This window comes from Staurois parvus, unplaced genomic scaffold (genome assembly GCF_062004578.1).
Source record: "Staurois parvus isolate SC_StPar_1 unplaced genomic scaffold, SC_StPar_1.0 ptg000661l, whole genome shotgun sequence".
Lineage (NCBI taxonomy): Eukaryota > Metazoa > Chordata > Amphibia > Anura > Ranidae > Staurois > Staurois parvus.
In genome coordinates this window covers 180,144-252,232 of record NW_028318457.1, presented here as the reverse complement: position 1 = coordinate 252,232, position 72,089 = coordinate 180,144, and the positions used below count along the sequence as shown (strand labels likewise).

General features: G+C 40.7%; 1 long non-coding RNA gene across 1 annotated transcript; it reads right to left on the bottom strand.

Moving 5' to 3' along the window:
• Window positions 1-17,309: 17,309 nt before the first annotated feature.
• On the bottom strand, window positions 17,310-62,234 carry LOC149448722 (uncharacterized). Its single transcript, XR_016305800.1, has 2 exons — window positions 62,098-62,234; window positions 17,310-18,067 (listed from the first exon to the last, which is right to left on the bottom strand). It is a non-coding gene; the product is annotated as an uncharacterized LOC149448722 (long non-coding RNA).
• Window positions 62,235-72,089: the final 9,855 nt, after the last annotated feature.

Below are 72,089 nucleotides of genomic sequence, written 5' to 3'. Positions count from 1 at the left end.
CTGAAAGTGGCACATGGCAGCAGAGTGTGGCGATGGAGACAGCAGCAATGGGAGGCCGTACAGGGACCATGACAGACTCTGGACTTGGCAGCAGCATGAGGAGGCGGTATATAGGGGCCCATGGCAGATTAGGGGCCTGCCAGCAGCTATGTGAGGCCCGTAATCTGCCTGCTCCCTATGTCAAAAAATTTAACACACCAGCAGTGTGAAGAGACCTGAAAGTGGCACATGGCAGAGTGTGGCGATGGAGACAGCAGCAATGGGAGGCCGTACAGGGACCCATGAGAGACTCTAGACTTGGCAGCAGCATGAGGAGGCGGTATATAGGGGCCCATGGCAGATTAGGGGCCTGGCAGCAGCTATGTGAGGCCCGTAATCTGCCTGCACCCTATGTCAAAAAATTAAACACACCAGCAGTGTGAAGAGACCTGAAAGTGGCACATGGCAGAGTGTGGCGATGGAGACAGCAGCAATGGGAGGCCGTACAGGGACCATGACAGACTCTGGACTTGGCAGCAGCATGAGGAGGCGGTATATAGGGGCCCATGGCAGATTAGGGGCCTGGCAGCAGCTATGTGAGGCCCGTAATCTGCCTGCACCCTATGTCAAAAAATTTAACACACCAGCAGTGTGAAGAGACCTGAAAGTGGCACATGGCAGCAGAGTGTGGCGATGGAGACAGCAGCAATGGGAGGCCGTACAGGGACCCATGACAGACTCTGGACTTGGCAGCAGCATGAGGAGGCGGTATATAGGGGCCCATGGCAGATTAGGGGCCTGGCAGCAGCTATAGGAGGCCCGTAATCTGCCTGCACCCTATGTCAAAAAATTTAACACACCAGCAGTGTGAGGAGACCTGAAAGTGGCACATGTTTGAGGCATGATTCATGGCGGATTTAGTCAGTTGTGTCAGGAACTGGTGGTTTGAAATCCAGACTAATCCACGCCTGATTCATTTTCACAAACGTGAGTCTCTCCACACTTTGGGTGGACAGTCGTGTCCTCCGCGGAGTTACAATACCTCCTGCCGCACTAAACACGCGCTCCGATGCCACGCTACTGGCCGGGCATGACAGCCTTTCAAGGGCAAATTCAGCTAGTTGGGGCCAAAGGTCAAGTTTCGTTGCCCAGTAGTCAAGGGGATTGTCTACCTCGGTTGGCAGGGTGCTGTCCAAGTAGGCCCAAGCCTGTTGTTTGAGCTCCTGCTCCAGGTCCACCTGATGCTGCTGCTGCTGCTGCGGCTGGTTAGTAGTTTCCTCACTGCGCTGGTGAAGAAAGCTACTCATCATCGACTGCAGACTGAGGCAGCCGCTGCTGGTGGAGCTGCCACTGCTCCTACCACCCCACCCCTCCCCTGCTGCCATGCCAGCGGAACGCGAGCGCACAGGGCCCACAGTGTCTGAGGATGGACGTTGGCGCACAAAGGCAGAGACCAACTGACTACATAGGTGGTTTTTATAGTACGTAATTTTGGCCTCCCTCTCAGCAGGTGTGAAAAAGGCCACCATTTTGGACCGGTAGCGAGGGTCCAACAAGGTGGACAGCCAAAAGTCATCCCTCTGTCTGATGGTTATTATTCGGCTGTCGCTACGCAAGCAACCGAGCATGCTATGGGCCATTTGTGCCAAGGAATGCGAGGGACTCCCTGCCTCCATCTCCACAGCATACTGCCACGGTGCGTCTGGGTCCTCTGTCTCCTCCTCCTCCTCCTCTACCAGATGCTCCTGCTCCTCCACTCCTGTCCGCTGAGTGGAAAAACCACCCATTTCACTCAATAATTCCTGAGCACAAATGTCCTCCTCTACCTCCTCCTCTTCTTCCTGTCCTGCCCCCACAGGGGTCATGTGGCGTTGAGATCTGTGCGCCACGTCTACCGCACCCTGACCAGCCATTGTTAACAGCATTTGTTCCAGGACGTGCAACAGAGGAATGACGTCGTTCATCCCATAGTCCTGCCGACTCACGAATAGCGTGGCCTCCTCAAAGGGCCTGAGCAAGCGGCAGGTGTCACGCATGAGCTGCCAATGGCTGACATCTAAGTTACACAGGGGAGTACCTTTATCCGCTTGTAACATCAGGAAATCGGTGATGGCCTTTCGCTGCTCGTAAAGGCGGTCTAACATGTGTAGGGTTGAATTCCACCTTGTTGCAACGTCGCAGATCAGGCGATGCTGTGGAATTCCGTTCTGCCGCTGCAGCTCAATGAGGGTGTTCTTTGCGGTGTAGGAATGGCTGAAATGCATGCACAGTTTACGTGACATTTTAAGGATGTCTTGCAGTGGGATGGTGGATTTTAGGAACCGCTTGACAACCAGATTGAACACGTGAGCCATGCATGGCGCATGGCACAACCTTCCTTGACGCAGAGCAGACACCATGTTCTTTCCGTTGTCAGTCAACATGGTTCCGATTTTTAGTTTGCGCGGAGACAGCCATCTGTCGATTTCTCTGTTCATTACACTCAGCAGTTCCTCCCCTGTGTGACTACGTTCGCCAAGGCATACCAGGTGCAGCACAGCGTGACACCGTTGCGCCCTGCACATGTGATATGCCGGTCGGGTAATGGGACTTGGCACGGGGGTGGCGGCTGAGGACACGGCGGAAAAAGAGGTGGTAGAGGCGGACATGCTTGCTGGACCAAGGACGTGCAAACGTGGAGGCAAAAGCGTCGTGACCTGTCCAAGTTGCTGGTGCGGCTGTGCCAGCACCACGTTCACCCAGTGGGCCGTAAATGACATGTACTGTCCCTGACCGTAGTTACAGCTCCACACGTCGGCGCTGCCGTGCACTTTGGCAGAGACCGACATGCTCAAAGACTGGCCCACCATCTCTTCTACATGTGAATGCAGGGCTGGCACTGCCTTTTGGGCAAAGAAATGACGGCTTGGCACTCTCCACCGCGGCGCGGCACAAGCCATCATTTCTCGGAAAGGTGCTGAGTCCACCAGTTGGAAAGGGAGGGACTGCAGCACCAGCAACTTGGACAGGAGGACGTTCAGCTTTTGCACCGTCGGGTGCGTGCTCGCAAACTGTTGTCTCTTGGATACGGATTCCAAGAAAGACTGTTGACGGAATCCGAGAAGAGGAGTAGCAGGAGAAGGAGCATCTGAACGAGCGGAAGATGCCAATGAGCGACAACTCCCCTCAGCAGAGGTGTTGGAGCCTTGACTGGCTGATAGAGGGCGATTGACGACGTCGGGTGACGGAGCAAGTAACGGAGCGGGTGATGGAGCGGGGGCTGGGGCAGGCAGAACCGCCGTATGTTTATCACGGTTTTCCCAGGCCACCGAATGGTGACGCTGCATATGCTGACGCAACGCTGTAGTCCCAACATGGGCCCCCTGGCCACGCTTGCATTTCTGGCCACATAGTCGACATACGGCTACGTTTACTTCCTCGGGCGGCTTGAGGAAAAATTGCCACACCACCGAGTAGGAAACTTTGCCCCCGCTACTCTTCACTGGCTGACTGCTACTTCCTCCGTGCGCACCGGCACCACTACTGGCCGTGGTGGTAGGCTGCAGTGGAGCTGGTGCTCTACTCCGTGGACGTTTGGCTCCACTGACACTGATGCGACCCTGCTGCTGTCTCCTGGGCAACCCACCGACTGTTTTGCTCGCTGCCAAGCTGCCACCCTCTTCTCCTGATGATGCGGAAGAAATTGCCTGATGACGACGAGGCTGCCAAGTGCGATCAACCTCCTCATCATCAAGTAGGGTCTCCGCCTCACTACTAGCCCCCTCGGCTGCGTCTGGGTCAGGAGACAGACCTGTCTCTAGACCGGCTACCGAGCCACTCTCCTCGCCAGTACTTGTTCGCTTGGCTGCTGAAAAGGCCGATGTCTCCCCCCGTTCCTGACCGCCCTCTGTTAGCTCTTCCTCACTGTACAGTGGGGCTGAGCCCACAGCATGCGATACTTCGCTTGGTGAGGGAACAGCAAAGGACAGGGGCAGGTAGAGGACACGTGATTTCAGTGGGCTTGGTCCCGGGCCATGCCAACTAACGGTTGTGTCTGACGTACCCACCGACCGTTGGCTGTAGGTGTCAGAGGTGACCTGGGAAGAGGAAGACGACCGAGCCAACCAATCAATGACGGCAGGGTTGTCGGTGGAGACACGACCGCTGGATGACACCGGGAGCACTGGCCTCTGGCTGCGAATACTGCTGCCTCGACCCCTTCCTCTGCTGCCACGTCTGCTCGCTCCTAAAACATTGCCTCCTCTGCCACTCCTCTGCATGTTGTCTGACATACTATTTAATTCAACGATTAGGTGTCCCTGAGTAACAATTCTCTGGCACTCAGTAACAATTCTGTCTGTCCCTGAGTAACAATTCTCTGGCACTCAGTAACAATTCTGTCTGTCCCTGAGTAACAATTCTCTGGCACTCAGTAACAATTCTGTCTGTCCCTGAGTATGAATTCTGTGGCCCTGAGTAACAATTCTGTGTCTGTGCGAGTAACAATTCTGTGTCTGTGCAAGTAACAATTTTGTGTCTGTGCGAGTAACAATTCTCTGGCACTCAGTAACAATTCTGTCTGTCCCTGAGTAACAATTCTCTGGCACTCAGTAACAATTCTGTCTGTCCCTGAGTAACAATTCTCTGGCACTCAGTAACAATTCTGTCTGTCCCTGAGTAACAATTCTCTGGCACTCAGTAACAATTCTGTGTCTGTGCGAGTAACAATTCTGTGTCTGTGCAAGTAACAATTTTGTGTCTGTGCGAGTAACAATTCTCTGGCACTCAGTAACAATTCTGTCTGTCCCTGAGTAACAATTCTCTGGCACTCAGTAACAATTCTGTCTGTCCCTGAGTAACAATTCTCTGGCACTCAGTAACAATTCTGTCTGTCCCTGAGTAACAATTCTCTGGCACTCAGTAACAATTCTGTCTGTCCCTGAGTAACAATTCTCTGGCACTCAGTAACAATTCTGTCTGTCCCTGAGTAACAATTCTCTGGCACTCAGTAACAATTCTGTCTATCCCTGAGTATGAATTCTGTGGCCCTGAGTAACAATTCTGTGTCTGTGCGAGTAACAATTCTGTGTCTGTGCAAGTAACAATTTTGTGTCTGTGCGAGTAACAATTCTCTGGCACTCAGTAACAATTCTGTCTGTCCCTGAGTAACAATTCTCTGGCACTCAGTAACAATTCTGTCTGTCCCTGAGTAACAATTCTCTGGCACTCAGTAACAATTCTGTCTGTCCCTGAGTAACAATTCTCTGGCACTCAGTAACAATTCTGTCTGTCCCTGAGTAACAATTCTCTGGCACTCAGTAACAATTCTGTCTATCCCTGAGTATGAATTCTGTGGCCCTGAGTAACAATTCTGTGTCTGTGCGAGTAACAATTCTGTGTCTGTGCAAGTAACAATTTTGTGTCTGTGCGAGTAACAATTCTCTGGCACTCAGTAACAATTCTGTCTGTCCCTGAGTAACAATTCTCTGGCACTCAGTAACAATTCTGTCTGTCCCTGAGTAACAATTCTCTGGCACTCAGTAACAATTCTGTCTGTCCCTGAGTAACAATTCTCTGGCACTCAGTAACAATTCTGTCTATCCCTGAGTATGAATTCTGTGGCCCTGAGTAACAATTCTGTGTCTGTGCGAGTAACAATTCTGTGTCTGTGCAAGTAACAATTTTGTGTCTGTGCGAGTAACAATTCTCTGGCACTCAGTAACAATTCTGTCTGTCCCTGAGTAACAATTCTCTGGCACTCAGTAACAATTCTGTCTGTCCCTGAGTAACAATTCTCTGGCACTCAGTAACAATTCTGTCTGTCCCTGAGTATGAATTCTGTGGCCCTGAGTAACAATTCTGTGTCTGTGCGAGTAACAATTCTGTGTCTGTGCAAGTAACAATTTTGTGTCTGTGCGAGTAACAATTCTCTGGCACTCAGTAACAATTCTGTCTGTCCCTGAGTAACAATTCTCTGGCACTCAGTAACAATTCTGTCTGTCCCTGAGTAACAATTCTCTGGCACTCAGTAACAATTCTGTCTGTCCCTGAGTAACAATTCTCTGGCACTCAGTAACAATTCTGTCTGTCCCTGAGTAACAATTCTCTGGCACTCAGTAACAATTCTGTCTGTCCCTGAGTAACAATTCTCTGGCACTCAGTAACAATTCTGTCTATCCCTGAGTATGAATTCTGTGGCCCTGAGTAACAATTCTGTGTCTGTGCGAGTAACAATTCTGTGTCTGTGCAAGTAACAATTTTGTGTCTGTGCGAGTAACAATTCTCTGGCACTCAGTAACAATTCTGTCTGTCCCTGAGTAACAATTCTCTGGCACTCAGTAACAATTCTGTCTGTCCCTGAGTAACAATTCTCTGGCACTCAGTAACAATTCTGTCTGTCCCTGAGTAACAATTCTCTGGCACTCAGTAACAATTCTGTCTGTCCCTGAGTAACAATTCTCTGGCACTCAGTAACAATTCTGTCTATCCCTGAGTATGAATTCTGTGGCCCTGAGTAACAATTCTGTGTCTGTGCGAGTAACAATTCTGTGTCTGTGCAAGTAACAATTTTGTGTCTGTGCGAGTAACAATTCTCTGGCACTCAGTAACAATTCTGTCTGTCCCTGAGTAACAATTCTCTGGCACTCAGTAACAATTCTGTCTGTCCCTGAGTAACAATTCTCTGGCACTCAGTAACAATTCTGTCTGTCCCTGAGTATGAATTCTGTGGCCCTGAGTAACAATTCTGTGTCTGTGCGAGTAACAATTCTGTGTCTGTGCAAGTAACAATTTTGTGTCTGTGCGAGTAACAATTCTCTGGCACTCAGTAACAATTCTGTCTGTCCCTGAGTAACAATTCTCTGGCACTCAGTAACAATTCTGTCTGTCCCTGAGTAACAATTCTCTGGCACTCAGTAACAATTCTGTCTGTCCCTGAGTATGAATTCTGTGGCCCTGAGTAACAATTCTGTGTCTGTGCGAGTAACAATTCTGTGTCTGTGCAAGTAACAATTTTGTGTCTGTGCGAGTAAGAATTCTCTGGCACTCAGTAACAATTCTGTCTGTCCCTGAGTAACAATTCTCTGGCACTCAGTAACAATTCTGTCTGTCCCTGAGTAACAATTCTCTGGCACTCAGTAACAATTCTGTCTGTCCCTGAGTAACAATTCTCTGGCACTCAGTAACAATTCTGTCTGTCCCTGAGTAACAATTCTCTGGCGCTCAGTAACAATTCTGTCTGTCCCTGAGTATGAATTCTGTGGCCCTGAGTAACAATTCTGTGTCTGTGCGAGTAACAATTCTGTGTCTGTGCAAGTAACAATTTTGTGTCTGTGCGAGTAACAATTCTCTGGCACTCAGTAACAATTCTGTCTGTCCCTGAGTAACAATTCTCTGGCACTCAGTAACAATTCTGTCTGTCCCTGAGTAACAATTCTCTGGCACTCAGTAACAATTCTGTCTGTCCCTGAGTATGAATTCTGTGGCCCTGAGTAACAATTCTGTGTCTGCGCGAGTAACAATTCTGTGTCTGTGCAAGTAACAATTTTGTGTCTGTGCGAGTAACAATTCTCTGGCACTCAGTAACAATTCTGTCTGTCCCTGAGTAACAATTCTCTGGCACTCAGTAACAATTCTGTCTGTCCCTGAGTAACAATTCTCTGGCACTCAGTAACAATTCTGTCTGTCCCTGAGTAACAATTCTCTGGCACTCAGTAACAATTCTGTCTGTCCCTGAGTAACAATTCTCTGGCACTCAGTAACAATTCTGTCTGTCCCTGAGTAACAATTCTCTGGCACTCAGTAACAATTCTGTCTGTCCCTGAGTAACAATTCTCTGGCACTCAGTAACAATTCTGTCTGTCCCTGAGTAACAATTCTCTGGCACTCAGTAACAATTCTGTCTGTCCCTGAGTAACAATTCTGTCTGTCCCTGAGAATGAATTCTGTGGCCCTGAGTAAGAATTCTCTGGCACTCAGTAACAATTCTGTCTGTCCCTGAGTAACAATTCTCTGGCACTCAGTAACAATTCTGTCTGTCCCTGAGTAAAAATTCTGTGGCCCTAATAACGTTTCTGTGGCCCTAAGTAACAATTCTCTGGCACTGAGTAACAATTCTGTCTGTCCCTGAGTATGAATTCTGTGGCCCTAACTAGCGTTTCTTTGTCCCTAAATAACGATTCTGTGGCCCTCATTAACAAGTCTGTGTCCCTGAGTAATGGTTCTCTGTCCCTAAGTAACTTCTCTCTGTCCCCAATTCTCGTTTCTGTGGCCCTAACTCTGTCCCTGTCCCTAGTACAGAGCGGTCTGCCTCTGTTCAATGACTGCAGGCAAATGAAGATTTCCAAAATGGCCGCTATATATACCTCGACCATTACACAGTGCTGGCTGGCTGGCTGCTGATTGGCTGATGCGATCACATGTCGTTGAGGAATGCATTATGGGGCAGCGCGCCTTGTCTGCGCGCCTTCCCCGACATCCCCGCTCCGTCGCCGCACATGTCAGCCGCCATTTTCGGAAAAATTTCGATTCGCGCGTCCGAATTAGGCTGTTTTTCGGATTCGGCACGAATCGAAATTTTTCCGATATTCGACTCGAATTCCACTTCGGATACTTCGATTCGCTCATCTCTAGATATCACAGAGCAGCTGCTGTTTTGTAGACATAAACCTGACTTACTACACCCAAAGTGCAGAGTATATTACAATAATTAAAGGAGCTATATTTGTAATTGTTTGCTTACTGTAGAAAATAAATGTCCATTGTTATGAGTTTCAGGCAGTATATCTACCTGTAATCTACATGTTAAAGCTGTAACATATTAATATACCTATTAGTTCTGATTATATTTGCATTGTATGGCTATGTCAAAGGGTATAGGGAAGACCATTTAAAATTATTCTAGGTTTATTTGCAACAATGAATTGCTTTGGTTGTCCACATTTTGAGTTGCTAATTATTCTGTAATTGCATGGTGTAATTTGGTCCTTTGTAATGCAGCTGATGGAGACTTATGAATAAAATAAGTCTTTTGACAGCCCTGTTAATTTAGTGCCATTATAAAATTTTGCTGTGGCCAAGAATTTCAAGATGATAGGCAATTAAGGTATGGTGGCTCACAAAAAAGGCCTATACTGAAGTGATTCTTTTAATAATACACTACAAGATTTCCATCTATTCTAAATGATACCTTGCATTAAAAGCCCAGAAAACGTCCAAAAGTACATAGAGATAATACTTTTACAGCATAAGCAATCAGATACGGATTTCACATGCAAACCTATCATCATTTTCTAAGAGGGTTTGTTAACTTGTATCTTGCCAAAATGATTCGAGACAGATTGCATTGCAATAAATTCCAGTTTCTGTAACAGTAATGGTGCTAAATAAAGGAGAGCTGGAAAGAGATCACAGTAACAAACGGCAGCTCCCATATGTCCCAGTATAAAGTTTTTTTGCAGTTAAAACCATCATCTCGAAATGTATAATCCCAAAAGACCAATACAGAGAAGATTTGTTTGCCTTTTATTGGCTATTTATCATTTAAAGTGGTTATTCCATTAGGCAGTTAAACATGTTTTTGGAATATCATTTGGCAATTAAAAAACGGTTTAGCATCAGAAATGAACAAAGATACAAGACTCTTTTTAGAAATCTAATATTCATCTATGCAATCACCTAACAATATATGGAGCTGCACCCTGTCAAGGCCATTTTCAGAACAGAGAAGACTAAAAATATTTTGTACAACAAAAAAGATTTTAGCAGCAATGGACTTTTTGGGCATATAGAGAATGGCATAACATTACTCCATAAAATCATAAAGTTTATTAAGCATACTATTAAAGATTAAAAATTTGGGGGTTCTGTTGTCTGTGCTCCTCAGATTCTATAGGTTGGCTTCCATATTATCCACTAATGTGCAACAGACTCAGTTTGCTGATTTAAAGATACTCATTTTTTCCTATCTCCCTAGTTGGTGGCTACATGTTATACTTGCCAACATGACATGCAGGAAGCTTATACACTGTAGGGTGCCAACTTGTCTATGTTACACTATTCCCGCAGCTTTACTTAAAGCATGAATATACCCTTACCACACTGTTCATAATATTTAACTTTTTCTGTGCAAACCCTTGAAATGAAGAGTTTTTGAAAATTTGAATTAGGAGTGGAGTGCAGAGTAAATGAGTTGCCTGTGATAACTGAAAGCTGCATTTAAAATACGGAAAAACTTGTGTTCTAATTCATTTGTGAATTTTACAAACCAGTGTTTAGCTAATGTTACCCCATGTCAGCTCTCTGACATCTTAAATTAGGTATTTTAATGACATAATTGAAAGCAATTTTCTTAGCATAAGTACAGAAATTGGTGTAGAATGCTGGAATTACTCTATTTCACAGCAGCAAATACATCATTAGCAAGCTGACATTCCAAATTATAGAAGCAACACCAAGTTCAGGGGTTGATCGAGAGAACAGTAAATTATAGAAAAGTGGTAATGCTTTTATAGCAATGGAGTGCATGCCTTGTACTTTAAATGGTAAGTAAAAATTTTAATTCTTGTGTGAAATTTAAAAGATTTTTAGGATGAAGGAGGTTCAAGGAAACCAACAGCAAAGATCGTCCTGTAGAGCACACATGAGGTTACTGTGGTGTTTTGACTCACTCAATTCAATGCACCCATTTCATAACCATCAATTAAAAATTGCATCTGGGGTCATTTCTGGTGCCTTTTACCTAGAGTATGGTAGAAATGACATTTAGCACAGGCAGACAGAGCTGAAAACCATTAATGATTTCCAAGTGACTGGCAGTCAGTTTTTAATTAAACTCAGTCTTAAAGTGTTTGCATAGCCAAAACTTTTATTTTAGTTTTGGATAGAGAAGGGAAGTGTTAAAACCCATGTCAATTTATTGTCCTTTGCTTCTTGTCCCAGAAACTCAGGGAGTTAGTGCTAATCTCCCAAAGTTTGCAGAATTCCCCTCTTAGACAGTTGACCCCAGAATAAGTGTCTCTATTGGCAAATTTAAACTCTAAAATTTTGGATTTCCACTTATTTTCACTAGCAGCAGTACACCAGGGCAAATCGCTTTACTAGGTACTCTGAAATGAAAACCTAAATAAGGGTCTAACCCTTAATTTGAACTCAAGGAATTCATCCACTTTGTTAAATGTGCTGGCTTACTATAGGTTAAGCCCAACAACTCATGGTCTTATCTCTTAATTTACAATTGACAGCTTCAATTAGAACTTGGGAGTACAGCTATCCTTATACTTCTGCTGCTCTGACAGGAGATTACACAGCAGCTGCTCTGCCTGTCCCTTCCCTCTGCTGTCCATGCACCTAAGGCTTTTTTTGAAGGGATTCATATAAGACAAAGCTCTCTGCAACTGGGCAAGAGGCGGTCAGAGTGGCTGCACATGACTGCAGCTACAGAAGCTGAAACCCTAAGGTCCAGTGCTGGACCAGAATTATGAGAGATAGATAAACGAAAATGTAAATTAAAGAGATAAGTCCCAAAAGTGGCATGCACCTTGTTTGCCATAACCCATAGTAAGCCAGAATATTTTAGAAAGTGGCTAAATTCCTGGAGTTCAGGTTTAACCACTGAATCCAAAAAAAAAAAAACCTCTGAAAATTCTGAATTAACCCTTTGGACACTGTTATATACCATTACATATTTGTAGCATTTTTGTTTGCATAAAACAAGATTTTTGTTTCATATATATTACAATACATGTCATGTTCAAGCTGGCCAACTGCCTCAAAGTGATCCCTTTCTGGCAAGATCTTACTCTACTGTGCAAAATGCCAAAGACTTTGTAAGGGACACTGAATGCAGGCATCAAGCAGCAGGGATGGCCAGATCTGTGTAACTGAACTTAGGAAACTGAAATCAGATTGTGTATGATTAAACTAAGATTTATTAATGCACACAACACCCATCCAACACAAACAGACCATAGGCAAAGCAAAAGTGAAAAATAAATGTGACAGTGAAGCAAAACCAAACCAACAACCTATTTACATTGGAACCAAATGGAGAGGCGCTGACATAAACAGGGCATAAGCAGGACTGGGACTGGAAACAATGTACAGGAGAAGGCAGGGTTCAGAAAGCAGAAATATGGCTATCAGGCAAAACACTGAAGCACAGATAACAACTAAGGGAGGGAGTATATACCTTCCCAGCAGCCAGTAATAGGTGGAGCCTTGTTACTGAGATCTTCAAAGTGAAAAATATGTCACCAGCACACCAAGGATTTCTCAAATGGGTCCAAAGCTTTATTCAGCAGTCATATGATATCTACAAACGGAATGTTTCGGAGTTATGCAGGGCCCCTTCATCAGGCATTGTCACTTTTAGGGAGGAGCCTACGTGCTGACGTCACGCCGTCGTGTCCACGTGATGGTCCGCTGGCCATCTTTGTAAGTGTTTTTTATCCATTGATGATTTTATGCTCCACGTGGTTGCTATCTTTTTAATAAAACATACTACACTATATGATACTGTCTCCTGGCTCGGTCTATGAGCTTGTCCTCTAGGAGGAATCCCTTTCCTTGGTTCACCGTGGGCTGGAGATGGAGACTTGGCTACTCTACTTTTAATTGTTCATTTGGTGTATCACTGGCTTCTGGAGAGACTCCACCTTCAACCGGGTCACTGGCAGGAGGAACAGGTAGGAACACCCCTTAGTGTCATTCCGCTCTGAGCTTGCTTGCTATTTACTTCTGGTGAGTGCATTATAGTGGAGGTGCAGTGCGGACGTCACAGAAGTCACTACATTTTGTTGATTTGATCACATTGCTATTTTTGGGACTATTATCATATTTAGAGGACTTACATGTTTTCATTCGTTATTTGGTATACCATCCATTTTGTTTCTTCATTGGAGTATTAAAAATTCCCTATTTCTCTTTTATGATGTTTCCTTTCTTTTTTACAATCACACTGGTCATCATTGATTATAACACACATTTGTATTAGCGCTGCACATGGATATTATAAGGCATTGTCACTTGCCTGATGAAGGGGTCCTGTGTGGCTCTGAAATGTTCTATAGAAAATGAAAAAAGTGAGCGCTGATCCTAGAAAGCAGCTAAGCACTCTAAGTAACCAATAAATATGGCTCTGAAATGTTGCCTTTGTAAATATCATGTGACTGCTAAATAAAGCTTTGGATCCATTTGAAGAATCCTCGGTGTGCTGGTGATATATATTTCAATTTGAATGTCTATGGATCCCAGCTGGTGTTCACTGCAGCACCCATCAACACCAAACAGCCATTTTCAGGAATGAGTGCATTGGGAGTATTGTGATTGGACTTGTTACTGTGATCAGCTGCCACCAGAAGGTGATCCAATTCCTGACACGAGTCCTGATATACGTACTTGCATATGTTATACTTTAGTGGACATGTGGTGCAAAATATGGGGCAGACAGACACAATTTGAGGAGAGCTACAGACTCAGGTCTGGTCATTGACCTGTACTGTGCAATTGAAATGAAGGAGACATTTATGTGCTCAAATTCAGATAGCTTAAATACATATACCACATGAAGTGCTAAAGGGGTGTGACCACATGATAACACTGAAATTTATGATTTAACCCTTTGCACACTACTTTACACCCCTTCATATTTGTCTGTAGCTGTCATCCAACTCTGTCTATCTGGCCCATACTAGCACTATATGCCCTCTACACTATGCCATAAGCAAGAATGTATTTGGCATTTTGAAGAGTAGAGTGAGGATTACATTGACCCATTTGTGACATGTTCTGCAATATACAGTATGTAAAAAATCCCAAATTTGTGTAAAAGTTTTCTAGAAAAAAATATAACAGGTTGTATAGCAGGGGCGAAGGGTTAAGTAAGAATTTTCACTATTACCATTTGGTCACCTCTTTAGCACCTCATATGTTATATAACGTATTTGTAAGCTATTTGGCTTTGAGCACAGACATTTTCCTGCATTTCTTTTGCCTAGAGATACATTTTCAGCAACTTAAATTGTATAAAAAAAATCCTACAAGTATTAAACAAGGCCCTTGTATTCTTAGCAGCTGAGCTCTGGAGAGTCAGTCAATTCTCCTTTTGCCAAATGGCATTCCATGTATTATTGGCCCACCAAAGGGGGCCTGAAACCACAGTTTTAACAATAGATGCAGCTGATAAACTATTTATTGCATTTTACAAATAGTTAAACACAGTGTTGTAGTTGCATTATATAATATTTATAACAATGTTTTATTATTAATAAATGAAGATGGACCTTTGGATATAAAACAAAAAGCCACTTTGTTCCTGAAAGTTTATCATGTTGAAAACTTTTTTAAAAAGTGAAAAGAGATTTTTTCTGATTGTAGCTGATTTCAATATTATTGGGAACACTTATTTATGAAGTCAGTATACACATTTAGTAAGGCAGCATTGGGAACATTAGGCAACCAATGGGATTTACAGTTAAAATATTCTTAGGTCCTCGGATCCTCCTAGGTTAATTTGAAGGGTAATTTCATCAATAAACTTTGTACTGTTTAAAACTGCAGCACACAAACTGCTTGCACAGTTATCTGTTACAGGTACTTAAATAATATATGTTTCTTTTTAGTTGCTTAACACTGCTACTGTTCAAAAATACTAAAAACAGCAACCACTGAAGTGAATACTTAAACACTATAATTTATGTTGCATTGCTGTCACATTGAACTGCTTGCTTCCTCCCTTATGCCTGATACACATGTTAAGTTTTTTTTTTCATTCAACCCAGAGGGCTGAACGAAAAAAAAAAAAAAAAAAAAACTGAGGAGGTCTCTGTACTAGCTATGCAATGTTAGTACAGAGATTTCCCAGATGTGCTATTCTTTTCTGAAATGGGGACCGTCCCCTCACCAGAACACACTGGTTAGTGCTTGAAGCAATTGGTAGCAGCCAGTTGGCGGATGGTTTTCCAGCATGCTCGTTAGACTAAAGCTTCTTGTGAGATCAGCTTCTGTTGGACAAGCAGCTGTACACATAGGCTGAGAGTCAGCCGGTTTCTACTGTAACAAAGAAACACAGCGCCTCTAAGTGTATACTGCAATAATATTTATTAAGAAAGTAAGTAGTAACTCACATCTTAGAATTTAAAAACAGGCTCATGTGGAGAGGTAAAACGTCTGTAGCCACATGTTAGGTGACTGTTCCAGAGAGGAGATAGCCTAGGTCCGCCAGCAGATGGTGCTATGTATATGAAGCATGGGTGGTGAAGCCAGAGTCTCCAAGATGTCCAGGATTGGTCACGTTCGGCGTCTGACGTCATCAATGTGCGACACATTTCTGAGCATGTGTGGGATGAGCGTTGCCTCTTTCATCAGGCAGGAATGAGCACGGAGTGGGCAAGCCTTATGTAGAGCGAGGGAGGATGATGGACAGAGCCGGGGGCGGGGAAACATAGAAAGGATAGGACACAGAGCAGCAGAAAGAAGGCACTACTTACCTTGTTAGTAACTATTATTGCAGTATACACTTAGAGGCGCTGAGTTTCTTTGTTTCTTCTACTGCAGAGTTATGCTTTGCTCAATCGCAGCTTGCTCTTAGTGCCTACTGGACTATCCCTGCCCACTTGGAACTTAATATAACATACATGGACTGCTAAGCCATGTGCCTGTCATTCTCCTCGTAATGGTTTCTACTGTAACAGCTGATTTTGTCCAATATTTGGCCCGTGTGTATGGGGCTTAAGAAAAAGTTTGCAGATCAGGATTTGTATCTCCTCTACGTCATGATTATTTTTCAGAGTAAGCTCTGTAACTCAGGAAGTACTGAAGACAGAAACACCCAGGCAAGTAGCATTTTCAAAAGTAGGTCGGTAACCCCTACTCATTCACATAGGGGGGCCAGGATCTGGGAGCCTCCTAGTTAAACGGGGCTTCTAGATTCTGATAAGCCCCCATCTGCAGACCTCCATAATAACCACCCATGGTTGTGGGGAAGAGGCCCTTGTCCCCATAAACATCCCCCTGCCCCAAAGCACCCACCCTCATGTCGAGAACATATGGCCTGGTATAGTTTAGGATGGGGGAACCGCTCGCTCATCCCCTCCTTTTTCCTGGCATTCTCAGATAAGAGTCTGGTATGGATTTTGTGGGGGAACCCCACACAAATTTTTTTTTTTTAATTTCAGAGTGGAATTTCCATCAAAATCCATACCAGACGTAATGGTCTGATATGGATTTTGGGGTTACTCCATGCTGTGATTTTTTTTAATTTTATTTTTGGCATGAGGTTCCCCTTAAAATCTGTACCAGACCCGAAGGGCCTGGCATGGTTAAGGGGGGGGCCCCCATGAAGTTTTTTTGTTTTATTTTTTAATGCCAGCATTCTTTTGTTTATATTCAAATGTAAGCGGGGAATCACACTGACAGTTAATGGGTCATTGGTTGTTAAGGATGTGGATGGCTTCTTAACAGCCCGCTTTTCACTGCTAAATGTTGGCAAAACAACTGCACAAAAACTGAAAAACATTGGCAAAAAAAGCTAATAGTATTTTTTTTATCCAGCTTTTTTTTTTAAAGCTCCTAATGTGCATGGAGACTCAACCATGTATGATTTTTGTAAGTACTAAAATGAGAAATCCATTGAGTCATTTTGAGTGGTGAGGAGAGGTACAAAATTGCTCCAAATTATGGTGCCAATATTCAACAGCAGAATTTTAGGTGGTGGATTGCTGAAATGGGATTGTGTGAATGAATTATATTGTTACAGCAGCTCAATTTAATTCTATTACGTGCTAAATGTTCAGCATTTGGTATTTTAATCACTATGGAGACAGGCTAAAGAATTTGAGTAAATGCACATTTTTTCTGTTCCCTGTTATTAATGCGTTTAATTTACTGCTTACTGAGCAGAACTCAGTAGTACCTTATATAGGTTCACTGCATCCTGTAGGAAACCCCACAGTAAGAATACATAAATATTAAGAAATACACTAAATTTAATGCCTTTGGAGGTTTTATACATCCAGAAAGAACAACACATCTGTTCATTGTTTGGTCAATGCACATGTGAATTCTGCACACTCATCATTATGAATATTTTATTTATTAGAATCCCTTCCTAGAAAATTACCGGACACTGTAGGTTTTTGTAGGAAGGAAAAAAAATCTTATTGGTTTTGTAAACACAGTGCTATTTTGGACTACCAGAAACATTAATGTATGGATCACAAGACCACATAACCCATTAGACGATGTACAGCACACTATGGCTGGAATTAAACAAAATGTTGCTTATCCCCCAGTCAGATGAAGCTTGGCTCTTACATGAAGCTAAACGCGAGGTGGATTAAGCTGCTGTCAGACACTTGCTTCAATGTATTTTTAATGAGCAGGCATCTTGTGTAGAGATGGAGAAAACATCTTTTATAAGAAAGTCACTGGGGACCATGCAGAGTGTAGTGGACAAAAATACACGGGGAAGAGGAGACAATAGGTAAGTGTTGTTGATGGAAAGCAATCTGCAAACTTGTAGTTTGCGCAGATATAGACCCCTGTACATTATTTTTATTACACATGAACAGGTACAATCATTATATTCAGGTTTTATAACGGTGAACAGAGTCTGAGGTAGTGTAAACCCATTCACTGAGAAGCTGGTGGCCAACCAGACCTGGAAAATGATACATACAATATATCCACCAGCAACATATTAACCCACAGCAAGCCTTGTCTTACTAGTAATTTGTATAAAACTATTATCATGTGGAAATGCTTCTGAATCTGAAGTATATGTAAATCCAACCACTACTATCTCATTTAGGCTTTCATTTCTTCATTTCATTTTAATATTTAATTAAAATAATACTTGATAACCCTGCCACGAAGGTCCTTGTCCAAACACTTTGTGTTATAGGGTGACAGTACCATTTTCCTTTCTCCCAATGTGCTCCTGCATTGTCACACTGTCATATGGACTTCTGATGGCATCTACAAGTAGCTGTTTCAAAACACATTAAGCATACATAGTCCATGATCAGGAAATCGCCGTGAGAAGTGCAATACTGCCATCACTGGAATGCATGCATGTCGACAAGAAGTGGGTTCAGGATCAGTAGCAGTAGAGCTACAACAAAAGATGAAAACAAACATTTTAATGTAAAAAAATGGCAGTTTATAATACACAATGGTTCAGCAAACAATATTCAATACATTCATTGTTTCTAATATCTCTAGAACAGAAGCTTGTAATATAATGTGCATTGGTAAATTTCTTTTTAACCTTTTCCTGTTCGGCCCATATACATAAACGGCTGGATGTGAGCAGTGCCGAATCGGGTTGCTGTTTATAAACGGTCTCCCACATTCTCTGCCTGTGCACACTCCCTGGGAGTGCCCAGCACCATGATCCGATGCCCACTGCGTCCTCTGGACACAGCGGAACACCGATTGCTGTGCGGGACCTCTGTGTGAGGTCCCGATTCATGTGATCACTGATTGTCCAATCAGTGATTACATGAATAGTAGTAAGCAAGATGTCACTTCCTGACAACATTGCTTTCTACTAGTGAAATCTGTGAATAATCATAGAGGTCACACAGTACAAGGCTATTCACAACAGCCTTGTACCATGTGACAAGCTGTGACCAATCACAGCTCTCACGGTATTTCTCAATGGCTGCAAGAGTGCAGCCAGAGAGAAGGAGAAATTATTGCTTTTACAGCCTTTATGGGTGTAAAAGCAATCAGTGTAAAAAAAGAAAAAAAAATCTTCATCACCCCCCACAAGTAGTACTGCTAGGGTGACAGCATGTTAAAAAAAATGAATAATAATATAAAAAAATAAATAAAAATGTAAAAACATTTTTTTTAAAATTATACATTTTGGCACTAAACTATTTTGGGTTATTTTAAAAGTATTTTCCTCCAAAATTAATCCCCATGAGCTTTATGACATTGCAAATTACAGTGGGAATGTTCTTACTAAAAAGATAGCTGAATACATTTTGGCCAAGATTTATGAAGAAAGATTATTTATTTGCAAAATTTTATAAGAAAAATACTTTTTTTTTTAATTTTTGGACTTTTTCATTTATATAGCAAAAAATAAAAATCCCAGTGGTGAATAAATACCACCAAAATAAAGTTTTATCTGTCTCAAAAAAATGCAAAAAAATTCATATGGGTACAGTGTTGCATGACCATGCAATTGTCATTCAAAGTGTGATAGCACTGAAAGCTGAAAATTGGCCTAGACTGCAAGGGTGTGAAAGTGTCCGGACTTGAAGTGGTTAAATTTTACCAAAAATAAGTGTATGTGAATGCTCACAAAAAGTGTGTATCATATGGTCCCCCTAACAAAAATAAGGGACCCTTCTCTGACCCCTCGGGGTGTAAGTCTTCTGATGGGGACAAGACACACTTAGGCCCAACTAGCCAAAAGGCCTGGTGCACCCTGATACTCAGGATTAGCCAAAACCAACCAATGAATGTTAGGTGAGGGTCTCTTCCAAAGAGGGAGCCCCCCCCCCCAAAGGCAGGAGAGGAAGGAATCTAAAGTCCTGCCTCTAGACTTAAGGGTAGGATGTATGACCCACACCCTACAATCTAAGTGAAAAAACACACATATAAGTGCAAAGTGATATAGACATGAAAAAAAGGAAGAACAGACCTAGAAATCACAACAAAATTATTATAAAGCTCTCTGGTTCTCCAGAATCAACCTTTAGTGCACATTTCTGTGTTATGGAGACCAATACATTTCTGGGACAATAACTAACACTAAACTACTTTTGTAGAAATTTGGTATCAGTGCCGGTATGTATTCATAGTTCTCTGACAAACAATATTGCTGCATACTTGTATTGTTATACACCCTAACAGTGCTGAGCTTCCTATGCTGCTAGGCCACTTAGATGTCATTTCATGTGCCATGTTTGTATTTAATTTAATTATTTACCTGATCTCCTATTGTCATGTTTTGTACTGTTACAACTCAGAAATAGAAGTGCTTTACAACTTGATTTTTGTTGTCCTAAGAAGGTCCCTCTATAATTATGCTGTACAAAGAGACCAAACCTAAGGACCTTCCATAAATATGACCTTGAAACAAATCATGTCCAAAGTTTCTTGATGCATATGCCTTCTGTACCAGGCTTTCTAAGCACTAATGCCAAAGGCACATTATACAGCAACTTCTTAACACAGACATCAACTTTTCTGATATTTTTAAATCCCCTTTAGGAGCCTTGTTAATGGCCAACCGAAGGGAAATCTGTCTTTATAAATTTGCTTGTCCCTATAACTAAGCCTAATTCAGCTAATTGGCCACTCACACAACACGCTGCAGCTGCTTTCTGTATAAGCTGCTCGAGTAGATGAAGCACTTAAATACAATTATAAAGCAGCCACTGGCAATCCAGTATCAGTTCTTGCTGCTTAAGTGCAGCTCAGTCCATTTGGCAGACATCTGATTAAAAAAAAAGACTACAGTACATATTAAAAAGTAAATTTATGATAGATTTAGGAGAAAATGTGTATTGTGGAAATTCAGCCTTATTCCTAGTTAACATTCAACTGATTATTTTTGCATGTAATTTATCCCAAATGTTTACACCCGATTCTTGAAACAAAAGACAAAAAACACTATTATTTTTCAAAATCATAACCAGTGAATATATTTTGAACACTTTTAGTATAATAACCTCAATTCTAGGTACATTTTCTTTAATTCCCTGCATTCCAGAAGTCATGCTGTGAGAATGTCTGTGCTGCCGATCAAGTTCTGTTAAATTGCTGTCATCATGGTTCAGGTATTGGAGGGTGTTTATGCAATTTAAGGAGGGAAAAGTGCACAGAGGACTTGAATTGTGCTATCAGAAAACTGCTAGTTCTCTGAGCAGGCAAAAGATGCAGAGAGGTAGACTCTGAATAGCAGTGTCTATGATTCATAAGAGTGTCTGAATAGGATAAAAATATTTTGATAGGTGAAAGAGTTTGCATGTTTTCAGAGTTGGCTGGAAAATCACTGCAAGGGCCCAATAAAACCTGTGTGTTTTAAAGCATGCATTTTAATACATGTCAACCCATGTACACTGTTTATCCATTATTTAAATGGTGCTTGTTCATGTCTGTGTGATAGGTTTCCATGCATTCTACATTTTTTAATGCATTATTGTTCAGTATTGATGTTCAACGCTACTATGGGTTTGAGGCAAACCCTGCATGGTCAAGGTTTGCAGTATGCAGAAAATCAGTATAGAATTCTATAGAACAATAATGAGCCACTTGACATTTGAACTTAGGTTCACTGGCTTGAAAGTGGCCAATAATGGGGGCTTAGTTATGCGCTTGTCCCCTCACTTTAACCACTTCATTTCCGGACACTTTTACCCCTTTCCTGTCCAGGCCAATTTTCAGCTTTCAGTGCTGTCACACTTTGAATGACAACTGTGCGGTCATGCGCAGTACCCATATGAATTTTTTAAAATTTGTTTGAGACAGATAAAAGTTTATTTTGGTGGTATTTATTCACCACTGGAATTTTTATTTTTTTTGCTATATAAATGAAAAAGTCCAAAAATTTTGAAAAAAAGTATTTTTCCTATAAAATTTTGCAAATAAATAATCTTTCTTCACAAATCTTGGCCAAAATTTATTCAATTATCTTTTTAGTAAAATAAAATAACCCAAATTACTTTAGAACCAAAAATTATAATTTTTCTAAATTTTTGTTTTCCATTTTTATTTTATTTTTTTTATATTATTATTTATTTATTTATTTTTAAACAAACCATCACCCTAGTAGTACAGTGTCACCATAGTGACACTGTACTACTTGTGGCAGGTGATAAAGATCTTTTTTTTTTACACTGATTGCTTTTACACCCATAAAGGCTGTAAAAGTAATAATTTCTCCTTCTCTCTATCATTTCTCCTTCTCTCTGGCTGCATTATTGCAGCCATTGAGAAATACTGTGTGAGCTGTGATTGGTCACAGCTTGTTACATGGTACAAGGCTGTTGTGAATAGCCGTGTACCATGTGATCTCTGTGATCATTCACAGATTTCACACGCATTAAGCAATGATGTCAGAAGTGACATCTTGCTTACACCTATTCATGTGCTCACTGATTGGTCAATCAGTGATCACATGATCGGGACCTCACATAGAGGTCCCGTACAGCGAAAGGTGTTCTGATGTGTCCTCCGGACACAGCGGGCACCGGATCGCGGTGCCGTGCGCTCCCATGGAGCGCGCACAGTCAAAAATGGTCGGCGTCATTTACGAACGGCAACCTGCACCTGCGCTGCCATCGTCAGGCCATTTATATACAACGGTCGGACGGGAAGTGGTTAAAAGGGTGAGTTACCAGCAGCCACTTGTAAGTGTGTTAAAGTAGTTTAGGGTGAGCTGACAGTCTGTGAATTGGGGATTAATTGCTATTTGGGGATATACTGTGCTATATTGTGTTAAATTACAGTAAGTCCTCTACTTACAAACATTCCAGTTGCAAACTTTCAACGATACGAACAAACTTCAAGTTGCGAACTTTCAAAGATGCGAACATGCATTCACATGCCAAATCACAAAAGTAGCTCACGTGTCTGCCGCACATTGTCAGCTGCGTGCACCCTCTGCCACAAGCGGTTGTTCTGCTGTGTATTTTACTATATAGTACAATAGTGTACAGTAGTACAGTGTTGATTTCAAGCCTAGGATGTCTGGAAGCAAGCATAAAAGCAGCGGTCTTGTATGGTCACTCCATGCCAGCCCCTGTATGTCAGCTGTTGTACTGTACTACTGTACCTTTCAAGGTACTGTAAGATTAAACATCCTTTCTTTACAGTATTTCTTGTTTATGTTTTTTATGCATTATTTGTGTGAAAAGTATTATAAACCTTACTTTGTTAGACTTACAAACAAATTGGATTTACGAACGAACTCCCAGAATGGAAGTTGTTTGTAAGTAGGGGGTCTTACTGTACTGTATACTGCAGTGTGGTGGGCTATATATTCTTGTGTACCCCTCTGTGTTCGTAGTTTAGGGACTCAATAGTCCTTTTTACTTTTTAGTACTACTTTTTTGTTTGTGTCAGCAAAACCTGCTATTTAGCTGCTGCCACTCACCTCCTTTGCAGTATTTTATTGTTATTTTTTAATTTACTTTAATTTCACATTCATCCTTATTTTTTTTTAATTTTCAGGTAGGTTAAAAAAACATTGTGTTGGGTTTTAATATTTTAGGGTGTATTATTTTGGGAAGCTATATTTTATATTAATACCAATCATTTTTTATTGAGGTTGAGCCTAGGTTTAAATTACAGCAGTGTGGTAAATACCATGTGATTTGCACAGGAACCGCACCGCGCTCCTGTAAAAATCACATGCGATTTGTAGGCGGTGCGATTAGAGCCACACATTTTGTATGGCTCTATTTGTACCGTACCCGCACCAAAAACATGCAGGACCCTTTTTTGGTCCGCACTAGAGTCGGATCACATAGGTATTCACACCTATGCGATCCAATTCTGCACATCGCATCGCGTTTTGTGGACCAATGTGGGGGTGTTGTTAACTTAACATACACACCCACATCGGTTCGTATGAATGGGGTGCGATTGTGATGCAGTGCAGAATTTGCACTGAAAATGCTACGAATTCCACACCGCATCAGTGTGAACAAGAGGTTAAGGAGGTTGTAAGGCATAAGGCAAAACTCTAACTAAGTTTTATCTTCTGTTGCTAGGTTCCTTTTTTGGGGGGCTGTGTGGAGTGGACTTGATGCTGACGCAGGCAGTGCTGTCCTTTGCATATGACTGCATACTTCTGCAGTAAAGTAGTGTGCACCACATATTTATCCCTCCAGTTGCCATAGCTGCCAATACATTTAGGCAATCCCCCTTTATTAAAGAAAAATTGATAGGCACGCCTAAAGTTAAAGTAAGAGGTGAGCAGGTTCTATAGGGTAAAGCAGTGTTTGGCCTGCACCATCTAGAGGTAGGGCACATCTGCATTTTCTTTTTTACAGTGGCCATGCTTTACAGCAATAGCATGTGCAGGAGGTAGTAGAGTGGCTGACAAAGCTTTCCTTTTCTTCTTCCTCCTCCCAGGCACAGAGCAGACTATTGTCTGTAATTGCTAATAATGACCGCATTCTTCCTCATTCTCTCCTCATCTGCTTATTCCACCACAGCCCTGCAAACTGGCAATGAGAAATTGGCAGAATTATTTGATCACATAATTACTGGCTTTATGCAGCAGGATGATCTTGGTCATCCATGAGCATTCTTTCTGATATTGAGGATGAGGAAGATAGTGCCATAACCACAGAAGGAGGGGACATAAGCCAGGGAGTAGCAAACGTAAAACCATAGCCTGTTTTTACTGACCATAAATGTCATCTGCCTCACTGCACGCAATGTTTCTGGTGCTGGACCTCGGTTTCAAAATTTCTAATGTTTGCAATAGGGTAAATTCTGTGTTTTGTCTCAAAGCCTGTGGCCTATTCTGATGTTCCAGCAACAGAAAGGGGCCACAAAATGGCGGTTATTTACTAAAACTGGTGCAAAATCCAGTTCAGCTCTGCATAGAAACCAATCAGTATCCAGGTTTTATTGTCAAAATATCAAAGCTTAATTGGTGGGGTGGTATTGGTCAGTGTTGTCATTTTAATTTGGTGAAGGGAATTGCATCTTCATGCTTTTTACTTTGTAAATTTGATACATTTTCATTTTTTGGAAAGTGGACACTTCAAGATGGTCACGTTTTTGCCATCTTTTTTTGGGAAATGAAGAAGCAAACTGTCGTTGAGGTTGTTAAAAATAAATTAGGTGCTTCTAAAAGTCAACCACGGAGGTTAAGTGCAAGTCTTCAGTTTTAGTGAAAGAAAGTTTTCTGGAGGATAGAAAGGCTAGCACTGAAAAATGCATTGTGTGCAATGGTTAGAGACTAAAAACACTTAAAATCCCTGAAAATCAACACAGAAATTATCGGTGGTCAGTGGCAATTAACCCCCCCCCCCTCCAAAAAAAACCAAAACAATCCACAATCATTGGTAGTCAATGGCATTTTAAAAACCCTCACTCCCCATCATTGGTTGACATCTGTAAACCTCCCAAAAACATCTCTCATCTTTGGTCTCTGACACTTTAAATCCCTACCACAACAATCTTACAAAACTGGTGGTCAGTCACATTTTAAAATCCCCCCCACCATTTATCACAGCCTTCTATTCTGTAGCCAGGAGCATTTAATGAACAGATGAATTCCTTCATTTCTTCCACCATTGTGAGAGGAAGGGTTGGGCTTTCAGCTGTAAACAGTACTACACAATTTACAATTATAATTGCTGTGATTTGTCATCATAGCAATCACATGACACAGAGCCACTCCAATCAGCTCTGTGCCTTTAGCCAATGCTTTCATTTATTTGCTGGAGCAGCAGCTTTGTGTGCTGGGCGAATGTACAAATAAAAATAGACCAACATTTTTAGATGGCCTGTCAGAACATGCAGTGCTCTGACAGGCCATTCTACTACAATGGCTGGTCCTGGAATGGAAAACCCTCTTAAGTGTCTTTTTATACAAATGTCCTCAGTTCTGTCACAAAAACCGATAAAAATGCTTGAAAGTGTAATTCTTTTACTCTCTGTTTACATTATTTTATAAATTCGTCTTCAGTTCAGTTGATTTTACATCAGTATACATGTACAATGAACATGTAAAAAACCAAATTACATGTTCATTAATTTTAGTTGTTGAAAAAAGCCATAGGTAGACAAAAATACAGAATAATCTAATGATTGTTTGAATAATAAAAAATATTGAATGAGAAAATAGTGACTGCCTTTAAGAATAACAATTTTATTATTAATACATTAAAAATCTAACTCCATTAAAACTGTTAGGGACTTAGAGAAAATTAATGAATGTCCATGAAATAAAAGTGTGGCAAAAACAAATGTTATTAGGCTATTTCCTGTGCTGGTTGATTGTTTTTCTTGGTTTTTAAAATGGAAAGTACCGCCTTTGGCCACTAGATGGTGCTGAGTATCATAGGTCAATTCCTATGATACTGAGTGCCATCTAGAGGCCAATTATTTTATTTTCCATTTTAAATCAATAAAACATATTCCACTAGAACAGACTAAAAACAGAAACAGTCTAATATATTCATTTTTCTCCCCATGCCCTCAATACGATTGTACAGGCACTTTCTTTGGGCGTATTGCTATGCAAATTTTTATAACTATACCACTTAGTTTTGGTAGGGTAAGTCAGGATTTGACCTCCTGCTGAACCTTTGCTGCTATCTGTGTTTTCAGCAAAGAAATCTCCACTTACTTTCAGCTCTGCTTTGATAGTCAGGGACCTGCTGTGAGCCGAGTTCCCTGATTCATCTTTCAAGAGTGCATTTCCTGTTAATGGAGGGTTCACAGCCGATGACATTATTTCACTTATTTTCATAGTCTTGCAATTAAAACTTCTGTGAATTTATTAATCGATTGAATATTGATATATAAGAACTGGAAATTTTATTCATATAAGTAAAGGTAGGATAAAGAAAAGGTTATATATATATATATATATATTGTATATATATATACAATGTAGAAAGTTCTAAAACAAAATGCAATGTAACTTTTATAGCCTAGCTAGGGACAGTATATTTTCCTTTTAACAGAAGCTGGTTGTTTATTTGCTCATGTGTTCATATATTAGCAGACCCAAGAGCAACCTAAATATCTGTATAATGAACAGTGTGCTCTTAATGGGCCATGATAAATCTATTACTAATTGCACGTTATTTCCATTTCTGAAGCTGTATGACTAACCAAGGTCACAATGTTATCATTATTTTCTGCTTTAATAGTCAAGTTTTGTTGTTTGCTTTTCAAAAATCAAATAATCCGTGAAAAAAAATGTGCAGGATCCAAGAGTTATAGACTAGTACCAATATTTCACTTATCTTGTTGGTTCTTGTTACTGTGTGAGCATCTTTCCAGTCTCTTTCAAATGAATCTATTTTTATAATCCTTGCTAATAACTTTTATGTTTCAGAAATTAGCTGCTCTGCTAAGCTGTGAAAATTTCCACTTTTTTTCTCACCTATGTTTCTTCTCTGCTGAAAATGTGACTACACCTATTTACACAAGTGTTCCTTGGTTTTCAGTCTAGCCACTTTACAATCAATATTTAGAGCTGATTTACAAAAGTAGTCATTTTTATTTTAGTCATGTAGGCTTGGGTTGACTCAGGTGGAAAGGAATTTCTATATATTTGTTTTAAATTTTCCATTAGGGATTGTCTAGGTTCGGTGAACAATTTGCGGTTGGGTTTCAAACAGCAGGAACAATTAACATTCCAATACACACCTTTATGCATGACAGTATTGGGTGCTCTGGGCTTTTAATGCAGCAGAATGTTGCAGACACTAATACATGAATTAATTGTCACCATGATTTGTATTCAGCATAGCAGTACTCCTCTATGGCAACCCTTACCTTAATTTCCAGTCTCGAGTGCAAATGACACATGCAAAATACTATCACTCCCAGCGCTCACCACTGTCAAAGAGGGTCTGACATTGCAGCCCTCCTCATTTGCGGAGATCCCTTAATAACTACAAAAAGAACAAACTGGAGGGCACAAACACCTAGTGCATTACCAGTGATTTATTCTTCATAAAATAAAATGAATTCCAAGAGAATACTCACAAAAATTGAAGATAAAGTAGGATTAAATTGGGAATCATGTGTTAACATGCAACTCCACGGAGATGGTAAGCTGACGTGTTTCAGAGGGGCACCCCCTTCCCCGGAGACACGTGACTACCACATACGGTGGCATCTTGTGGTTTTAATGCTTTTTATCTTCAACTTTTGTGAGTATCCACTTGGCATTACATTGATCATATGAACAATATATCTCTGGTAAATATAAAGTGCAGCGCTAAAGTGGAAAAACATCAAACCAAAAGTTCGTTCAGAAAAGTTTGTGCAGTATGTCAGTTCATATATGGTGACAACCAGGTACTAACACAGCTGTAGATAATCCAAAAAAGCTCATGAAGGAGAATGACAGAAATGCGCACTCACCGACCATGCATAGGAAATGTGCATTAATACCAAAATCAGTGGGTGCAGTTTCCCTCAAGGAGAGGTGTCATCAAGCAATGGTCGGCTGGGCTCAGAGGACCTCCTTAAGATCAGGATGAACCATCTGGATAAAGGCTCCCTCCTCTGGATGCTATATGCTGTGAGGGCTGTGTATGTTGATCTAGTAACCCCTCCTTGCTGTTCTTTCACATGTGTGTTTCTCTGTGCTCTCTTATGCGCGGTCGGTGAGTGCACATTTCTGTCATTCTCCTTCACAAGCTTTTTTGGATTATCTACAGCTGTGTTAGTACCTGGTTGTCACCATATATGAACTGACATACTGCACAAACCTTTCTGAACGAACTTTGGTTGTTTTTCCACTTTGATGTTTTTCCACTTTAGCGCTGCACTTTATATTTACCATTTGAAGGACGTGAGGTGGTTGTGATTTCCTCTAGTGCTTTAGCTGCTTATTTTATTGCTTTACTACTGAAACATTTAATGAGCGCTCGCTGCACCATATATTTTTAAATATATCTCTGGTATGCACTAGGTGCTTGTGTCCTCTGCTTTGTTCTTTTTGTCTAGTGCAAATTAAATCAAAGGTCACTTTTCATGAATATGTCAAAATGGTGATGGCAATGCTAAACCCACTACACTTTTCTTTTCTCCACCATAGTCCTGGTGCATAGGGCTGCATTGATGTAATTTGCTTAAAGAGTAGCTCCACTTTTGTTGAGAAAAAAACATTCCCCTCTGGATGATCTGTATGTACATTGCAAGGATTTGAACAAACTTTGTTGTAGATTCCTACCTTTTGTTATTCTGAAGAAATAGCTGTTTGTGTCCATGTGCAGAGTGAATCTCAGTGGTTTTATAATTATCAATTAGCTGCTGCATCTGCAGGGCTCTAATAAGGAAATTGGCAGGGGCTATATCCCTTTAGATATATTTTCCATTTGTATGTATCTCACCAGAAATAACATCTTTGTTGCAGGGAATGCTCAAAATCTGATTTGTATCTTAGTGCAGATTTCTTGGAAAATCGGTAAGCCAATCACACAGGCAGGAAATTACATTTCTGGGGGGGTTCTGTACACCATGTCTGTACAGAACGCCTCTAGGTAGCCATAGGGCATTGCATAAATTTATAGCACTGGAGATTGAAAAGGAAAGGACATTTGTAATAACAATTAATGACAATATGATTTGTGTCACAATTTTATATGCTATATTATTTTTTTGCTACAGAAAGACTCCTCTTTCTCCTACTTGTCTTCACTTTTTTAACTTGGCCGTTTATGGTTATAGAAAAACAGTTGAAATTGAAGCACCACACAGCTGCTAAAAGGTCCAGATACAACTTTATTCCAATAAAGGTAAGGGGTATAATTCAAGAAGTAGCCAACGTGTTTCAGAGATCTAAATACCACCTTCATCAAGGCTAGAAAGAACAAAAGAAGATTTTCATATCAATCTGACATCAATACAATGTCCCCTTCACTGGGTTATAATTAAAACCAAGCAGTAAATCGTAATGAGAGTATCAAAATAATTGCATAAAAATTAGAACACTAATAATAGTCATCACTAATATTAAAATGATTATGGTTGATATGTTATTGTTAACGTAATAAAAAAGGGAAACAAAATTGGGTAAAAACTCTCAAAACTGGTATGTGTATATATTGAACCATACATTATACAATCTGATTATGCAATAGTAATTTTTTTCAAATAAATAAAAAATGTATAGCATAATAAAAATACTAATAATTATATTAATAATAATGATAGTACTACAGACAATAGTCATAATCACTATTGTTAAAATGATACATTCTTGGCAATAAATGGATCTAAAAGGAATAAACATATGAAAACATGAGTAAATGATAAAGGTATAAATTGAGCCATACATTACACAATCTGATTGTATAATCGCAAAATGGTACAAAAGATAATGTAAATTATATTACTGCTAATACTCCTAACAATGACAATATTGATTATAAAATAACACATTTTGGGTAATTTTTTTTTTTTGACGTAGTAAGAATACACATAGAAATGACAAAATATTTCCAAAGAGCTGATAAGAGCCATACACTGTACAATCTGAGTGTCCAATTGCTGATCAAACCGTCCAGTCTTAAAAATCTCATTCCAGTACAGTGAACATGTTTTAGTTTACTTTTTTTTAATGTCATTAAATTTTATTATCTCAAAGCAGAGAAAAAATAACAAAACATGCAAGGAATAGAAGCCTGTTACAGATATACAGCATGTAGTGATACATACGTCAAAGATCAAAAGTATAAAGTAGAGGGAAACATGGAGCATTGAAATAACCAAAAAATGTGCCACGTTTATATAAACACCTGGAAAGCCAGTTTTGAACAAGCAATTGGGTTGATTTACTAAAGGCAAATTGACTGTTCACTTTACAGGGAATGTTGCACTTTGCTAGGGAATGTGCCTCAGAGCTTAGTGAATGAGGTGAAGCTCTGCTGACATCCATCACCCAATATTGTGCAAGCAAACATACATTTTTATTTTCCATGATTCAGTATTCTTTACAAAGAAAACCTTCACTGCATTCACTAAGCTCTGGGGCAGAATAACTTGCAAATTGCAACTTTTGCAAAGTGAACAGTCTGTTTGTCTTTAGTTAATCAACATTATTACATCAGATCTGTCAAACTAAATAAGAAGAATATATACTGTAGTTCTGGGGTCTAAAAAAAGAAAAGAAAGGAGGGTAGAAAAGGAAAAGAGAAGGGAGTGGATAAATGAAGGAAAAGGTGGGGTCGGGGCAGGGAAAAGGAGCAGTGTGTAATGTGAATGTGGCATCCCTTGTTCTGCTGATACAGTATAGAGAAAATAAATAAGTGTAGCTGGACTGTAGTAGTTACATAGTAGTTACATAGTTAGTCTGGCTAAAAAAAGACAAAAGTCCATCCAGTTCAGCCATTAAGAAAAAAAAAAAATTATAATCCTATACCCACAGTTGATCCAGAGGAAGGCAAAAAAAAAAACCCAGCAAAGCATGATCCAATTTGCTCCTGCAAGGAAAAAAAATCCTTTCTGATCCCTCGAGAGGCAATCGGATATTCCCTGGATCAACTTTACCTATAAATGTTGTATCCAGTTATATTCTGTGTATCCAAGAAATAATCCAGGCCTTTATTAAAGCAATCTACTGAACTGGCCAGAACCAACTCTTGAGGGAGTCTATTCCATGTTGAGGGAGTCTATTCCACGTTTTCACAGCTCTCACTATAAAGAAACCTTTCTGTATTTGGAGATTACATTTCTTTTCCTCCAGACGTAAAGAGTGCCCCCTTTGTCCTCTGTGATGACCTAAGGGTGAATAACTCTACACTGAGTTTACTATATGAACCACTGATGTATTTATACATGTTGATCATATCTCCCCTTAATCTCCTCTACTCAAGAGAGAATACATTCAGTTCCTCTAATCTTTCCTCATAGCTGAGCTCCTCCATGCCTCTTATCAGTTTGGTTGCCCTTCTCTGTACTTTCTCCAGTTCCCCAATATTCTTTTTGTGAATTGGTGCCCAAAACTGAACTGCATATTCCAGATGAGGTCTTACTAATGATTTGTACAGGGGTAATATGATATCTCTCTCTCTGGAGTCTATACCTCTTTTAATACAAGAGAGGATTTTGCTCACTTTAGAAACCGCAGCTTGGCATTGCATGCTATTATTAAGCTTGTGATCTACCAGAACTCCCAGATCCTTCTCCACCATTGATTCCCCCAGTTGTACCCCCCTAGTATGTATGATGCATGCATATTCTGAGCCCCCAAGTGCTTAACCTTACATTTATCAACATTAGCAGAAGTTGATAAAGCAGGGAGAGGTTGTGTAATAGTCCAGAACTTTACATACACAGAGTTACAAAGCAAGGAAGTCATTCGGGTGACATGGATGACTTTCTTTTCAGCAAGCTATAAATGGTTCATAACTGGGAATATTAGAGCCAGCATTCTGGTCTGGAGAGCTTACAGTTTACTTTTTTCACATCTCAATGTAACATTGTAGGTACCCTCCCATTGGCATAGAGATTTAAATAGTGATAGAGCTGGGCCGCCATTAAATTCCAAAAAGTAGGGGGCTCATGGGGTTGGGGCTGGAAATAGTTCCTTTCTAGATAGCACCATTGACTTAATTATAAAACAAAGAATGACTTTACTGTTAATACCTGACTTTGTTTCCATTCATCTTTATGCTATATTTTTTTCAATAAGGGCACAAGCTAGTAAGGAATATTTATTTGGGTCTATGTTGGAATCAGTGAAATTGTTTCATTAGTGGTTGATTCAACATTGTGGACATGGCTATATAAAGATATATGTGACTCAGCTTTTGAAGGTCAATGCTCAGGCTGCTTTAGCAAAACACCAAAGGGTGTGTGGTGATCATGGGCTGGATTTTGGTGGTCAAACATCAATGGAAGCGATCTGAACAGTTGATCATTAATAATGTGGTGAATATACACTTGGGGAAGGTGAAAGCTTTTCAGTGTCTGCTTAAATGTTAAATTACACTAGTTGCTTTTTAGCAGCTATTAGTGACAACTGGGAGTTTGATGACTGTAGCTCTCTATAATGCTGAAACAATGTTTTACTTTAATTTAAGTTTAAGTTAATTTAAGTTTCAGCACTTGAAAGGTAACATTTTTTTAACTACTTGCTGACCACAATACGTATATAAACATTGAAGTTTGCAAATGGTTTACCAGGGTTATGACTGAAGACATCAGCCATAACCTAGGTATCTGTCTTTTCAGCTTGCGACCAGCTTTCTCTTGAAAGCAGTCTGAGCAGCTCATTAGCCACTGGATCACTTTCTTTAACAGTGGAAGGGGACGTCCCCTCCCGCAGCTTGCTGGTGTTTCTTGGGCTTACCATTTAAATCGGTAAAACGATACAATGGTGCACCCTGCTGGTCACAGAGGCGAGACTCTATCATCTCTAATTGTCTCTATGGCCTTGGGGGACCGGAGCAACATCATGGCAACACTTCTGGTCTGGGGCTGATGTAACAATTTTTTTTTAAAGTAAAAGATAAAAAATATTTTTTTGATCTTTTTTTTGATCTTTTGCTTTTAAAGGTAAAGGTGAGATTTGGGATCTTTTTGACACCCAATCTCTCCTTAAATAGACCTGCCATCCTTATTTATATTATAAGGGAGGTTTACATTCCTTGTAAAAGGGATAAAATATGATTTTAAAAAAAATGAAGGGACAGTGTAAAAAAAACAAAAATGCCCCCATCCCTCCTTCTCATGCACAGAAGTGAACGTATACGTACGTCATGCAAGCAGGGTACGACTGACCATTTGGAAACTCGGGCCCGGGGTCAGTAGGGGACACCATGAGATGCCCCTGGTACCTTTTTCATAGGCTTTTTTGAGTTTGGGCAAGGACACAGGGGTCCCATGATCCCCTATTGCCCGGGGGCCCTATGAGTTGTCAGTCCGCCCCTGCATGTAAGTATATGTATACGGTATTCACAGCACACATGTGAGTGTCAGGTACCTACTGACGGTAACTCTAGAGCTCCACAGACCGGATTTCCCCAGGGCGCAGAGTCTAAGCCCCAATCTGCTTGTTCACCAGAGCTCCTGATGGTGGGGATGGACTTGGAGCAGACTGAGACCTGGTCGCGGCCCCTGGGTACACCCAGCTGTAGTAGAAGGAACCGCCAGTGGTACGTAGCAGGATGAGAGCCTGATGTGAAGAGGCAAAGCAGGCCCAGACAGCAATGGATGGATCGGTGCAGGATGGATGGACAGAACACACCGTGAAGCAGTAGCGAAGTCAGACAGGCCGGGTCGGTAACAGTGGAGGCGGAACAGTACAGAGCAGCATACAGAGAATGGTCAGGTCACAGGCCAGGTTCAGCAGCAGGAGGTCAGATAATCAGGAACAGGCAGAAGAATAGTCGGACGAGCCAGGGGTCAGGGCAGGAGACGGTCAACAGCAATCAGGGTCAGGCTGGGTCGGCAACAGGATACTCTCACAGGGAAACAGGATAATAGGGACAAGCAGGAACAAGACCATACGGCAACTTGAGCATGCAAAAGTTGGTTTAAATAGTGCGCCCTGCACTGTCATTGGTACCAGGCATGCGCCCGTGTGCGCGAGTGCGCATGCACGGCCGCGATTGTTGCCACGGGTGCCTATGTCCTAGCGCCCGTATGTTTATTTGTATTAGACTTCCGCGCATGTGCAGACCCGTGCGCCGCGGAGAAACCTGAGATCCCTGACAGTGAGGTATCACCGTGAACGTTAGTGCAAGAGCAATCATTCTAGCACTAGACCTCCTCTGTAACTCTAAACAGGTAACCTGTAAAAATGTTTAAAGTGTTGCCTATGTAGAGTTTCAAGTATCATAATTTGTCACCATTCCACAAATTTTAAAACACGACATGTTAGCTATCTATTTACTCGCCGTAACATCATATTTTATATTTTCCAAAAATCAGGGTATATGTTGTGTTTTCTAAAAATGCATTAAAGTGTATTTTTTCCCCAAAAATTGCTTTTGAAAATCCATTGCGCAAATACCATATGACATAAAAATTGCAATGATTGCCCTTTTATTCTCTAGGGTCATTGCTGAAAAAAAAAAAAAATATATATATATATATATTTATATAAAATGTTTGGGGGTTATATGTAATTCTCTAGCAAAATATACTGATTTAAACTTGTAAACAAAAAGTGCCAAAAAATGCTTGGTCTTCAAGTGAAAACTAAATCTCAAAAACAGCTATGGGAACCACTTCCTGCTTGGTTACTTGGATTTAGACAAGTTCTTTATGTTTTTTTATGCAGGAAAAGAAAATGCTGAAAAGAACACACAATTAATTCAACAACAGCATATTAAGGGTGTCTTAGATGTCCCATTGCATGTTACCTTTTCTTGCATCTTTAACCAAGATACCATACAGTGTGTAGAGCTTTTCACATGTCACTAGGGAACATCGACACTCCTTAGTCGAAAGCATATCATTTTAATATGCAAAATATAAATGTCTTCAAGTGTTAATTTTTTTTAATAAAACAGGATAAATTCACTGTCTTATAACTTTATTTGACTTTCTAAGGCCTTGTTTGCATCATGATACAGAGGTGTCAGTTGTTCTGCACACGTTCTGCAAGGGCACAACAAAATAATTGTTCTATATGCACCCTGTTAACACGACAACACTAATATCATTGAAATGTGCATAAAAACTAATGTAAACTTGTGTCTCTGCAAGTGAAATCTGCAGGGTTTTCCCATCAGTTTTAATGCACGTATGGTGTGCATGAGGCCTAAAATAGATTTATTATCCAAAAAGATATAATAACCAAAAAGACATATTTGATAAGTACATTATCAAAAAAAAAAAACGAAGTTCATATTTTTAGCAACTGTAGAGAGGGAAAAAGTTTTTATGAGACAAACAAATAAAAGTTGAAACTGTAAGATATTTGTTGTATTTTCATTAAACTATAATCCATCATTTTTTTATGCATCATAACTATTGAGCAAAGAGCAATGAAGCTTACTTGACACAAATAAGCACCTTGTACTCTGCTTTACAAAGCATCTCATTAGAGTCAATACAATGCTTGTTACTATAGTAGCAGATATGTCCAAGTACATTGGTTCTGCTACTTCTCTGGTGGGTGAAGATAGAATGAGGAATCTATCTAGGAAATCTGTAGGAGATGTTTTATAACTAGGTAGCTAGGTAGGACCTCTAGGACCTCAACTCATGGACATTCTTTAATGTTAGATTGAAAGCATTTACTATTTAATAAGCTTCAAGGAACTTTCTTGAAGCCCTTTAAACACCCTGGAGTCCAAGAAGGTAATCTTAATTAGAATGAAGGCCGTAGCTTTAAATACACTTTTAACATATTTAAGCAGGCTTTTAGCAAGTTTCAAGTATTGCAGTAATGTTTGGCCTTTGTCAGTTGTGGGGGAAAGGGTTAATCTTTTATGCCTGTCTAAAATCTACTTTAATAATTCTGAAAAATACTAACATTTTATTCCCCTTCACAGATAGAGAACTTTGATCAAATCAATACTGAATGTTTATTCTGCCACTGTTTATTCATATCTCTAGAATGTCATGTTAACCTGCCCGAAATTTGTTAAAATCACGCTAGCTACAGATAGTTAACTTTGGATTCCTGCAGACCATAGCACTTTTTATATAATCGTGTTATAAAATATGCTTAGCTAATGATGTTCTGATTGGTTGAATTGGTTTTGGTTGTAATAATCTGATTGGATGGAGGGACATCCTCCCTCCATAACTGTTTTGTATTTAATTCCCTCGCATGCTACCAATAAATGAGCACACTAGAGCCAATCTGCCTCTGTGGTCATTCCTTGTGTGCTCCCAGAATTCTGACGGGGTCTCCCAGATCATCCAAGGGGCCAAATTAACCCCTTCCTAACATCAGTGGCATGTGTTGATCAGCAAGCCTACATCCAAGCCTCTGTTGCATATTAACAGTTTAACAAAAACAGACCTAACAGACTTTGACAGAAAAGTGACTTTGAGTATCACCAAGCCTGGAGAGCTCATAGGGTTTTCTAATGAAGCTTTCTAAATAATGTACAACAAATGGACTAGAGCATATTATGAAATGTATGCTCTATGTAAATAGATGAACAATGGTGACAGTAGTTTGCTTGAGCCCTAAAGGACAGGTGTAGTTTTCACTAAATCTGCCTCCTCTGGTGTTTACAGCCTGTTCTGATGAAAAATGCCTAATTTCTTGTAACTCCTGTTACTACAAGTTCCTATTAGCTTGAATAAAACTAGATAGAGAATATCTCCAATCTTGATATATAACTCCATTCATGTCAATGAGGACCCATTGCACAAGTGCAAGCAATGCCAAGGATAGGTCATGGCCCTTGAACTTAGATAAGTAAGCAGCTCGGAAACAGGGTTGGGGACAAAGGTTAGCACAGTTAGCTCAGTGAAGGGTGAGGAGGAGTTTAGCAGCGTGGATATAGCAAAACATTTTATAACGCATTTTCTTTCAAAGGCAAATCACCTGTCTACAGTTCCAAAATTAACACTGAATACAAATCAATTGTGGGGTACATTGAATAGTAACTCTTGGTTTTATGGGGCAGATAGTCAAATAGAGCGCACCCCTCCTTTTCACAGTTTGTTGTTGAAAACATCTAATCTGATGAATACTGGTTCCAAATGCACCACCAAAATGGTACAGTTAATGTGTAACTGAGCACATTTTGGGATGAGCCTGTATTTATCATGCATATATCAATCAACCTTGGACAGTGGTGTGGTGCAATGATGTCTAAGATGGATGATTTAAGACTGGTGTGCTAAAAGAATCCTTTGAGTCACTGGTATGATATGTGGCAGCAATTATTGGAAGGAAAAAGGTTTCACGGTAGTGATAAATAAGGGATTCTGTTTATCTACTTACATGTGTATTTCCCACATTGAGAAAGAACTGTGTTGTTCTTACCAAGAGAGTGTTTTCTAATTTTACAGTTTAACACAGATATTGGCTGCTCGGTGAACCAAATCAAAATTAGAAGTCTGAATGCTTCCCGCTGTTTAATTGATTCTTTTTTATATAATTTTACTCTGACATAGAATTAGAAACAGTGTGATTTCTTAATTAAAGCCCCATTTTATTGCAAATACTGTGATTTAAATGCTGTACACACCATAAGAGATATCTTAGAGCATCCTAAATTATAAAAGAGCCATTTCATGGTTTTCTGAAAAAACAAATTAGAGAAATGCTTTTGTGCTAGTTTATGGTGAAACCATTATTAACACAGTGTTTTGAGATGTTGATGCACCAGATGTCTCTGTTCTACAGTGGTTCGAGATCTTGATGGCACAGAGTATATTTTCTTCTTTGATAATCTTCTGTTTGCTTTCTTCTTGACTAATGCTAACACTAGAGGAGCAGTTTCAACACAGCTCATTAACCCGGGCTAGACAATCATTTAAAAGACATGTCCTATTATATCAACACGCCGAGCATTGATTGTAATTGTTGGATGGTTACAGTTCCCTTTCAGAAGCTTAAATGATCTCCTTTATCGAAATTCATTTGAAACCAATAAATAACTATCAGGGAATAAGCACAAAGCAATAGCTCAGTAATGACTTGGCTTCAATACTTTTCACGTCAGCAAATTGTTGACCAAACAATATTGTTGTCAGATATAGCAATAGTCTAAGAGGTTGGGTTTTTAATGTTTAATGACTGTGCACTTTGCTTAGATAGACAGTATCATTATTTACTATGACTGCCATGCATTTAGAGATTTATATTCCAGCAACGTAACACATAAAGCTCAACCACACAGGTCATATTTAAAAGGCTATGACCAAGTCCTAAGATGAGGATGAAGATATTAGTTGTAAGAATCCTTTCTTGCCTTGTTATTGGCAATCAGTTTGTAGGCAGGTGCAGTCTAATTTCTCCAATGCAGATGGTGTTCATCCACAGTGGCATTATAGGAGGAGAGGAATCAGGAGGAACTTGTTCCTCTATGGTTTCATGGGTCACTGTGGAAGCAATCCGGTTGGATGCTCCTGCCGCATGTGACTCTGGTGTCCATCTTGGGTCAGGCAGAGTTTATTTAAGACCCTGGCTTCCAGGGAATGTGAATAGCGGTAGGGAAAAGGTTCCTGATGAGTAAGAACCAGATAGGGACATTATTATTATTATACAGTATTTATAAAGCGCCAATAGTTCGCTCAGTGCTGTACATTACAAAGGGGACAGAACATGTGACAGAACAATACCAATACACTGCAAAACATGAGGGGATTGAGGGCCCTGCTCTTTCGAGCTTACAATCTAGGAACATGCTACCTTTTCCAGGAATCCTCCTAACTGGGCACAGACTGGCCAGATCACATTCCACCCTCAGAGACAGATGCTGTCGGCACAACAGGACCTGCTCCGCTCTGCATAACTGTTCAGAACTGTGAGCGCTCCCAGTCGGGTGTCCTCCCACTGGACTGTTTGTATATTTGGGCGGTGACTTCAATACAAGTTCTATTGTTTGCAACTGGACTCTGTGGGATAGATTTACTAAAATTGGTGCACTCAGAAACTGGTGAAGCTGTGCATGGTAGCCAATCAGCCTCCAACTTCAGCTTGTTCAATTAAGCTTTCACAATAAAACTTGGAAGCTCACTGGTTTCTAAACAGAGGTGCACCAGATTTTACACTCTCCAGCTTTGGTAAATAACCCCCTGTGTGTTTATTGCCACTGCACCATGCTACACTCACCCACTCCACTGCTGATTCACTTGAATTAGTCCTAAATACATTATGGTGCAAATATCTACCATTAAAATTAGCCAAACACAAACCTGAGAAATTTATATTTTTGTTCTGTACTTCTGCAGACCCAAAAATTGGTGTAATTGATCATGCATGAAATAGATTAGCTATGATCTTCATCCTTTCTAGCTACCTTAAAGAACTGACATCTTTCTGGAGAGGATTAGTAGGTGGATCATACTAAATATTAGCTGTGAGGCAGACTACAATAAAAGGTTTTGCCACTTAAAAGACATGTTCACCTTTTGTAACATGTTACAAGTTACACCAGTGTTCAGGGTATAACATGCTACAAAAGGACCGTCCCTTGATCCCCCGTTTTAATAGCTAGTGGAGATCTCCTCCCACTACAAGCTGTCACAATTACATCCCCCCCCCCCTGGGGCCGCGTCACTCATTCACAGTATTCTATGAATGGTAAAACTACAAGTTCCAACAGCCTTTACAGGCTGTCAGTTTGTAGTTCTCAATGAATTATCATGGCGCTGTTGCGTGCTGTGGTAGTTCATTGATTCCTCCTGTTAGTGTGTATCTGCTTGCTCATTGCTCATATGAGGTGTGAGCACACTGATACACTGACAGGTCTGCAGGAGTCCTGCATGGCACCAGCAATCTGCTGATCACTGGTGCAATGCTTTCCAAGCTCCCAAAACAAAACATAGTAAATGTGTATTTTTTAACCTGAAAAGAAAATGTGCATTTATTATTTTTTGTTAAAAGGTGAACTTTTAAGTGAGAATACTGAAAGCTGCTGGCAAATATGAAGTGCAGGCACCTAAAAGTTTTAGTTTCATATGCATCACCCTAATTCTGGGCTGTTCTAACACTTCAACATTTCTGAGTGGTGTTGGATCATGTGCTAAGCCTCACCCTTCACATTTCTTTTGGGCCATCACTGTGAAGGACTGCACCATGAACCTCTGGGTGCCTGCACTTCAAATTTGTCAGCAGCTTTAAATATCCTTAAAGGCTAATTCCATACTTCATCCTACGTTTCATGATACACCCATATATAGGGTGTAACATGGAGCATGGTGTCATTCCACATCACAGGATTCTTCTTCCCACAGCATTGTGTATATTTTTGAATGAAGAGTAGCTGTGCATGGTTTCTCCTGCACAGCCATGTCATTCATTCATAGATCCATTCAGAGGATCTGTGAAAAGTAAATCTACAGGTCCCATCTGCCACTGCAGATGTAGTTCTGAATGGAACACAAGCGTTGTGACATTACAGCACTCATTATCCATTGAATACCTCCTTCAGCTCCATAACCAAACCATTGCAAGGTCATGGCGATGAAGGGATAGTCTACAGGAACCTCTGCATTGCACCAACAATCCAGTGATTACGGTTGCAATGCTTAGCAAAAGCCAATGGAAAAAAAAATGCACATTTTTTTCTTTTTGCTATATGGATGCATTTATTATTTCTTTACAAAAAGTGGAATATGCCTTTAAAATAATAGAACCTATTTATTGGCAGAAAGGACTGACATCTTTTCGGTAGAATTCACAAAAGTAGATTTCAGAAGATGGTCTACTTGTTTTGCTTGCTAGAACTAAAAAGAAAATTGAGCTTTATAGTACACATAGTAACATGGCTGATTGAGGCTAATAGGCCATGGATGTATCTTCTCACTTTGTCACCTTACCTGTTCAACATATACAGTGAAGCCATCTTCAGAAAAGTAAATTTGGAAAAAGAGCCTGTCAGTTTCAAATTTGTCGGACAAAACAATCTACACTATGCAGATGACACTACACTTATCGCCAGCAGTAAAGAAAATATGCTGTATCTACTGTGAAAAGTTAAAGCTGAATATAAACAAGTCGAAAATCATGAACACAGAAAATGATCACAATTTTGAGCTTGATGGTGTCAGAATAGAAGTTATAAAGCATTTTAATCTCCTGAGCTCTCTCAAAACAAGGAAGCAACTAGAAGTGATTAAATATTCTGCAGAATAGCATTTGATAGCTACACAATGAAGACTCTCAACAAAGTTTTCAAATGCAGAGCAATTACACTGAAAACAAAGATCAGATTCATCCATGCACTCATCTGCTCAGTTGTCAATTATGGCTGTGAAAGCCTGGACACTATGAAAACAGGATAGAAAGAACATCTACTCATTTGAGCTTTGGTGCTGGAAAATAATTTTATGTGTGCCGTGGACAGCCCATAGATCTAATAGATCAATTTTGGAAGAGATCAAGATGGCTATATCACTGGAGGCCCACTGGATCTGACTAGCGCTGGCTAAATTGAAAGGAAATGTTCTTAGAAAATGCTTATTTTTGAAAGAAATAGTGTATAAGCCAATCTGTTATGATATGGTTCTGAAGGAGTTTTGTTGCTACTGTATGGTGTATCTTTCTGTAATAAAAATAAGATTTGTAACAGTATGTCTCAAAAAATGTTTCAATGTTAAAGACATTGCTAGCAAATACTTTCTGAGCTTTCAGAAATAACATCAAAACAGGTTTCAGACACATCCATAGAGGTTATATCATAAAACAAAGCACTTATTTGAATTCAATCCAAATACTTTGGATTCCTAGATACAGTATGTGAAGGGATGAAGACCATACACTTTGTGCTTTGTCTGGTAAGTTATATAGTATGCTTATACAGGTGAATTGTCGCTGCTTGCTCTACGTGACATGAGGCAGTGTCTGCCTGTAAGACCAACAGAGTGTTTTGTGAGAATGTGCATCAATTATTTTTTGTATACTGATCACACCAATTAAAGCAATTAAAACAATATAAGACTGTGGAAATCTAATGCTGCAAGCAAACATATAGTAACATATAGTATAACACCAGGCTACTTTCCTTACATTTTACATTTTTTATTGGTACAGACACAACACAGCAAATGACTCGGACCTGTTCATAAATGTCCTAGTTTGATACTCACTGTAGATAAGTTACAATTGCACTGATTTGATTCTAATGAATTGATAAATTGGTTTTACTGAATTTTAATCACTGGTTCTACTTAATTGATAAATTGTTATCAACTTGCAGTAATAAAACTAAGTATAAAAAATAGAGCATGTTGATGCATGGGACTTATTTTTTTTTGGGGGGGGGGGGGGTCAGTAGGGATGAATGAATCTGCCTGGATTTGGTTCTTAACAAAGTTTTATGAATCTAGTTTGAGACTTGAATACTTTCTGGCAAACCCTTTGAAGTCTACAGGGGAAGGGCAATTCTTGCTGTTCAATTCTGGCCATTTGTTGTACTAATATGCAAGCTATTGCCAAATAAAAATGAAGCTGGGCACTGCAGTTAGGTCATAGGCCAATGCAAAAAAAAATAACATGAAAAAGAAAAAAAATACCTTTCCCTGTACAGAATTGTCAGCTCTCCCTAACTGTGCCAACACACACTGGCATCTTGCATTCTGTGAGCCCACTCAACCTTGGTACTAGCAAAAGAAAACACAAAAGGGCGCACTCTCCTCCTGCAGTAGCTCTGTAACAGATATAGGTGTCCGTTTATTAACCAGCGGTAATAGATCGCTGCTCAGTTCTCCGGCATTTTCGGAGAACACAGTTCTCCTGTGAATGCAGGTTATGAAGCAGTTCTCCGAACGAAGGGAGAACGGTCTCCAAACGCTGGAAAATGGCTTATTTTACTATAATCTGGTGAGATTACAGTAAAAGATCAGTTTACTAAGCAGAGGTAAATTATCTCTGCTTAGTTTTCGGTCCCTCTGATTCTCCAGCTCTGGGCTGGAGAATCTGGAGGGAGAACACAGATCTCCAGTGAAGGGCTGACATGATCTCCTGAGTGTTATAAACTGTGAATGACCAGAGAATAGCTGAGATCCGTTGAATCTCAGCTATTCTCTGTGTCATAAACGGACACCATATTTATTAAAGGAGTAACAAGTGGACACTCACAAAAAGATAATGAAAGCAGACATAGAGTCAAATGGTTCAATCCCAAACAGCAGTAGTTCTGTGGTACAACTTCCTGGTTGGAATGGCTGACGTGTTTCGGGAGTCGAACTCCCTTCCTCAAAGCTGAAGCATTATCTTTTTGCTCATCTATTCCTTCAAATTAATGGCTCTTGGAACTCAGCTGATCAGGGACAAGGGCTATGCACTGCATATAGGTTGCTCCTCACTTTTGGTGCCTAATAGAAAATACAGGCTGACAATAGAGTTTTCATTTTTTTTAGCTAATTCTCCTATTTAGTGGATTCCTGTTCTATGAGCTTGAAGTGGTGAATGAGCATTAAGAAGCTGAAAAAAAGCTTGGTACACACGAATTTGGTTGTGTTTTTGCAGTACAGCAAGGAGAACGCACTAGATAAAAAGCAACAACAAAAAAGAAATGTCAGTATTACTGTCAAAAATGCAGTTGTAGCTAATCTACTTGCTCTGTTTGTAACTTGGTTAAAGTTTAGGCACTCAGATAATTAGTGTGATTAGTGTGATCTTCAGACACTATTGCCATTCTTCCTGAAAAAAAATTAAAGTTTGTCAATTTTTCTGCCAAGTAACAAAAAATGAAGCCAATGCCTATCATCCTTTGTCAGCAGTTTTCTGAATGCCACTTGCAGTCTTAAAAACACAATTGACATTGAAAAAACTAAAAGCAGTGCAATTACAGTATTTCGAAACTGTACTTAAAATGGATTTGCACACGTCCGTACATAAAAGCAATCTCTAATGGGGATGAATGATTTGATCCATGAGCATTGGAACCCATAGTAAAGTTGACCTACTTGCCAGGAGTTTTCTTTATCGAGGATCCAAATTAACTTAAGTGGACTGGTAAGGTGGCCTGGCAGTATACAGTACTGTGAAAAAGTATTTGCTCCTTTCTGATTTTTTTTTGCATATTTGTTACATTTAAATGATTCAGATCATCGAAAAAAAATAATATTACACAAAGATAACCCGAGTAAATACAAAATGCAGTTTTTAAATGATGATTTCATTTATTAAGGGAAAAAGCTGGCCAAACCTAACTGGCTCTATGTGAAAAAGTAATTGCCCCCTAAACCTATTAACTGGTTGTGCCACCCTTGGCAGCAACTGCTGCAATCAAGCGTTTGCGATAACTGGCAATGAGTCTTTCACATCACTGTGCAGGAATTTTGGCCCACTCTTCTTTGCAGAATTGTTTTTATTCAACCACATTGGTTTTCGTGCATGAATGGCTTGGTTAAGGTCATGCCACTACATCTCAATCTCATGTAAGTCCAGACTTTGACTAGGCTAAGTCAAAACCTTAATTTTGTTTTTTTTTAGCCATTCAGAGGTGGACCTGCTGGTGCTTTGGATCATTGTCCTGCTGCATAGCCCAAGTGCACTTGAGCTTGAGGTCACAAACTGGAGACCGGACATTCTCCTTCTGGTTCCATCAATTATGGCAAGTCATCCTGGTCCTGAAGCTGCAAAGCTGCCCCAGACCATCACACTACCACCATCATGTTTGACTGTTGGTAAGATGTTCTTTTTATGAAATGCTGTGTTAGTCTTACGCCAGATGCAACGAGACAAACTTTTGTCTCAGCAGTCCACAAGATAGACATGTGCAATTCAATTCGGTCTGATCTAAATTCAGGCAAATTTTTGTTTATTCTGAGTTTCGTATGCATCTGAATTCTCAAATAACAATAGTAACGTATTTAGTTCAAATGTGTTTCTTTTATTCATTTGCTAACGAATTATACTTTTCAGAGCAATTAAAATCAGTCGAAAATTTATCGAACAATCTAAATTGTGTGAGAAAAATAGCTGGTTGGTAAAGAGAGGGCCAGGAAGCTGGCCATCATGTCCTTAACAATCGATGGCTCATAAGCTGTCAGTGGTTTCCTCGTTGACAGCTGAATGTAAAAAGAAGAATTGCCAGCAATAACAAATTAAGAAATAAAAATGGCATGGGTTCCCCCCCCCCCGTCCATACCAGGCCCTTTGGGGAACCCCATGCCTCTTGTCCTCATGTTGATGGGACAAGGGTCTCTTCCCACAACCCTGGCAGAATAAATATTTGTCCGGGGTAGCAAATATTTTATTTCTGACATTTGCCATTCTCTAGCCACTAACCACTCTCACCATTCTCTCTACACAATTCATGCTCGCTCCACAATGCAATAATGACAGCTTTTTGGCTACTTGATTTCCATATGGAGTAAGCCCCCATGCACTTCTGCTCTGCTGGTTCACTTCTGCAGAAGGTAGCTCTTTACATATCACAAGAGATGCTAGGGATCGTGTGCGGGTGTAAAAAAATGCTCAGATGGTAGCAAAATAGTTTAACCATGTACTGTGAATGGGCAGCAACTACAGGCAAAGCGAAGTACCCGTCTGGCTGTATCAACACAGGTGGGTGCTGCATATGCCCCCCAATGCAGATCCTGGTGAATGGGAGCCAGTGGTCATGTGATTGCTATGCGATCATATGATCACAGTGTTAGTGTCACAAGTTAGCCTGTAGTTTCTTGTTTGTGTTCTTACCTCCTTGCTGCAGTGCTGTCCCTGATCCCTTTCACATGTGTGTTTGTCTGTGCTCACCTATGGGTGTCGTCTGCTGTTCTCTGGATTTTATTTCCTTCCCTTCCATCACTTCCTGGCCCGCCTCCTTGTTTGCCAGCCTATATAAGACATGCTCAGTCTAGGCCACTCTGCCTAAGCAACGTCCTAGTTGTCGGAGCTCCTGTGTGTTGCTATTGCCTGTATCCTGCATTGACTGCTTGTGTACCGACCCCAGCTTCGTTCTCTGACTGTGCTTGTTTTCCGCCTGTCCTGACCTCGGCTAGTCTATCGGATTTCCATTTATCTCCTCCCATTGTACTCTGCTCCTACGAGCAGTCTCCTCATCCTTAGCTAGGTGTACCCGGAGGCCGCAACCTGGTCCCAGCTTGCTGCAAGTCCGTCCCCACGATCAGGGGCTCTGGTGAAGAAGCAGGCTGGGGCTTAGACTCTGCGCCCTGGGGAACCCCAAGTTGATTATCTACAAGGGCTCACTACCACAGGTGCTGACAGTTAGCAAAGCTGTTATGAATCAATCTGATTTCTAACAGCTCTGCTTCTCTTTCTGGTGAGTTGTGATTGGCCCACAGCTCTCACATAGTACATGGACTGACCAATCACAGCACCCTGTTCCATGTGACCAGCTGGAACCAATCACAGATCACTGTATTTTGAACTGTCATGAACTTAACCCATTTATGACAGTTCAAAGCAAGCATTGCATAAACAATAATCTTTATTGCTCCTGCACTACAAAGTGTAAAAAAAAAAAAATCCCTAATCACCCCCCCCAGAGTAGTACAAGGTTACTATGGTAACATTGTACTACTCTGATGAAAGCATTTAAAAAAACATATAAAAAAGTTTCAAAAAAATTAAAACAAATACTGTATTGAACATCACAAAAAAAAAAATTAAGGCTTTTTTTAACTACTTGCCGACCACACATTGAGGGAATGCGGGTGACAAGTGGTTAAAAAAAAGCCTTAAAATTTTTTTTTGGGCGGCTCTGGGCAAAGCGATGTACCCTTACATCACTTTCTATTTCTGGGTGTGAGTTTGCATGCGCCCCCCACTGTCTCCCTGTCAGTCCAGGGAGAGAAGAGTGAACACCACACTGTGAGTAAAAGCACTACATTTTACACATGCACGTTAGATGAGCACATTTAACCCTTTGATTGCCCCTATTAATCCTTTGATCACCCTGTCACCCAGCCAGAGCCATGGAATATAGTGTTAGCATATAGAATATTTCAGTGATCACTGTTTTACTGGCACCAGAGACATCAGATAGTGTCAGGGTCGGTTAGATCCCCTCCCAACCAGAATCAACTAGCGATAGATTGCCCGTACACTATCATGCTCACGCTATGGGTTGCTGGTCACCACCATTACTAGTATAGTGTTTGTATGGATCAATATAGTACAGAAACCGGAAGCTACGAGCATTTCATCATTTCCATTCTGCCGGATATAAAAAGCTCCATTTTTAAACTGGGAAAGCATCTGACCGCAGATTACTTAGAAAAAAGTACCTGTCACTGCCTATTGCTATCACAGGGAATATTTACATTCCCTGTGACAACAATAAAAGTGACCCAAACAAAAAAAAAGAAAAGAAAGGGACAGTGCAAAAAAAAAAGTCTCTCACATGTGGTATCCCCATACTACAGTATGGGGTGTTATTCCACATATAGCTATGGCATGCAAAAGTCATATATAATTTAACTGAAAACTTTGTGTAAAACAAACAAAAGAAATTACCCGCGCCCTCTTCTTCCCATGCTTGCATGCAAAGGCAAACGCAAACATCATTCCTGTGTCCAGGGGCGGACTGACCATTTGGAAACTCGAGCAGTGCCCGAGGGCCCGGGGTCAGTAGGGGGCCCCATGAGATGCCCCTGGTACCTTTTTCATAGGCTTTTTTGAGCTTGGGCAAGGACACAGGGGCCCCATGATCCCCTATTGCCAGGGGGCCCCATGAGTTGTCAGTCCGCCCCTGCCTGTGTCAGTATGTAAACAGAGATTACATCCTGCATGCGGGTTATCACCACGAATGTCAGATCGAGGGCAGTAATTCTAGCACTAGATCTCCTGTGCAAACATAAAGTGGTGACCTGCAACGGCTTTTAAAGCATCACCTTTCGGTATTAAAAATGTACATAGTTTGTCGCTGTTGCACGGGCGTGTGTAATTTTAAAGCATTTCATGGTTGGTATCTGTTTACTCAGTGTAATATCACCTTTTATATTTTAGCAAACAATTTGCCAATATATTGTCATTTTGTGCATTAAAATTCCAAAAAGTGTATTTTTTCCAAAAAAAATTAGAGTTTGAAACATTACTGTGTAAATACTGTGTGACTTAAAAAATTTCAACACCCACCGTTTTATTCTTTACGGCCTCTTCTTTAAAAAATACCTAATGTTTGTGGATTCAAAGTAATTTTCTAGTAAAAATATGGTTTTTCATGTAAACAAAATGTCATAAAAGACTTAGAATATTGGGTGATGTGTGGCAGAAGCTTCTAATGTTGGCCCGGAAATGCAAGGATAGTAGAAGCACACCCCTTCCCTCCCTTTTTTTGGAAAGTAGACACTCCAAGGCATTTGCTTAGAGGCATGGTGAGTATTTTGCAGATCTCATTTGTTGCCCCAAGTTTTTGGAAAATGAAGAAAGAAATCAAAAATGTAATTCTTTTTTTCTCTTTCAAAATCCTGTCACAAAAATTATATCTGCAAAATACTTACCATGCCTCTTATCAAATTCCTTGGGGTGTCTACTTTCCAAAAAGGAGTCATTTGGCGGGGGGGGGGGGGTGTTGGGGGTGTTTGTACTATCCTGGCATTTTAGGGCTACCTAAACTGTGATAAGTAGTTAGGAAGTGACATGAGGAAATATGCCCTTTGAAAGGCTGGAGGTGGTCATTGGATTTTGGGGGCCTGTATGTGGCTAGGCTGCCAAAAAGTCTCTCACATGTGGTATCCCCATACCACAGTATGGGTAGTAGCAAAACTTGTTTTGGGGTGTTATTCCACATATAGCTATGGTATGCATAAGCCTTATATAATAAAACTGACAACTTGTGTAAAAAAAAGTGGAGTGTCTACTTTCCAAAAAGTGGTAATTTTGGGGGTGTTTTTAACACCTCAACAAATGTGATAGACAGTCAGAAAGTACAAGCTGTGTAAATTCCAATATGTATACCATAGTTTGTAGATGCTATAAATTTCACACAAACCAATTAATATACAAGTATTGGCATTTTTTTCTTACCAAAGACATGTAACAGAATATGTTTTGGCCTAAATGTATGACTTACTTTGAGTTTATTGGATATTTTTTTATAACCGAAAGTAGTAAATATTGTTTTTTTTTATTTTGTTTTTCGTTTACATCACAAAAAATAAAAAGACCCAGTGGTGTTAAAATACCACCAAACAAAAGCTCTGTTTGTGTGAAAAAAGGGCATGAATGTCATTTGGGTACAATGTTGCATGACTGCGCAATTACCAGCTGAAATAGCGCAACGCCGAATAGCAAACAATGGCCTAGTCATGAAAAGGGGTAAATCTTCTGGAGGGCAAGTGGTTTAATACCATCTGCAAATACCACTGAGCATCTGTTAGAACAGAGAGGCACTATTCACTTGTAAGGGCTCACTTGTAAGGTGGCTTCTGATTGCACAGGTGTCAAACTAAGCAAGTTCCCTCCTCGCTTCTTCTTGGATAGGACAACTATCCACCTATTGTTGATGGACTCCTTTGCCATCTTGTGTCATACTCCTTGCCATAGGCTCGCTCATGACATCCCTGGCTAAGAGGCCTTAATATTCATGAGTAAAGGAATACACACATAAAATGCATGTTTTTCACATTATTGTAGTTTTGAAAGACTTTTGTGACATCTTCCATTACATTTGACATACCAGCAGAATTCTTTGGTGTGGAATGCCATACACAGGAGTAGACATTCTGTAGTTGTAATTTAGGTGCAGAATGCCAGCACCTCCTCTCCTTGGGAGTACCACAGATTTGGAACCACTTCCTTATGTATTCTAAGTCCACAGCATTCAGCTTTCATCATCATTTCCCTTTCATAGCTCTGCCCAGCCTGGCACATTCCCAGATGACACACTCATTCCCAGGCTTCCCCACTACTCACATCAGAAGACTGTGGCCTGGCCTAGAAGGCCTTATGCACCCCAGTACAGGACCCGCAGAAGAAGGTAAAGGGAGACAGGAAGACTACAGCCGTTCCTTCTGTTTTGTCTACCATCTCACCTGGGACTTCAGCCTGTAAAGGGCCCTTTAGTTCAGTTCATCTGCAGGAGACTACATATTATCAGCTCTGGGATATCTTACTCCCATGCCCTGGACTACTGGGCCTCTCCCACAGCTGGACTTTACATGGGCACTCACTACAAACCTCACATCACTAGAAGAGGGACTTCTCTATAAGGGAAGCTGACATCTGCCCTCCCTTTACAATGCTATAATGGGAACAGAGCCAACTAGTGGCAGACAAGCCAAATGCACCTGCCAAAACACTCATGCCTAGTAGATAGTAGGCTGGTGAAATAAAGGTGCATAGAGAAGTTACAAGATTCTTTCCAGCTCAAATAAAATGCATTCATCCTTTTTTTCTTTTCTGAGTGCTAACTAATTCATAATTCATTGAGAATTCTTAATGAGTAGATAGCACTGTGCATCTATCTGTACATCCTGTTTTTAGCTTCTATGGTCAGCAGTTCTGTTTCTTCTCAGATCATTGACCTAGGAATGAAAGGTTAATAGTATAATTTAATGGACCCACCACTCAGGTGCTCATACACAATCTGCTGATTCTTTTCCTGAGTTTGATCCCAAATGTCATTGCTTAACTAAATGACAATCTGTGCACTTTAATTCATACGTAAGAACACTTTATGATAACTATTTTTATAGGTAACTATGGTACATAGGTGCAGAGTGTTACTTAGAACTCATGTTACCTAAGCCTCAGGAACAGAAATTTAATATATGATTTGTACAAGCTACAATCCCTCACATGACACCTGGGCACATGAACGGTATCAGGAAGAATGCTAGAGGAGGCAGCAAGGATCAGTAATTATGGCTGGGAAACGTAAAGATGCAGTTGGGATTGGGATTGACTAGGAGACAGAAGGCAGGGGAATGAATGCAAAATATACCATAGCAGTATGATTAGTTATATCAAAGAAGAAAGCAGATATTTAGGATCAACAACATTGACAATGTCTGAATCCTGTGATCCACTGCTATAGTATATTGTATGTCTTGTGGGTTTCTTTTTTTTATAAAAGTGCAAAATCCCTTTAAAGCAAGAACTTGGACAAAGAAGTAAGAAAAAAATTACTGAGCTAAAGAAAGAACGATTCCTGTAGTTTATAAATCTTTTAGTGGAACTGTACCTGACCGGAATTATAAATTCTTTATTTGCTCATTATTCTCGGATTCGTAATGCACATTTTTCCTCTACAATCACCAGGGGCCTAATTTGATCCTAAGTGAAATATTGCCATCAAAGTTTAATGAAATCTCATGCATATTTCACTTAGAATCTCACTTTATAAATTAGCACAATTAACAAGCTGGACAGTTCCTAGGGGGTCCATCCTTTCTGTTCCTTTAGTGAAAGCTGTATTTTGCTTTTCTGCATTACCTTGATAAATAGCAATAATTAAGGATCTATGTTCCCAAAAAGATTATCCTTATTTCATTTCCTTCATTTAATTTAGCTAGTGCTGCATCACCTGAGAATTTTGTATTCAGCTTTTATTTGATATGCATGTAATGGGAACTTGAGACATGTCAACTGTTACTGAACCATATCCCTGGTGTTGTTGCTGGATAATCATAGATGGACTGTTAAAAGTTGCTGGTTTGTGTGTTTACTCCAAGAATTTAAAAAAAGAGCAGAATCCAAATTTATAGAAGTCTTAACAGTGCAAGAATGATTCTGTTTGGTTGCTATAGATACTGTACTTTCCACATAAAGCTTTGCTTCCTATGCTGCATTACTACATACGTCTCTGAATAGGCTGGAAACAGCCATTCTCAAGCTTATGAATCTTGTTCTCAGATAACATACAGTACAGTGAAGCCACTGAACTAGAACTAAAATATTGTTCTTATCAAAGGCCATTGAGAAAGGCGCTACAAAAGTGTTTGTAAACCCCAACAATGAGTTTCTCTTTTTGCTCCTTTTGGTCTGTATTATATGGGCTTTTTAATTTGTTATACCTTTTTTAAAGTGGATCTTCCCTCTTCCCCCTTAATACAACAGCAATGAAATCTTAAAGTGATTCGAAAGGTTAATGTTAATGTTAATTGTTTTAAAATAACAAATATGCCATGCTTACATGCTCTGTGTAATGGTTTTGCACAGAGCAGCCCCGAACCCCTTCTTCTTGGGTGCCACGACAGCGCTCCCCCCCCACCCCACTGAGTGCCCCAATAGCAAGCTGCTTGCTCAGGGGGCTCTCAGGAGTGCTCACTCCCAAGCCACCTCTTTCTGTCTATAAGACTCACTGAGTGTAGCTTGGCCCCGCCCCAATACCTCCTCACTGGCTGTGATTGACAGCAGAAGGAGCAGGGCTGTGGTTAAGGGGTACCACCAGTCCTCTTGTACGGGACCCAGGACAGCAGGGGGGGGCCAGGCAGCTGGGTGAATTAGATGTGAACAGGGAGGGTGATCTGCACAGCGGGGTGGGCAGTTACTGGAACTGATTCCTTGTATAGCTCTCTGTGCAGCAGCTGAAAGTTGGCTTCTTCTCACTGGCTTTCAGTTGCTGCAAAGGGAGCCATACAGGGGATCCGTTCCAGTAATTGCCCCCCTGTCACACCCATCATCCTTACTGTGCACCATATGTTTCCCCCTTGCTGCCCAGGCCCCCCTGTGTGCTACTGGCTTCCCTCCTCTCCTTTCTACCGGCAGCTGCAAGCACACAATAGGATCCTTCAGGCTGGAGAATGAGGGAAGGGTCCAGTAAATATGTCACATTTACCAGCCCCTTCCTTTCTTGAATGAACACGGTACCAATCACTCACTGTGTACCAATCACTCACTTAATTCATAACTGAAGCATAGTAAACAGTGTTTTTTTGGGGGGAGCGGGACCCTGTCAGGGTGGCTGTATGGGGTCCCGTGGTTTCTAACAGAAGCCCTGATCGGGAGGCAATGGCTCCTGCTGCTGTGTCTCAGTCAATGAGGAGAGGGAGTCCCGGGACAGACGAGGCTCTTTTGCACATCACTGCATCGGGCTCAGGGGAGTATAAGGGAGGGCTGCAGGGGAGGCTGCACTCAGAAGGTTTTTACCTCATGTATGAAGGTATAAAACCTTCTGCCTTTAAAACCATTTTAATTTAAAAAACAGTACGTAATAATTATCTGCCTCTTTCTTTTATGTTTCCTGCAGTATCCTTGGCCTTCCCTTCTGTGGATGGGAAACCCATGCAGACATTAGGCCATTGGCAGACAGCTTCCTCTTCTTTATTCTGGGCCAGACCAGCAATGATATCTGCACCTGGCCTCAATCATGTATCGTACAACTTTTCTATTCTTAAATAATAACCATGCAGATATGGTGCATATGACTATATGGCACATGTGCTAGATCAGGTGCCTGCATGATATGAGATCTGGTGCAGTTTGTTGAAAAATAACAAAACCAGGAAGTAAAATGAAATGAAAAGTAAATGTATTTATTTCTACGTATCAGAATGTTTTATAATCAGCATGAACAGATTCATGCAACAGGGTTTTATAGTTTTAGGGGGGTCCACATTAAGTGCAAGTTGATTGTATCGTTGAGCTGTCCTGTGTCCTCTGTTTATTTCATGCATTTTCAGGCAATCTCTTTAGTCCTTCTAGTTTTTATATTAGGACTACAAGTATATTAGGCATCTTTATTGTGGAGATAGGATAGTGGCAGGGTTTGAGCAGTTTAGCAAAAAAAAAAAAAATGGCTGACACCATTCAGTCCACATAGTTGCATGTTGTCAGCCAACAATATGAAATTAGGCACTAAGTGCATTTTTGGCAAGTCAGAAGGTATTTTTCTGTATGTGCAGGGTCCTCTAAATAAATAACAAGAGGAAAATGTGTATGTGTTGCAGAGATGTATTGCATATTTTTTATTTTGACATATGCTTTAAGTTGGACATAAGTGGAACTGCATTACATACTAATTCTTATAGGGACTCTGGTAATGACATTCTGTATGTGCACCTGAGTTTTCAGTTCCATCAGCCTCTGGTAAAACACAGTATCTGCCCTACAGACAGAGTATAACAATGCACTTCTTGTTCTTTATCTTAAAGTATAAGTTCACTTTTAAATAGAGTTTTTATTGTACCTCTCCCCATCCACATTAAAAAAACACATCTCAGATGCAGATATATCTCTAGCTTGGGGCATTCACTAGGGACAGCCTCTGCAGCCAAACATGAAACATTCAGGACCCCAAGGAAGCCAAATTTGCATCTAAAGTCTGTACTACCATTGGGAACTTTGATGAGGAAGGAAGAGACAGAAATAATATAGATTTGATATGTCTATTAACAGTGTAGAGCTACCTTCTTGAGGGATGCTGCTGAGTTTTTGGGTCCCCCTAAGCTCTGCACAGCCAGGAAACATGCATTTTCCACGCGTTCATCCAAAGCCAGTAAATAGTCCATGAGCTTGGTTTTACTAGGGGTTAACAACTTGAATGGGGTCTAGGAGTATATGGGATGCCCAATGGAACTGAACAACTTGGAGGACAACTTCTGCAAAATGCTTCTTGAAAAATGGCAAGAATCCAGCAAACAGCACAAAATGAATCCTTGGCTCTCTACTCCTTTAAATTGGCACTTACCTTCTGACAGATTAGCACACAGTCTTTGCAAAGAGTGCTTGGTCTCCTTAAATGAACTTCCTCAGACCCAAGTGAAAATCTTCTCATCCACCTGGCTGTCTTGAGAGTATCCCAGGGCAATGGATTCTGAGACACACAAAGAATGTAGTCCCAGAAAGAACTAGTTGGGTATTGCCCCTGACCACCCTCTCCCTTCTTTGGCCTAGGGGGTGTAGAAGTACTCACACTGTTCTGTTCCTGTAGCTTTAAAAGTTAAAGCTGCTCTCAGGCCTTTCGCTGGGTTGCTCCTTCCCTGCTGACAGGCTGTCTTTCCCTGGTAAACTGGGTAGACTTTGGGACAGTGGAGGTCCTTCTGTCCAGCTTCAGCCTGTAGGCAGACCCCCCTCCTCGGGGGCCCCCTCCCAGCCTCCACACCAGCAGCACTTCCTCACACCATCTAACACCTGACTGCCCTGCTGACCAGGCTTTCTCATATTTAAGGGCTGACAAAGCCACCATGCCAGGACTCCTGCCTGGAGATTGGCCAGATTCCCTTAAGTATGCAGATCAGCCCCTGCTCACCGTGCCCACTGTTTCTGGAAACCTCTCCAAGTTTTTAGAGCAGGGGGAGGTATCAGAGAAGTGACCTGCAGAGCCCTTCAGCCTTATCCTGAAGTAACCTTGCTGACTCACTCCCAGGCTTTCTCATACCCAGGCTTCGAGCAAGCCTCTAACGATACACACACAAAAAGATATCTTACACTAGAGGGTGTTACAAAGTAAACTTACTGTTTAAGCTAGAATTCTCTGAAAAAGATAAATAGTAAATTAGAATATATTGCACAGTTTGCATGTATTCTATCCTCAAACGTATACTTCATGCAAAAATTATGTGATCCAATATGAAAAAATGATTGCACAGAGCCCTTTTGATCTTTTTGATCTTAAATGCATCAAGCTCTGTATAAATTAGATAGCAGAGAATGATTTGATATTGACATGGAGAGGGCTCGATTCAATTTTCCTGGAACAGAAGAACAAGGTATTCACTTACAGTGCAGAGAGACAGAACAAATATAGCCAACTGCATATTAAAGTAAGACTGTGCTTTGTCCATGTAGTGCAAATCATGAGGTTAACTTTATTGCAGACCTCCCATGAGGCAAATACTTACCTTTCTCCCACATCACTTTATTCAGCTACTGGAATTGAAAACAAAGTGCTCTGTTAGCAGTTGCTGGCATTGTAGCTGATTGGGCCATTGGAGTGAGTACCATGTTCCTCAATAACTGGCATACTGAGAATTTTCTTCTGCCTTTGGGGCAGATCTTAGTGGTGGGGTAATGAAGGAAAGGGAAGTATATGCACGAATAAATGTTGCATGCCCTGAATAACACAAGTACTGATTTGCTTCAAAGTTCTAATGTGTCATATAGCTATTTTAAACAGGTTAATGAAGTTTCAGGATTTCTTGGCAATAACTGGTCAGAAAACATAATAATGAATATTGATGCAATGGAAAATGAAACAACTCAGGAAATTCTGAGAACATTTTATTCCAGCAAAATATCAGCTTTCTACTGTTAACTTTATTTGAAGGCTCATTTACACCAGAATTAAGTTAAGTTTGAGAATGATTAATAGGCTCATGGTTGCAGTGTAGCACCATTAACTTGAATGAGCCAAATCTGACAGGTGGTGTCACCTGTCAACTCAACAATCTGCAATAAATTTGCCACGGTGCAAAGCATCATGGACATCGCACATGTATAACCCCCTCCAGCCATACAGTAGGTTTTAATTGGGTGGTCAGGGACACCCAAACTGCAGATGAAATGTCTGTTTTTATGACCCCCCCCCCCCAACCTGGGCTTGCTCAGATCCAACTATATAATTTTTTTAAAAAACACTTTAGCCATATTTTTATTTTTTGGCAAATTGTGTTCATCAGAATGACCTTTGTTTCAGTAGCTGCATCAGAGTTATCTATTATCTAATGAGCTATTGGTATCCAGTAACCCCTTTAGATTTCTAAATGGGATATTTCCTTTCCACAGGTTAGAGTTAGGCAAAGGTCTAGAGCCTAGTTTGAGATGGCAACAGCATTATCAATAGGCAAAAGCCAGAGGATTATAGTTTAGGGTCAGAGGTGAAGTACTGTGGACACCCAGGTGTCAGTTTTAGGGTCACTGGAGCCTGATATGTGGCATTTGGGCTAAACAGCCATATACCACTCACAGCTACTTTAGCAAAGATCAATTGCTTTCGAACAGATCATTCACTGCAAACCATATACACATGAGTTAGCAACAAAAAGCCTCCCCTGGGAATGTTTGATAATTGTCCCTTACGTTATAACTAATGGATCTTTTGTCATTAAGGTAAGCTGTTACACAATCAAGATACACTGATGACAATTTCTAGGGAACTCAGCTGAATAAAATGACTGCATAGCAGATTGGGAAATTATCATTAATATTTTAGCAGATTGAAGCTGAAATGTGTATAGTGTGTCCATTGATCCTATAAATACTCTGAAATGCACATGCAGTACATGGGAATCACATAACAGAAAAAAAGGTATGGGGAAAATTATTTTGATAAATGTTCTCATTAAAAATAATTACACTGTTAAAACTAAGATGCTAATATACAGTATGTGATTCAATTGCATATTGATTTCACTGTGCAGGAACACAATCAATAAAAAGTGATATATGTGTGTAGGCAACTTAACCGTGAAGCAGAAACAGTGAGATGGAAAATCAATGTTCTTCCATTGATTATGAGGCTGATTTGGTGATAATTGTTAAAGGAGAACTCTTCTTCACTATTTACGTGAAAAATGGCTTTTCTGGTAAACCAAACCTAATTCTATGGTGTTCATATACAGCTAGTGAAGCTCTTCCCAGCTACGTTTCCTCCTAACGTTTCTAGGTGATACCTGAGTAATGAATAATTTCTTACTTATGGCCAATAACCGCTGATTACCAAACCACCAATTATCTTTTTTTGGCTGTAAGGGGGCCATTCCTCCAAATGAACACTAATGTTAATAGGGGCCCTTTTTCCACTGACCATAAATGTAAAGGACTACCGATGATCAGTGTAATGGGGTCTTTCTCCCGCTAATCATCTAGGTAAGGGAGCAGTTCAATTATCATAATTAAGTTAGGGGCACCTCACTAATTACCAATATAAAAGCACACTTCTCAAATGACCATCAACATAAGCAGACATTTTCTCTAATGAACACCAATGTGAGGAATCATTACAATTTTTGCTGTCTGCACTTCTTTTCTTGTCATGATTAATATTAGTTTATTTCTTTATTATTACTGAAAATAATTGTGTAGTATAAGGCAGTTCTGGGTGTCAAATACACTTAGTACACCATATTACTCATTCTTTTTGTTCATGCTACTGTGCCATAAAGTAATTACTTCATTATCAGGGGTTCCTCAAGACCTGAAAGTTGTTTCAAGAGTTCCCCCATGTTAAAAAGAATGCAAAAGGCTGCCTATGTGCTGAGATATGAATCTTAGTTACTGTATGTAACCCCCACCTTCCCTGTAATACATTATAGCCAAGGAAGTCTGAGGCAGAACAACAAAAGCTCAGCTCCCACAGCACAATATTAGCTCTCCATGCTCTGCTCTGTGTAAGCTGTGCCAGTCAGACACACAATTTGTGAGGTCGAATTGAATATAAGCACTTTGTCTAAAGGAAGGTATAATCTATAATATATGGTTATGTTCGTTGATTTCGACAGCTCCTGTTCTTTACATTTTTCTTTATTTTTATCAGTTAGGCAGCAACTCTTTCCAATAAATATATGCTTGCATTATTAATATAATTGTGAGGCAAGTATTCATCAATGACACATCTACTTACCAAGAAAATACAGTGTGATATACACTCACTGGCCACTTTATTAGGTACTTCTGTTCAATTGCTTGGTATCACAATCTGCTAATCAGCCAATCACATGGCAGCAACTCAATGCATTTAGGCATGTAGATGTGGTGAAGATGAATTGCTAAAGTTCAAACTGAGCATCAGAATGGGGAAGAAAGGGGACTTAAGTTCCTTTGAACGTGGCATGCTTGTTAGTGCCAGATGGGCTGGTTTGAGTATTTAAAAAACTGCTGATCTACTGGGATTTTCACACACAACCATCTCTAGGGTTAACAGAGAATGATCCGAAAAAGAGAAAATATCCAGTGAGTGGCAGTTGTATGGACGAAATTGCCTTGTTGATATCAGAGGTCAGAGGAGAATGGGCAGACTGGTTCTAGATGATAAAAAGGCAACAGTAACTCATGTCAATATGGACCAAAATCACTGAGGAATATTTCCAATGCCTTGTTAAATCTATGATACAAAGATTTAAGGCAGTTCTGAAGGCAAAAGGGGGTCCAACCCGATACTAGCAGGGTTTACCTAATAAAGGGACCAGTGAGTGTATATAAGGTCTATTAAGCTCCAAAGAGCAGTGTCCTCAATCCCCTCATGTTTTGCATTGTATTGGTATTGTTCTGTCACATGTTCTGTCCCCCTTTGTAATGTACAGCGCTGAGCGAACTATTGGCGCTTTATAAATACTGTATAATAATAATAATAATAATAATTAGCTTGTGAAGCATAGTAGGTCAGTGATAGTATGTTTTACAACCAAGGTAACAGTAAAATTAATGAATTCTAGAGGTGTGGCTTAGACCAGTATGAGCAAACAAGGGCCTGTTCATGCCAGTGCATTGCAGTAGTGCATGGTAAATGTGCACAATTTATCATGCAATACATGACTGAATCTAATGGAGGTGGGCTGCACCCCCCCTAGAATTTAGTTGTGCCTCCCATGGTCATTGTCTCTGGCCTGCTGGACTCCCCATCCCTGCACTCATGGCTGGGACATGGGGAGGGAGCAGCCTGTTGCAGTGAATTACCAACGTGAATGTCCCGTCACGAAAAATGACAGTGGTAGAGAGCTGAGAGGACATGCGAGTTGTGCTTTACTCACCCCGCTATTGTCAGAACAGTGATTCTCCATACAGACTGTCCCCATCCTCTACTGGCATTTCCTGCTGCTGGGAGGTGAGCAGTGCTTTGAAAAGATAGGGAATGGGTGATCAAGCCATGTATAGTCTGATCTGTGAGCGATCCTATGCCATATGCTGTATAGAGGATCGCTGTTCTGACAGGAGGGAAAGAGCAAAGCACAGTCCACCTCCTTCCAGCTCTGATTTCCCACCTGTAAGTTTGAGATGGGGAGCTATTTGTGCTAGGATGGGGAAAGGGGTGAATTGGACTAAGAGGGTGATGGAGGGAATTTATGCTAGGAGGGGGATTGGGCAGTATTTATGCTAAAAGGGGGAATTTAAGGGTCAGGATTTGTGCTGGGAGAGGGATGGGGGGGATTTAGGGGGATTTGGGATAGGAGGGGGGATTTGTGTTAGGAGGGAGGATTTGTGCTAAGAGGAGGGATTTGGGGGGAACTTGAGCTGTGAGGGGGGATGAGAGGATTTGTGGTGGAAGGGAGGACTTGAGGTGAGGATTTTTGCTGAGAGGGAGGATTTTGATGTGAGGATTTGTACTGAGAGAGAGGTTGGGGGGGGGGGGAGAGGATTTGTCCTGGGAGGGGGGAGTTGGGGGATAGGAGTTGTGCTAGAATGGGAGATTTGAAGGGAAAGAGGATGTTTGCTAGGAGGAGTGATTTTTTTTGGGTGGATGATATTTGTGCTAGGGGGGTAAGTTTGGGGGATTTGAGCTAGGAGGTGGGCTAAAATTTGTGCTTAGAGGGGGAATTTGGACTGGGAGGGTGGAATTTATGCTTGGGGGGGTGAGTGTGCTGATAAATGCAAATTTTTTTTTTTGCTCACATTTCGAGGGGGTGAGAAGCAGTTTGTCGTCACCATGGACACTAGATGACCTTGTCCTGGCACTCCCCGAACTACACACAGAGCACTCAACAGATCTCTTCCTTCCCATACAGCGCATACCTGAGACCTGCTTCCTTTACCGACACAGCCTCACTCTGCACAGTCTGTACCTGGCTGCTATGTCACAGTTCTGACCTGTGAATCTCCTAGAATAGAATGGCAGTAGCCACCTACATACTGTGCAAGTTGAGCCTGTGTCTGTAAGGAAAATCTGATCTCAGCTATGAGCTGTGTGAGGAGGAGATCTGCTGAGTGCTCAACCTGTGTGCAGTGTGGGGATGGAAGGAGGAGCTCTACTGAATGTCCTGCCAGCAGTGATCCTGTCCTGTTCTCTGCTGACCACTATTCCTTACCCTGCTAACCCCCTGTTCCCTGCCCTGCTGACCCCTATTCTCTTCCCTACTAACTCTTTTACACTCCCTTGCTGACCTCCCATCCTCTGTCCTGCTGACCCATATCCTCTGCCCTGCTGAACCTCTGTACAATGCCCTGCTGCCCCCCATACACTGCCTTGCTAACATCCGTTCACTGTCCTACAAACTAATGGTCTCTGTACACTGCCCTGCTGACCTCCTGTATACTGCCCTACTGACTCCTATACACTGTTCTGCTGACCTCCCATCTCCTGTTCTGCTGACATATTTTACTGCACCCCCACATCAGATAGGCTAGATCCAGCTATGATGCAATACCACAATGCAGGACAATGCATGAAACACACTGTGGTGCATTTTTATTCATTTACATGGCACGGCAATGCACCTAGGTGGTGCATTGCATGTCCATGTCTAGTTTTATGTGTGTTATCAGGTCTTCCAAAATTAATACATTGCTGCAGTGCACTTGTATGAACAAGCCTTTGATGATACCCACAGAAAAAAAAGCAAATTGTAGTGCATCCATGGTTTCACTGTGATGTCTGGAGCTGTATGTGATTTTATGTAAGCCAACCATGGCATTTGAAGAAAAGGTTATTACATAAAGCTGGCTTCCAGACAAAGCAATCAACTCCTTTAGGATCAGTGAGGACACTGCTCTTAAGCAGTATGTATACTACAGAACTGGGAACCCTTCTAGAACACAAATGTAATTTCTGCCAGTATTTCTCTCCCAAATGATCCCAGTGACCAGTAGAGGGAAGGAAATGCTAGACGTGCCTTTTAGAGCAGACTAGAGAGTATGACTGTTTATAAGACAAATGCAGTGTTTTGTGACAGTGTGCCACATAAACCTTCACCAGCCTCACCCAATTTTTTGCTAGCTAGATTACATATTAAAGTTACTTTGTAAATTATTATTATACAGGATTTATTATTAGAAAATAAATATGTAAAATGTTCTCTGCAAAGAGGACACTTAATACTCACCCGTTGCCCGTGGCATTGATCTCTGCTGTCATTAAGAGAAACTACCAGCTGACGATTTTGTGGAATTCAACAATTTTAGGAGTGTTGATTTCCTCCAACTAGTCTCTACATTGCCACAATGATTCTTGACAATGTCCTTGGTTGACAAAATGCTCTTAGCAAGGTGGTGACGTAACTCTGCTGTACGCTGAATCGAGTATCAGGTTTCTCATGAAAGCTGGTTTGTGCTTAGAAAAGCAGATATCTGATTTATTGGCTGGGAGTGTTTTTAGTAGCTTTAACAATAAAATAACCTATGGGGTGTGTTTATGAAGAAAATTACATATAAATTTACCTTGTGAAAGTGCATATACATCCACTCTGTGAGGATGGGGCAAAAAAAAATGTATTAGGCTATTTTCTGTCCTGGCCAAATGTTAGTCATTGCTTCAAAAAGGAAAATACTGCATTTGGCTACTAGTTTTGTGACCCAAACCCACCCTGTTAAAGATTTGGTGGAGGGTCTAACAAACTGGTTGTACAGTGAAGGAAATAAGTATTTGATCCCCTGCTGATTTTGAATGTTTGCCTACGCACAAAGATATGATCAGTCTAAAAATCAAATGGTAGGTGTACTGTAACACTGAGAGACAGAATAGCATGATTTGCATGTTCATGAGGGAAATAAGTATTTGATCCCCTTCACAAAATATGGCTTAGTACTTGGTGGCAAATCCCTTTTTGGCAATCACAGAAGTCAGACATTTCCTGTAGTTGGCCACCAGGTTTGCACACATCTCAGGAGGGATTTTGGCCCACTCCTCTTCGCAGATTCTCTCCATTAAGGTTTGGTGGCTGACATTTGGCAACTCGAACTGTCAGCTCCCTCCACAGATTTTCAGTCGGATTAAGGTCTGGAGACTGGCTAGGCCACTTAATGTGCTTCTTCTTGAGCCACTCCTTTGTTGTCTTGGCCATGTGTTTTGGGTCATGTCATCCTGGAACACCCATCCACGACCCATTTTCAATGCCCTGGCTGAGGGAAAAAGGTTCTCACCCAAGATTTGACGGTACATTGCCCCATCCATCGACCCTTTGATGCGGTGCAGTTGTCCTGTCCCCTTAACAGAAAAACACCCCCAAAGAAGAATGTTTCCACCACCATGTTTGACAGTTGGGATGGTGTTCCTGGGGTCATAGGCAGCATTCTTCCTCCTCCAAACACGGCGAGTTGAGTTGATGCCAAAGAGCTTGATTTTGGTCTCATCTGACCACAACACTTTCAACCAGTCCTCCTCTGCATCATTCAGATGTTCAGTATCGAACTTCAAACGGCCTGGACATGTGTTTTTTTGAGCAGAGGGACCTTGCGGGCACTGCAGGATTTCAATCCTTGTTGGTGTAGTGTGTTACCAATTGTTTTCTTGGTGACTGTGGTCCCAGCTGCCTGGAGATAATTGACAAGATCCTCACTGTTCACATGATCATTGACACTCCACAAAGTGAGGTCTTGCATGGTGCACCAGACCTAGGGAGACTGACAGTTGCTTTGTGTTTCTTCCATTTGCCAGTAATTGCACCAACTGTTGTCACCTTCTCACCAAGCTGCTTGGCGATAGTTGGGTAGCCCAGTCCAGCCTTGTGTAGGTCTACAATCTTGTCCCTGACATCCTTGGACAGCTCTTTGGTCTTTGCCATGGTGGAGAGTTTGGAATCTGATTGTTTGATTGCTCCTGTGGACAGGTGTCTTTTATACAGGGAACAAAATGAGATTAGCAGCACTTTTTTAAGAGACTGCTTCTAATCTCAGCTTTTTACCTGTATGAAAGACACCTGGTAGCCAGAAATCCTGCTGAATGATAAGGGATCAAGTACTTATTTCCCTCATGAACATGCAAATCAGTGCATAATTTGTTAGACATGCATTTCTTTGAATTTATTGTTGCTATTCTGTCTCTCAGTGTTACAATACACCTACCATTCAGTTTTTAGACTGATCATTTCTTTGTGAGTGGGCAAACATTCAAAATCTGCAGGGGATCAAATACTTATTTCCTTCACTGTAATTGGTCATTTTTTCCAACCCAGTTGCCTCATTGACCAAATATAGTCATGACCATTTGATCAATTACATCACCCAGGATCCCTGGCACTGTTGTTTACATTGCTATAGTGTTGGGTATTCTGTAATTTGGTGACAGTTATGCAGTGAAGAATGTAGCAACCGAATGCATGTGCTCCTGCGCTAAACTGTGGACTCCCTGCTATTGGGATCCCCACATAGATAGGAGAAATGCAGGCCTTGCTGCCCTCGATGGACCAGGGAAATACAAAAGAAACTGTATGTGGAAAACAAAAAAGAGGGCGCACAGGCCTAGTGCATTACCTTAAAAAATAGGATTTATTGAAAACAGTAAAATACTCACAAAATATAATGATGTAAAGTCAGATATACATGGGAAACATGTCACAAAGGATGCAGAGTGGTACGGGAACCCCTATGGGTAGTGTGGTAGGGGACTGGGAGCCTCGGGATAGCTAGTGGCTGACGAGTTTCGAGGAAGCACCTCTTCTTCAGAGCCAGTGTATGTGTCAATACACTGGCTCTGAAGAAGAAGTGCTTCCTCGAAACGCATCAGCCACTAGCTATTCAGAGGCTCCCAGTCCCCTACCACACTACCCATAGGGGTTCCTGTACCACTCTGCATCCTTTGTGACATGTTTCCCATGTATATCTGACTTAATATCATTTTATCTTGTGAGTATTTTACTTTTCAATAAATCCTATTTTTTAAGGTAATGCACTAGGCCTGTGCGCCCTCTTTTTTGTTTTCCACATACAGTTATGCACTGGAGCTACATCATCGGGTGGCGGGAAACATTACTGGGTGGCGGATCGTTATGATTGACAATGGATCTACACTGGGGGGCATTATTTACATTTTTTATTACAATGTAATTAAAGGATGTAGTATAAGGTTTTGGTCTGCTTTTGTACTTTTAACTCTTTATGGGAAGGAGTACTAAAAGTGTTGTAATGTGCTCAACACTCTTTACCCTGGGGAGCTGGATACTTAGGAGCACCTTATTATAAACAGGGCTTCCAGATTACTATAACACTCTCCCACAAAAAAAAAACAAAACAAAAAAAAACACATCCTCTTAGGCAGTAAATATGGGGAAAGGGCCCATTGAGAAAGGGTAATTTGCGAGAAAAGGAGGCTTCACTGACTCCACTTGGAAGATACCTTACCAATGTTGAAAGGCATGTGGCCTGGCCCATGAAGGAAAGGCCTCAATGCTCATGGATGGACCTCCCTTTCCTGGCCTCCTAGGCTACATGTCTGCATAAGGGTATGGTAGAAAATGTAAAGTGAACCTTATGCCATTCTTTTCCTTTTTTTTTCTAAAAGTGGCACTCCAGCCCTCGCCCCCTCTCCCTCCAGAAAAAAATTAAAAGTCAGCAGCCAAATACTGTAGCTGCTGACTTTTAATATTAGATTATTTACCTGTTAAGGGATCCAGAGATGTCCTCAACCCGAGCCAATTCTTCAATCGGCTGTCAGGTACTGTTGCCACCATCTTGACTATGCGAAACCTTGCGGCTTTACATCTGGTTTGCTTCTGTGCATGCACAAAGCGTGCTGTGTTTTTTGAATGGGCCACAGTCACACTTCACATGTCCCAGAGGGCTGAGCGGGGGGCTGAACTTCCAGCTCAGTTTGAGCCAGAAGTGGGAGTCAAATCAAGATATCTGCTCCCCCTCCCCCCCAAAAGGTGCCACATGTGGCAGCAGAAGGGGGGGGGAGAGGCAGAACTCCACTTTAATGTTACTTTCAAAGGAAAACCTCATACTGTTCTGTAGCATCATGTGTAGCTTTAAAGCATACTATTTAAAGCATGTATGCATTTTAAATGTTGCACTTTAAGCTGCATGAAAAGACCTCCCTCCTGAAGTGTGTTTTTAATTATTATTTTTTTTTTGTACATGTCCCCCCATGACAGTGCCAAGCTAAATAGGCAATTTAGGCCAGTAGCTTGCAAACTGGCCTTAAAAAAAACGCTACAAAAGGATAGAACACTTTAATATTACAACTCTTTAGATGCTGTAATATGAATTATGGAACAATAATAGTTCCAAAAAGAGCATCAGAAACTCTAAAAAAAAACAACATTATCCAGTATTTGTGATGGAGAACTTTACAAAACATTTTTTTTTATAAAACCAGGGCATTTTCTCAGTTAAAGTTCAATGTCTTTCAGTAAAACTGTGCAAAGAACATGAAAACTACATTTATATCCTTTTATAAATATGCAATTATATGTGAATATCACTTCTTACGCTGACTCAGGAATTGCTGTCAATCATGACATGAAGAGGTATGGCTTTGACTCTATGTCCCTTTCACTCTGACTGTGTGTGTGGCATTGGGACTGACTGCACATAAGATTGTAGTGAGAGCACACACAAAGTGGAGACTCCAGGTAAATAGCAGGCACAGGGTTGTCCCCACATGCCTGGAGTTTGGCAGTGCGGCTGGGTAATGGGGTGGGGGGGAGGGGGGAACAGTATGAGAAGGAAGCACAGAAAAAGTAAAATTTCAAAAAAAAAAACAGTAAAAGCATGTAAGTTCTTCTATTAACAGCTTATTTTAAAAAGGAATTTGGCTTTAATATCAATTTAATTGAAGTTAGAAACTGATTATTTACTATGCAAAGCTGCTCCAGATTCTGTCTGCTTTAGTTTTAATAAATTCACCCATAATGTTTACATATTTATAGTGTTTGCTGTAGAGTAAATCATGCTCTGTGCCTCCACATTTGTGGCTTATTTCATTGCCCTGGCGATCAATCAAGACTATTTGTGACTATTTTTTCTTTGAATTAGTGCACTTTATTTGTCATTTCTTGATTAAAATCTGTTTTATCTCTCCCTGTTAAAAAGTGGCCTATCAACATTGCATCAGTATAATATTTATATTGCTAGAATAATACATTCTAGCTTTTGATTAAAAGCTGGCTTTTGTCTTTTTCTATATGAAATAAATACACTGTATCGTTGATTTTGGGTTCAAAAGCTAACTTTTGTCCATCCTGTTGTAAATGCAGCCTACTAAAAGAGCTTAAATACTCTTGGAATCAAAACACCACTTTTTTCTGTGAAATAATTACACTGTAATGCTATCTTTGTTACAAGTGCAATGGAGATGTGTGAATGTATTGTTTGTATAAATCAATAATTTAAAATGTCCCATTAAATGACACAAAGTTCATATATGTGTCAAAAAGTGTGCTACTCCAAAGAGTCTTGTACATGTAGTGATGAGGCTGTGATGCAAATCATCTGGTGCTTTTACCACCCTTGTGCTCCCTCCATCTATAGAATGGACACTTACCATATACTGTATTATGACCTCCTAATTATAGGTAGGTGACAAATTGCATAATATCAAGAAACATCCACTTTAGACAAGACACACTGCTTCTTACAGGTTTATACTCACCTGCTCTGTGCAATGGAATTGCACAGTGCGGCCCTGAACCTCCTCTTCTTAGGTCCCCCACCAGCACTCCTGGCTTCCCCCTCTGCTGAGTGCTCCCATCGAAAACTTTTCCATGGGGGCACTCGTGCAGGCTCACTTCCCAGCCTGTTTGTGTCTATTAACATAGACAATGGGACTTGACCCAGTCCCCGTTTCCTCATCACTGGCTTTTATTGATGGCTCCCACTGCCTTAGCAAAGCCCGAGAGACCAGAAAATGGAGGAGAGAAGAGCTTCAAACGGGCATAGCACTGGATCAAAATAGGGCTCATGCAAGTAAAGGGGAGGGGGATCCCTAAACACTCTTTACCATAATGCAAGATCATTATCTCACGATCAAGATAATTAATAATAGTTTATATAATAGAAATGAACAATAAAAATAGAAAATCAGCAGGAAATTAATAATTAAATGGAGGAGAATAAAAAGGTAATTAGTGCTGATTAGAGTAAATTAAGGGTTAATAAGAGGTAAACGGAGGAACATTTAGGATACAAAATGAAATAATGCATCTTTTCATCTTTCTGTTTTAGTGGCTGAGCAATGTTGTTTCTAAACATTGTCAGGCTGTTTTTTTTTACAGCTCCAATTGCTGGAACTTGTTTACACTACAGCTATCAGTGGTTGTTAAGGACATGGCGACCCTGCTCCTTAACAACCAGTATTTTCCAGCTTTTTTTTTTTTTGTCGGCTTATTTTAAAATCTACTTTTCGGCTGTCAGTAGGGAAAGTCTGCTGATGGCTGAAAGAACAAAGCCTGAAAGTATCAGATTCAGGTATCAGAGCATTTGTACGAGTATCAATACTCGTGCAAATGCATAGTATTGGCACTGATACCAGTATCAGTATCGGTGTAGCCCTATATATAACTCTAAAAGAAAATTAAATTCAAGGGAAACAGAAGCTTAAGATAGCATAATTTAATGTCTATTAAAGATAAAATTAAAACAATGGTCAAATGTAGGCTCATATGTAGAAAGTGCACCGAGCTGCACTCAGTTTTAACAGGAGTAATCATCTGGAATCCACAACATACTATCCTGGCATCCAGAAAAAGCTTCTTTGGGGGTCTCTGTAGTTTGTAATGTGGTGGACAGTTATTGTCTGGCTGTGAAATATTATGGTCTATGATGGTACAATTTCATATTTGGCATTAGGTGCTGCTTGCTGCTATATTTGAGCAGAAGTTTGAAATTATTGGGGGAGGTATAAAACTATGGTAATTGGTGATGTTCAATGCTTCTGATGAAGACATTATGTCAAAATGTGTTGGGCAGTACTTGTGATATCACCACACATGCTACACTGAATGAAGCTGCTGGTGCTCGTCTTTCACTTTCCCTATTGTCAGCAGGGATTGCCATTCACTTTATATGCCAGGATGGTATGCTGTGTCAGCCAGCACTTTATACACGTGAGTCTATACATGTAGACTTTTGCAAAAGTAAATATTCATATGGCTTTTACATCTGTTGTGGCTTCTGCTTCCACTGCTCACTTCATGCCTATTACTTCTGGATAAAATATCAAGTGTTACAGCTAAATCTACCTAAGAGCATTTTTCAAGTATAAGTGATTACATTGCAGCTTACCACTTCTTAGATGTTTTGGCTGCATTGGTTTTCTTATTTAGGCTTTCTTTCTTCTATTTGCACCTGGTGATCTAGCCAGTAAGTCAGTTGCTTTTCAAAAGAAAAAGCTCTCCAGCAGAATATATCAGTTCCAGAGATGAGACAAACAATTCAACCTTAAAAGGGAGCTTACAGTGACCAGATTTTATTTATATGTGTAAACCTTTATCCCAAAAGGAAAAATAAATGTTTGCTGTAACTGCTTATTGAGTATTAGCTGGAGTTTAGCTTCAATTTGTTAGTGTATCTAAATCTGCTAGTATATCTAACACTACCTATCCACCCAGACTGACAATGCTGCTCCAAAGGTGTCCCTTGTGCTAATCCAGAGTGGGGGCGCTCTAATACAGGAGGTGTGTTACTGGCCAGATCACCAGGTGATAACAGAGGGAAAAAGCCCAAGAAAGGAAAACTCATGCACCCATCGCATCTAATGATTGGTAAGCTGCAATATATTACATGTTTGGGATTAATGACACCCTTAAATCAATCAGATTGGGGTGCTGCTGTTGCTGATTTTAAGCTGAGCAATATTGCAACAGTAAAACATCAATTGTAAATGGAAAATATGTGATGCCAAAATATAATATCTCTGGTACTGTTTGTGAGACAAAATATTTTTTGCATTGATATATGTCCCCCACGGCAGTGCCCAGCTCTCCATGCCATTTGTTTGGCAATCCCTTGCCTATAAGCCTTAAAAATGGTCAACATTTGACTCTCATTGACTTCATTGGGGTTAAACTGAACATTTTACAATTTCTAGAGTTTACAATGAGTTAGATGAACCACCAAATAAAACCCAGGAACATTAGCTCATCCCTAGGCCCAGAATTCTGCATAGGAAACATACGCCATGGCCTAGGGCAGCAGGGATTTCTGGGTTGGCACTCAACTATCCACATATTGTGTACAAGCCCAGAGTATGCAAACTGTCATTTTCAGCTCACATGACCAACTCTAAATTTACTTGACAGCACTGGAATACAGTATGTTGATGTTGACAATGGAAGAAGACAAAAAATACAAATAACCTTTCGATTAAAATGTCAGTTTTGATGTAAGTGAAATATCTTCGTGTTGGGACTTTATCTCCATCATCAAATATGTTTGCTCTTAAAATGGTTTAATGTTTTTTTACCTTCATGCATTGTATGCATGAAGTTAAAAAAAACCTTCTGTGCACAGCAGCCCCCCAGCCCCCCTAATACTCACCTGAGCCCTATCGCCATCTAGCGAAGTGGACAAGAGCCTCAACATTCTGGGAACTCTCCCTTCTCATTGGCTGAGACAGCTGTTGGAGCCATTGGCTTCCCATGCTGTCAATCAAAGCCAGTGAACTAATGAGAGGAAAGAGGGGGTGGGGTCCAGCCACAGCTGTGCAAGTGAATGGACATACAGAGCAGCGACTCAGGAGCAAGAAGAGAAGGAGGGGCCAGGAGCGCCAGCATGGGACCTGAGAAGAAGAGGATCAGGGCTGCTCTGTACAAAACCATTGCACAGATCAGGTAAGTATAACATGTTTGTTATTTTTTTTTAATTGCCTTTAATATCACTTTAATTAACTTTTAAAAATATTTTAATAATGTATTCGCACAATCATTCATATTACTGCTCAAGGGAAACATCAACCCATCAAGAAAATGTTTCACTCTTTTTACTAAATTCAGGAATTAATCAAATACTCTAAAACAATAACCAAATGTTTAAAAACCTGCCACTCCACTATTTTTAGACAACTATCCAAAAAAAAAAAGCTTTGCCTATCATGAGCGTTTAATAAAAGTTTTAAATGAGTCTCAAAGTGCTTCTTTTATTATGCCACTTCAAATGCTGAGTACTACAGTATAAAATTAACAGCCCCGAGCAGCTTATTTTGTCATATTTCAACAATTTATGTCAAACACTTTCCCTTTTTTTCTTCCCATGTTATATTTCATACAGTCTTCAGCTTACATTCATTTAAAGGTTTAAATCAAAATAAAGAGCATCCAGAAGGGCAGAATATTAAATAACATATAGTCTGTCTTTCTGTATTAAAGATTTTCAGCCTAGCTAAATGGAACATTTATTTAATGTGTACAAACACGCAAGCTATGATTCTAAACTGTAAGTACTGAAGATGCAGCACTCTGATTGCCTATTTACATGTAAACACGACTTTCAGATATGATCTTTTTAAACATGGAAATATGGAAACTGACAGCTGATAAACCCTTGACTCCTATATCTGTATTTATTTTCTAAAGTTTAACAGACCCTTGTCAGTAAGCTGGCAGTAAGTGTTTTAATTGAACTAGTTATATTCTTCATGTTCAATCTTCCAGTTTCTTGTCACTTTCAGTCACAGGCAACAGCCCTTGATGGTCCTCCTTATAATGTGTTCTTTTTTGCAAGCCCACTAAAAGCTCAATCAGCAGATAACAGAAAATTGAAATTCTGCTTAACTCCTTCGCGCCCTGCACTGACATCCCTTTAAGTGGGTCTCGCGACCAGGGAGTGGGATGAACTTCCCAATCATACGACTACTGTGATTGGCTGTCAAAGTGGTCACATGTTCGGGAGCCTGTTCCACTGGCTCCCGATTATGACTAGGACCTATCTATGACGGCTTGGTCACTGTGCCACACAGAAACCTCAGTCATCCACGAATGCATACACTGATCAGTCATAACTTTATGACCACCCACCTAATATTGAATAGAACTCCCTTTTGCTGCCATATCAGCCCTGACCTGTTGAAGCAATGACACTACTAGACCTCTGAAGGTATGCTGTGGTATTTGGCACCAAGCTGCCAATAGCAGATCTTTTAAGTTCTGTATGTTGAGAGTTGGGG